Source organism: Mytilus californianus, unplaced genomic scaffold (assembly GCF_021869535.1).
Source record: "Mytilus californianus isolate M0D057914Y unplaced genomic scaffold, xbMytCali1.0.p SCAF_5, whole genome shotgun sequence".
NCBI lineage: Eukaryota > Metazoa > Mollusca > Bivalvia > Mytilida > Mytilidae > Mytilus > Mytilus californianus.
Window position 1 is genome coordinate 50,932,169 of NW_026262701.1, and position 72,089 is coordinate 51,004,257.

Consider the following 72,089-nt stretch of genomic DNA (forward strand, 5'->3'; position numbering starts at 1 on the left):
ATATCAGCAAGCACAATGAAAAATCTACACTGCAGAGAATATCGAATGCTTCCGGTATTTCAGTTCAAAATACGAAATTTACCAGCAGGCCACAAAAACAATGTCAATCACTCCAATGGAGTAAGTCAAAACTTGGACAAACCATATTATATGGGAAAACAACACACCAACGACACTTAGAAACTAAGATTGCAAACATTGAAAGACAGAAGTTACAGTCTATTAGAAACATGGAATGGAAACAATTAGATGTGTTCCGTTCTCTCGCAAACTCTAAACTTAAAGATGTAAAAGAGAAAGAAAATATCGGAGCAGCGTTTCAGACTTCAATTGAGAGAAGAAAACGTCAGTTTATAGCAAAACAATCAAGGAGTGGAGTTGTTAATTTTCCTAGTTTGTCGTCTTCGCATTCTCTTGTATCGAAAAGTGGTAACTTTTCAAATGTGCAAAATAAAAATCAGGAAAAGCATTTAGAAGAGTAAAAGACTGGTAATTTATCTCCAATTGTAGGACAAATATTAATGTCGAATTCATGTCGTATACATATGCAATCATATTAAAATGTGCTATATTTGCCTTCCATTCTTGTATTCAATGATGTCAGAAGTTCTAACCACAACATACACTTTACTTTTAGTGCATTGCTAAGAACATTTTACATGACCCATAATGACATCTAGTATCTTACACTAACGATATGGCTGTTCCGAAGGCTTCTGTTACTGTCAAAATTTGAATATTTCTGTGCTATATTACAAAACATTATAACCGTGTTACGTGGTTGTTTGTAGCCTACCATCCAGTGGCAAAAATTCCTTGAATACTCAGGTCGACTGAATAATAATTTTTTTTCTTGTAGGAAGTGTTAGAGGAGAGACAAAAAAGTAAAATAATTTGAATGCCACTGAGAAACAAGGACATCTCATATGATATAAAAATTTGATTAACAATTGCTCACAGACGAATCGGCCGATTCGTTAAAGTGCAGTTTGACATCCAAATACAAACTAACACCCATCAACACTGACCTTCTTACTGGCGGATTCTCACTGACCAGACCCCTTACATAGCTCTTTTAGACATTATTCCTTTTCAATACAGTTTCCAAAGGATTGTTACTTCAATATGTCGATCAAAATGGAAGCGAGAAATATAATGCATATTTTTTTATTATGGCCACATCCCCCATGCATAAAGTGCTTTGTTATATAATCATTTACATTTTGAGGATATCCAAGAACTGTTAACGACTTTTATTGTAACAGATACATGTTTGCGTGTATTCCTATTCAGCTGGGTTTGAGCCGATTTATGTTCGCTATTTTATTACTTTATAATTCTACCCTATAAGAGCATATTCCAATGTAACAAATTCGACTATTTATATTCGCGTTATTTTTCTATTCGTGAAGGACGCCAACATAAGTTAGTTTACAGTATACTCAGTGTGTTTTTTCTTTGATATTTGATGACGAGAATACACGTTTTGATAAAAATAAGAAGAAGTTGTATGATTGACAATGAGGCAACCATCCACCAGAGACCCAATGGACGTGGGTGTACGCAACTATAGGTCACCATACTGCCTTTAGCAATGAGAAAAAACCCATACCGCGTACAGTAAGTTATAAAAAGCCACGAAATAACAAAATGAAAAACAATTCAATCATGAAAACAAATATGATAGACAGCAACCAACGACAAACACTGAATTACAGGCTACTTACTTCGGACAGACATATACAGAATGTGACGGTGTTAAATGTGTTTGTGGGTGTCCAGTCCTCTCACAACATGGGACAGTGTTGTAAAAGCACAATATACGAACAAACTGTAAAAATCAGTTTACAAAGGCTTTATTCCACAGTTCGACCCAAATCGCAAAGAAAACACAAAAAAAACTACTAACCAAAAGACAAAAAGCACCAACCTAAGAGTACACATACTTACTGAAAACTAGTCCAAAGCCAATTGCAACATGTTTCACAGACCAAAAAGACGACACAAACATGAACTTGTGTAATGCCAAAATAAAAGTATCGACATGATTAGGACCTTTAAAATTATCATTCTGATATGTATGGCCTACTACGATGAAATTGAAAGTAAAATATATTACTTTATTCAAAATAACATATATATGAAATAAACTAACAGCTTTTAGTTAAACAACGAAAAACACAAAAATGTAATTCAAAAACAAAAAAATGCAATAAAGAATATATATGCTGCAATATGCAACATTATATTGTTTCTTTTAAAAAAATATTTACAAAATACACATATGAACTGAGGCGGCCACTTTTGAGAGCAGAGACGGACAATTGCATCCTTTCCATAACGCCTGAAGTTTACCGCCCACTTTTTATGCACATATACATCTGTATTTTCAAATAACCGCGTAGTAATAGGAAATGAAAATGACGACAGCGATTTATGAATGAAGCTTAAGGTTATAAATGATAACTGCACTTAATAAATTTTATAATTTAAAGCTTGGTTTGCCTTTACTTAGATTCTCTTCGGAAGCTTTTTCAACTGTACTTATCCGTTTACATCCCGGACCTATATTTAAGGATAACATTGCTCCGAAGTAAGTAAAAGTAAACTTTGTATATCCTCCTGTTGCTGCTAAAAAGAGGTAAAACAACATAAAACTTTTTATCTATAACTCATAAACATGCCATGTGAATGCGAAATTATTGTATTATCTTGTTGGAGTAAATGATAGATAGGTCCCAGCTGCGAACAACGTTTTCCTCCGTCATGAATCTTCATTGGAAACATATGATAAAATTCTTAAATTAAAAAAAAAATGAAGTTAAAGAGCGACGATTCTGAACATAACATGATCGCGTCAAGCTTGATACCAATAATTTGAGGCATACATTCGTTGCATCTGTAAAAAATGAATAAAAAAATCCTAGCTGGATTAATTTTTTTTTCAGAAAGATCTACAATAATTGTCAACAGTGTTAACATTGTCCTTTTTGTGTGGAAAAACGGCAAAAAACCAAGATGACCACCATCACTGTAAACAAGATAAAATTGTTCTATAATCATGATAATACATGATTATTTTTGTGAGGTAAAATACTTAACCTGTATTGAATAACATCTCATGATTATAACTTCACAATAAAGGTAAACGGTATTATCATTGTCCATTTTTGAAGTTGGTAAACACACACACACACACACACACACACACACACACACATACACACACACACTTAATAAAACAAAGTAAAAAAATAAATAAAAACAAAATAAACAAAAAGCATGAAAAAGTTGAAAATACATGCAGTTGGTTAAACAATTTCTAGATTGGAACATTATATGACACCGTTTCAATTTGAATTAATTTTCTTCTTCCGTATAGGCTTTGATAGATTTTACTGCTAAATATACATATACTATATTTTGGTTTTTAGAAGGTTAAAATATTGCTAGTATTACTCTGATACAAGTTAAAATTGTTGATTTGCAGATGAAAAAGTTTGATAAAGTTACATTTCTCAGTCTTCATCTTTTTTAATACTCTTTTTAAGTTCATCTATTGCCCCGTCAAAATCAAAAAACAAACTCTCTCGAACTCCCTTTTCTTTGTAAACCTTTTCCATCTCGGCTCGCATTGGCGTAGAAGAAACTTTGCTTACGTCCGGTAAAGGACACAAAATGTTGCTATCCGTAACTGTTTCAGCTAAGCCTGGTGCTTCTCTAGATATAGCTGATGAAACAGCTTTTATTTTTAACCAACTACTCTCTGCTTCTGTTTGTTCGTCTGTATCATCGTCTATTGGTGTATTTACTTTTTGAAGTAAAGATTCAAAGTTGCTCATCAACGATTTTGCATAGTCAAATATTTCTGTCTGAGCAGTTTCTTGTTTGTCTGCCATATCACCATATGTGTTCATCAGTTTCTGAAGCTCTGACTGACCCTCCCTCATTGCATTAGCTGACCCACCCGAATTTCCATCCAGAGCAGCTTTTGCGGCTTTACCTAACACTTCTTCCGAAAGCATTCGAGCATCATTCTTGTAGTGTTCGGTGATGGCTTTCCCGCCCTGTACTCTACCTTCTGTGAGAATGTCACTCTTTGTTATTGTTTTAGTAATTGTTTTCCTCTCTCCAGAAAATCCAGAATATTCCACCTTAACTCTCAAAACTTCCTCTTCAAAAGCTTCCTCCAGATCAAGACCGATACCAATATGCCTTGTAGAAGCTGCTGGTATGTCGTAATAAAAGTAAGCCTTTGCAGTTTTTGGACCGCGGGAGGATTGCCCGTGAGTTCGTACTTTATTATCCTGTGAACAATCCTCATTAATAAGAACGGCGCCATTCACCGACTCTATGTAAACAGACACATTCCAAGCAACGGCCGCTTTTCTCATAAGAACCGGAAGGAAAAGGTCAGTTTCTGTATTTGAATTGTCAACATCCATGTCTATTGTATAAAAAGCATCACTGCTGCAGAACTTTGATAAGCAGAACATAATCTCTGACGCTGATTTTCCCAACACGACAGTAGAAATAGAAGCCCATTGGTTAAGAGATTCGTCGAGACCAAACGAAAGTTGCCGAATCTTTTCTCGGACTTCATGTACAAGTTTACTTGGTTCCTGGGTTCCAGCATTCACTTCACCATCCGAGAAGACTATAATAGCATTTCTGTAGTGAAGCAAATCACGTTTCCTGCAAGAATAAATCATATTTTAGTATTTGAATCGGTGTCAAAAATGTGCAATAGTTAATCAGTTTAGTTTATATCGGTCTTGAGAATTGGTGTACATGGCCGAATTTCGGCATAGGATGTTTTTGAATGTAAATAATGAAGAATAAGGATAATTTCAGATACATTTATAACATATTTAAAGACTGACTACCACAAATTCATAATAACTCATTCAATATTAAAAAAGTAAATTTCGAAAAATACTACCGACATACTAACCCTGAACTGGCATCTCTAAATACTTCCAATGCTTTAGACAAACCAGCACTGAGGTTTGTCTTGGTTGACAAGAAACTTTTGTCTAAAGTGTCTAGTTTTGATTTCAGACGATCCTTTAAAAAGCAAAAAATTAATGAAAATTAACAATACAGTAGTACGAACATTATGTTCAGTAAACCTATAGTCCATAAACTGTCAATTGGCCAAAAAAGACAAAACTATTACCGTAAATGTTTTCAAACAAAACAGTAGGATTGAATAGATACCATGAATCCGGAAAAATTCTGTAATCATATCTACAATTTAGTATTTCATTCGAACGGCACAAAATACTAAATAACTTCCATACATATGATATCTATTGGAGAAAAAAAAAATGATGGATTAATTGATTGGTTGAAAATATGCATCAAAACTAGAAATATATTTATAATATCGTGAAATATCTTTAAATTTTAAGTTATTTTCCCGAAAACAAATCTCTTTTCAAAGAAATCTCTTTCTAAAGCCTTCGCCGTTTGTATCAATGACGTCACCATATAATCAACGGAATGCTGCCACTGTTCGTATGCGATATATAGGCCGATTGATTGTGAACAGCTAAATATCAACAATATGAAAACCATGTATGACATTTAATAACATTTTTACAATACGTTGTATGCTGTATAGCATATGTATAAAAATGGACACGCACCCTGCTTTCGTGTGTAATTTCTGTCATGGGCAATAATACATCTGCATTTTCCCCAAACGTTACAAGGCCTGCAAAATCACCATCATCTAATGACGTCACCATATTTTTTGCAAATCCTTTAATTCTGTATAGCTTGCTGTATCTCCGTCTTCTTCCTGTTTTGATTCCCATGCTGCCGCTTACATCAACCAATATCAGAATACGAGTTTTAATTGGATTAACTTCGTTCGTATGTTTCGTTGTTATCTCTGCAACTATTTTTCCCTGAAACACAAAATATACAAGTCAGCAATAATGTGAAAAAATCGGAAAATGAAAAAGAAATCTGTAAGTAGTTTTCTCCAATCTTTTATATACATTCAATCAACACTACACGGTACCAATTTTACTGCTGCAGTGGATGTGACAAATAACGTCTCTTCAGTGATGCCAGAGGCCAAAATATTTGTAAATCCAAAGTAATGCAAACGTTGAAGAACTAATAACACAGAAAATGACCAAAAGTATAGCCATGTTCGGATAAGGAATCTCAGCTTGAACGATTGAGATATCATTTCCATAATTTCAAATGATTTCTTGAGGTTTAGAGCTGCAAAAAAAAAAGAAAGAAGCAATATCCTTAGTTTTATGCAAACGCCGAAGTACTGAGCTACTGTGCTGGTGCTATCCTTGTGGACTTACAGTCCATCATCGGAGGTATCGACAGAATGATAGTATTAAATATTAACGAGTCCAATTTAATTACTCAAAAGGTATGTATCAATTTATTTTCAAGACTAGAAATCTAAAAATGTACATGAATTAATGAGATATTTTCATTATGCTGCTTATGTACTAGACCGGCATGCGTCGTTGGCCGAATAGCAGCAAATTTTGATTAAATTTTCAAATTCTTGTATTCAATCGGACCGCGACCAACCGCAGTCGAGACATCCAGTATCTTATTCTTCCGACGATTTTGATAGGACAGTAACAAAGCGTGGTCGACGAGTGAAGACGACCAGTATTTTCCGTACTCTTCAATCAACAGTCACATAAACATAGTTTAACCCCTCCACATTCCATATGTGCCTGTCCCAAGTCAGGAGCCTGTAATTCAGTGGTTGTTGCTGTTGATCATATGTGTTTTTGTTAATTTTTTTGTACAGTTCTTGTGGTGTTCTGTTGCACCACTGTCCCAGGATTAGGTGGAGGGTTGGGCGCCCGCTAACATGTTTGACCCCGCCCGCATTCTGTATGTGCCTGTCCCAAGTCAGGAACCTGTAATTCAGTGGTTGCCGTTTGTTGCTGTGTTACATATTTGTTTTTCGTTCATTATTTTGTACATAAATTAGGCCGTTAGTTTTCTCGTTTGAATTGTTGTACATTTGTCATTTCGGGGCCTTTTATAGCTGACTATGCGGTATGGGCTTTGCTCATGGTTGAAGGCCGTACGATGACCTATAGTTGTTAATTTCTGTGTCATTTGGTCTCTTGTCGAAAGTTGTCTCATTGGCAATCATACCACATCTTATTTTTATATATAGATCTTTGAGGGCTTAAAACCAAGGTTACATAAACTGAACAACTAAGTACAGAATAAAATGGACTCTTTCTATGCGCTCACTCGTCAAGAAACTTCATATTGCGACTTGCAGCTGATATTTTACAATATTACATATGGTGTAGCATTACTTTTTTTTCATTGGTTATTACGACCACGTGATTCAAAGGGTATTCCATGTATCCGAAGCCTTGTTTTTATTTTCAAGTATATTGACGCTATGTTTCTATTTATATATATATTGACGAGCAATATCAAAAATGTTGCAAAATACAATGTAAAATACACAGAAAGATCATTGAAGTACATGTACATTTCCATAATACACTATGTAAAATATAAACTAAGGACTTTCACTCATCAGTCAAACCGTTATATATAACGTATTGAACTCGTCAAGAGTTCATAATTGATAAATATCAATATGATGAAAATCTGAAACTCGATTCTTCGGATTGTATTTACAAGTTTTTCATGGTAGAAACAAAAGTGTTATTTGCAAACCGGAAGAGGACCTGATAAGTTTAGACTATACCGCCAAACTTATTAATGTCGGGTCAAACATTATAACGTCTATGAAACGTCCGCGTCAAAGTTATTTCAGCCGGGCCAAGTATAGTTGACGTCAAAAAGTCGTGATATGCTATAAACATTAAGAGCTGGGCAGGGTGATATAGAAACAGGGAAGATGATAAATCTGGCTTTGAAAAAAGCATGATTGAGGTTAATCTTTAATTGAGGAATGATTTTTATAAACGTTTTTCTAGCATTAAAATCCTTGAATTGAGTAATTGCATGGTTGTGAATTACTTTAAGTAATATAGCAAATATCTCATGCATAGTCAGGACGAAAAATAAATAAAAACGTCCAGGAATCCAAAAAGTAGGTTCTGTAAAGTGAGTCGTCCGGGATGAAGGGCAATAAATTTGGACAACCGCTGTAAAAAGAGGCTAATACTATGTTGGATAGGGACACAAACTTTGTTTTGCAACGAGTCACCCATGAACTCGACTACGAAATTGATAATATTTTTACCATGTTTGCAGCTGGTTGATCAGGATTATCTACCTTTGATCATTTACTTTTTAATATATCTATATATTATATTGTTTTCCTCTATTCTTCATCGGCTTTGGCTATATTATTTTATTCCCGTTTTTGTTTCATTGCTAATCAGACTTATGTACTTAGCTTCAAAAACTTGTGGTACAGAGCGAACCCGATGATTTCATTTTAGCAAACGCGTGTAGTACAAACTAAAATCAGTGAGGGTTGACAAGGGGTGCTCATTTCCCAAATCCCCCTTTTTCGTAAATTTTCCCCACTTTTCACTTATTCCCTTCTCTATCCCAGATCCCACTTTTTTTACCCCTATTTCCCACTTCCCAAAAGCGTTTTACCCCTCACGTTTTTTAATGTCCGAGTATTTAGAAATGATTTATTTAACTACAATATGTCAAAGGCCTCAATTGATATTTGTTATAAATGAGGCCGTCAGAAGTTTCACATTTTTCATGTCGGAGCCTTTCATAACTGACTATACATTATGGGATTTCCTCATTGTTGAAGGGTGTACGGTGACATATAAATGCATACATCAACTTCATTTGAACTCTGTCGGATATTTGTCTCATTAGCAGTCATACTCCTTGTCCTTTTTGTATAGTGTTAGTGAAAGTTGTTTAATTATACACACGTCTAATCCGTTACCTTGGTAATTTTATGTTATACAAAAAGACATATTTATGTACTGATAATTTTTTATCCATACTTTCCCATCTTTCTCCAAACAGTAACACTGTAGATCAACCTCTCCGGACCCATTTATTTCTCTAATAGGAGGCGGTAGTTCACGAGCTTCTGATGAAAAAAAAATTACATTTTTTATTATAGATCCGAAAGTTTGTTCATAAATTTGCCAAAATATATGATACGTGGACTGCAATAATAACGATTAACATAAAGACACAACAAATATGCTATATAGCTCAACAATATTGAAAAACTACAATACCCTTATTTATCACATACTGGTATAAAATATTACCAAAATTTTACTGTTCAATAACATTTAAAAATATTAAAAGGCTATGAAAGGATTACTGGGTTTATTGACCAGATCCCTAAGAATTTCCTCAGCAGGCTGATTTAAAGGAACCGTTATTGACTGCTTCCGGAATGTTATCACATGCCTTTCCGTTAATTTCCGTGACGTTTATCACATGCAACTTCGTGCATTTCCGGAAATTTGTTCGAAAACGACAACACGGAAAACCGCAAGTAATTTAAAAGACTTTTCACAAAATGGTTGAGGAGCAAATTTCAAACTAAGAACATGATAATTGTTGTGACAAGATAAATAAAATGCTTGTAATATCAATAAAAACAATTAAAGTTGAGAAATTTGTATTTGGTTGTCTGTAAATTATTATCTAAGAATTCATAGAAAGACAAAATTTTAATTAATAGTTCTTGTCTGTATTTCTGCTGCTGAAGTATATGATAAAAAGATCATTACATGTCATTTTTCATATCAGACCCTTTATCGGCCCTCGTTCATGATATCAGCCCTCGAGCCTGCGGCTCTTGGGCTGATATCATGACCTAGGGCCGATAAAGGGTCTGATATGAAAAATGCCATGTAATAATCTATACATATAGAAGTCGACGGACATCTGAGGGCTACAGAGTATATATGATGTATTTGGACCTTGTTTCCTTTCAATCCTGGCAACTACTGATGAGACAGATAACAAAGACAGCATACACTTGAAAACATGTTTAAAACAATCAAAATTTGTGTGTCATGCACGAAGCCTTTCAATTCTGAGTTTTTTTTCTGTATTTGAATGCTGATTACTATGCACATTTAAAGGTCGTTGTGATAAAAAAAAATGGTCATGGAGAGAAAAAAAATAGAAAGCACGTTATTTGTCATTATGGTCGTTTGATTAAAGATATCATTTGTTCAGCAACAGATAATCAGACCGTACAAACTGAATATAAAAATTAAAACTTTACTAACCGGATGATCGACTTTTAGCTTTGGTAGTTAGATTTCGGATAATCGCTTTTTGTCCTGTTTTCAGGCCAAGTCCATTAATATCATCTTCTGATAAAGCTTGCAAAGTAACCATATCAGAAATTTCTTCTTCCTCTAGAAGTTTTATTGTCGCTTCTTTCACCCCTTTGATTTTCAGCAACTCTTCGAACGAAAGATCTATAAAAAATATGAAATGAAAAGTGATGCTATGTTTATATGAGTTCTTGTCAGTAATTCCTAAGAACAGTAGGTAGAATGAAATGTTATCACGCAAGATATATAAGATTGTAGTATTTTAAACTATAGTTTAATATGGTTACGTCCGTGGTTTTAAAATTTAGTTGGTAACAAGCTCTACTGGGGGTGATTTTCGTGACGTATTATTTTTTAGGAGTAGAACCACTAATTCATACCCAGTCTAATTGCTGTGTAGCATTTACTAAGCAGAGTGGGCATGAATTAGTTTTTGCGGTCTTTTCACCTTTAGTTCAACTTAGATATCAGCTATATTCTATGAAAACTGTATCTTGTTGAACTGTTCTTTTAAATGTATAATTTTATACGGATATAATGGATTACTGGTCCCCAGAAATAAAAAAACGCAGGGACAGAAATTGTACTAACATACAATTGTCCTGACAGCTGAACTATTCTGTTTGATATCAAATCAATCCATCTTTAGGAAGTTTGCTTAAATATCTAACAGAAGTAAAAAAAAAATACGCAAAAGAAATGTGCGCGAAAAAGGGACTGTTTCATGTATGTAAGGCCTCCTAATTAGATCTAAACATAAGTATTGGTTAAATACCTTGATAGATCGTGTTCATCTTTCTTCTTCTGTAATTATCAATATATACAACAATGGCTGAGATGAGGAAAGATTGAGATATAAAAAAAGGTTTTTCAGTTTTCATATCTATGGATCCTCGTGGGTGATTATTTATTTTTTTTACATCCTCGTGTGTGATTATTGTTACTTAATGGCTCTGTTAAAATTCACAATTTGCGATTTAGAGCTTGATACAGTGTTTACCTAATGGTATGTTGAACCCCCGATATGTCTTTCATATACTTTTTTTTTATATCGCTTAGTGATTGTCTCATGGGCACAAACCCCTGTATTAAGAAATATCGTTAATATAGAATGAAATATCGTGAATATAGAATGAGTGATGTTTCCCAAAGACCAACAGTAAACCAATTGGAAGTTATTTATACAGATTTTATAAACATTCAAATAAGATTTACAAATCACCAGAAGTATTCACACTGCAAACGGAAATCGTTTTTTTTTAAACTTCGAATCCGATGAAATTAAAGTACTAAGAACACTTAATATTATCACTTGGCACAAGCTTTAAATTTCCTTAAATACATATTATTAATGACGGCATGAGTATGGTACAAGATCAGTTTAAAGTACAGGATACATCGCAGGAAAATAGCACTTTTAATTTGAAAAATGTAATGAACGTTTTATTTTCACAAAATAAAATCAAGTATTATGGTAGAAATGTCTATTTTTTTTAAAGTTAGGTTTTGATATATGTTCTGTCCAGTCAGTTGCACCACAGCTTGATAGAACCCGTGTGAATCAATAAAGTTAGCAGATATATCATGAGAATTAAAGGACGATAAGCATTTACATGGAAGTTGACTGGGCCCAGATGTAACTCGTTGTTATTACTGTATAGATGAAGATGAGTGAAAGTCATATGAAACGAACTTCTTGTAATAAAAATCTAATCTCAATTATTGAACCAACGCATGCATATATACTAAACTAAGTCCAGTATGCACGGTTTTTTTTTAATTTATTACAAATCTATGACGTATTATCGAAAAAAAACCATTTCATTCAGTGATTGTTGTTTGCAAGTAAATTAACTTACGAGTTTGGTGAGAAGTTTACCCAACCTGGTGACATTTATAAACAATCAACACAGAGCATGTAGAGCATGTGAAAAATAAGTGAATTGAAAGAGCCATGATATTTTTTTTAATATATTTTCCATGCGTTTCCATTAGTTAATCAAACTTTTCCTTAACAGGTGTTAAATGATTTGGTGTATTTAATTTGTTCTTTAAGAATCAATTACTAAGTTACTATTTATCTACCAGTGCACGTTTGTTTACATTCTTTCATCACGGTTTTCCCCTCGCACTTGCGTTGTGCGGTGGCCGAAGTTCTAACGAGAGGTCTCGTAGTTAAGGTCACTGCGTACGTTAAACCATCAGCTAATTAGAGTACGGGAAGACAATAATTCAGTAGAAGTACATTTATGAAGATTTTGATAATACAAACGAATTTCTTTTACAAGAAAGTTGACGTACACTTGTTTTATAGTAAGACTTAGCCATGCAAGTATATAAAACATATCCAACTTTTTTTTAATTTGAAGTTTCATATGACTTTAAAGTACAACCAGTGTCTCTGTACTGAACTTATTGATGATGGTGCGAAAGAAACACGACGAATAATAACCTTTTAGAACTAAAAAAAAACGTAAAATAAAAAATTGAATAATACGTTCTGCAAAAATAATAAATTGAATTGAGGATAGTTAATAAAGGGGATGGATGGAAAACAATCAATGCAAAGCATATGCCTTCAGGGAGTAAACCCGTAAAATTATGATTTAACTACCACTTTCCATGAACAATGATTGATTACCACTCTTTTTAAATCTTAGGAGACCAAATTATTATAATATTGAGGACATTAAAACGAATCTTTGAGTTAAGTCAACGAAAGATAGGATAAACTAATCGACTAAGCCTATGTCGGGAAACTATTCAACTTTCACTTTCAAAACCTTTTCGACTTTATCTTAATTGCGTATGGGGGAAAGGGGGGGCAAGCGTCAAATTTAGATCAATATAATATTTTTCCAGAAGATTTGTTAAAATATCCAGATGCATATTGACATCCCTTAAACTGTAACAATGAAAATTGTTTATTACAGATGTCTTTATTTTATTAGAAATAATGAAGATCCATTAATTAGATTTTCAAGAATTCTTTTTCAATTTAAAAGACTAATAATTTTTGTACTGAAGCTTTTTATTGAATATTTTTTTCTTTACCTTCAACAGCTCCGCCATTTGAACTATTCGAACTGCTTGAACTGTGTTTTGACGATGAACGTTGGGAATTAGATGAACCTCTTGAATGGGGCGAACCTATAGATCCACGACCGTCCGAAAAGCTTCTTCGTGGTGGTCTCATCGGAACACAGTCGTCTTTGTCTTGATTCACTGTGAGAAAACAAGGAATAATTCACCATTTATTTCATCACGAAGCATTACTTTTTGGTTTATTATATGCAATACTTGATTCCAAAAAACAAAATTTGAAATCAAAACACCTGAAGAAAAGTGACAATGATGTAACAGCTTCTATCCATTTTTTCAAATGCAAAACTGTCCTTTAAAAAAGATCCTAAAAACTTCAAAATTAAAATAAACTTGAAAACTGTGCATGCCGAAAAAGGATGTGCTTTCCCTGCGCAGAACCAATCTCCAATCAGAAAAGCTCATGAACAAATCTGAAAAGTTAAAATATAGAACGATTGGGAACATAAATATAGAAAAGGCCTAAATAAAAAGCCATACATGTAAAAGGTCAACTTTGCCGTAGGGAGCTGCAATCTTAGTTTTTTTGCATATTTGTTTTATAATTTTGTGAATTTGAAATTTACACCACACCAATACTGAAGCAATGATTAATGGATGCATGGATAGTAAAATATGATTACTAATAAGCGTTTTTGCAATTATATGCCGTGTTTAAAAATACCGTTGAGCTTCTTTTTCATTAGCATACTTTGAGTGACTGTACTATTGATAACTTGTTCTCACTATATACAAGTTGATAATTCTTTCAAGTCACGTGATTTCGAGCTTGGTAAAACATCTGTCAATCATTAACGTACAGCAAAATATCGTTAAATCTTAAAATGAAAAAGAGTATTGAAAAGTACAAACACACACACTGTTAGACATTTTAATTGTATTATTAAACGTTAACTTATGATCTCACTTCACACCTTTCACAAATTTATATCTCACCTGGAATTTGCCTAAGTGATATGTATTCATCGGCTGCGTCTTTGTATTGGTTAGTTGCACCCGCCATTATTTTGTTATCGCAAGCTTGAAATATAAAATAAGTATCAATGTCAAGACAAATATAGTCACGTTTTCAAGATTTAATTTATCTTGGTACATATTTCAAATCATTCTCAGAAACAATGTTGAGGGAAGAAATGGCAAGCTTTCCAAGAAATTTGTAAGTGGCTTGGTCGTGTAAAAACGATACTACTTCTGGGATGGGAATTTTTTTGAAAGATCATAGGGGATATCATAAGATTTTTTGGGGGTTAAACTAAGCATACAATAAACAAGATTATAACGATATAATGGTATTGAACGTGGGGGAAGCTACTGATCTATACGGAATACAGCATTTAAAATATCAAGGGTATACGAAGGACCACAGGGAAAGAGTGAACTCCGCGTACAGGAATGGAGAACCAATTAAAGTGTGGGAATGTAATAGAATTGACAAAGACCTTGACAAATACTGGATCCGAAAGCATTACCATGATATGTTCTGAACGGTGAACGTGATATAGGGACTTTTTCGTGGTGAAGGAAGGAATTTATTACGGTGAATACACAGTAAGGTAAACACTAAAGGTTTAGTCAAAGGTTGTCCTAGCTGTTCGTTTTCTATATATTCTAGACATTCTCGTGCTTCTTCTTTTTCGATCCAAAATACACGCTTTGCAAATGGAGTAAATACAAAAAGTCTGGCACATTAATGACCGTTTAAAAATTCATCGGAATGCATACTTGCGTACCATTTTCACTTGTCTACATAGTCCGATAATGACGAATATTTAACGTTGCTTCGGTGTGTCTGATGAACAAGACTGTCTAATTTGTTTTTATACACGCGTGTAATTCTGCATCTCGTCCTTTAACCCTTTGATTGTTTGGTTTGCGCTTTTGTTGACAGATACTATCCATTTCATGGTAAATGAAGGCAACAGTAGTATACCGGTGTTCAAAACACTTGAAGTCAGCGAACACGTTGTATGGTACTCTCATTGAAGACTTCAATCTTAATTGCTTTCTTGTTCTAGCAGTATTTCAGATGTTTCAAAAGACCTATTTAGGAATGAACAAATTCAAACATCTGGGACAATAATAACTGCCATGGTAATTACCAATTGTTTATCAGACACAAGACGAGACATATTCTTGCAACAGTTCTTGGAAAGGGTTTGTTTTCATTGCTTTTGACGATAGTAATATTTTTCTTGGAATCTAATGCCTTGAGAAGAGAAGTGAAGATGGTCCTTTCGGTGTTTTATATATTTGCTGAATTGTAAAGTACAACTCAGAACGTGTTTGAATAGGGATCATACCACACCCTACCCTTCTCAAAACCCCTTCCCCAAAGCATCTTTGCACATAGCTCTTCCATATTGGTCACTCATGGTTAACACTGAAGAATGAAAATAAGCCATATCTTCTTCCTCACCTGCTGTACAAGGATGAGTTGTTTCAATAAAACTTTTGATTCTATGTCGATCTTTACGTGTCTTTGTTTGCTTTAATGTACCTTTCTATGTATATTACCATTATATAATAGTTTTTCGATTCCTATTCTAAGTTTATAGTTTAATCGTTCCACATAGTACTCTGCACTCTTTGGTTTTTCCAATTTCTAAGTGTAGGTCGCTTCCTTCCCTCTTTTAACTACCATAATATCTTTTCCTTCTCAAGCATCTCCTTTTCTTCGCTGATAAGATGCTGATTCTGTTCCGCCTAACTTAACACTTCTTATGTTGTGCTCTCTTCCTTGTATCTGTTTTACATCTTAATGCCATATTCTTACTTACTGTTAGAAATTCTTGTGTATTACAAATTTACTTTTTCTCATTAATTATCAACTTTAGTCGTAGTTTGTTTCTTGTTATGAATGAAATTTTCTTTACATGCGAAAGTGATAATTTTTTGCGTATGCGTTTTGAAAAAAGATTGTCAAAGAATCTTCAAGGATACACAGAATTCAGCTTAATATTATAAATTGCAATTATATATCTACGCTCATTACCCTATTAGAAATCATAACATTGAGAGAAAAGGAAACTGCGAAATTTTATTCACAAATGTACAGGAATGGAAGTCAACTTATAGGATTTTTAACCGGTTAAATAAATAATCCAGAATTTTGTGCCGTTTTGGTGATTAAAAGTTTGGCTATTGTACAATCTGATTGAAATCTAAGAACTCTACGTTCAGTTTTTTGTTTAAAATACCTTTCGGGGTCCTCCAATATAATTTAGGTAGACACAGGATCTGTAATGTAATCAGATTGGGTATCCGCTGGTTAGTCCTAATGATACACATCTTCGAAAAATGTAATAATTACGGAAACAGAAAGTAAAAAAGAGTATTGTCAGGAAAGCTGTATTGTTTATCAGATTGGCTATTGTAGAGGAAGTTTGGCTTATACATATGAGAAAATTATAACCTTTTGTTTAAACGTCAATCAGACGATATGCAAATTACTGGCTTAGCACCCATCTCTTTCACCAATAATGATAAGCATGTAGCCCCATCTCCTTATTGTTATGTTAATGATTTTGAATAGCCTCCCTTTACCCATAAGCTAATCTAACTAGAGTTAACATGGTTGAGGAGGTAAATAACTATGTTTAATCAATTCATTCATGAACATAAGAAGGTCAAGACAAATATAATTGCAAGTACAATGTATGACACACAGCAATGAACACGGTTCAAAACTATTCGCGAAAAAATCTAACAGGAGTTGTCGGCGAAGTCCATGTTGATATCAATATAGTTGCTCAAGTGCTATATCAGTTACAATGCTACGTGCATTGTTAGTCAAGTAATATCCTGCAAATAGGTAAAAAGCCTTATAAATACTACGATTTTTCCATTTTTTGGGCACTTGTCATACAAAATTATCCATATAACCTCATTTTTTTTCCAAATTATATGCGCACTATTTATTTCTTTATGGGCGTGAACGTTGAACGTCTCAAAAGTGAACTATTCCGTAAAATTTCGAGGCTTTTCAAAAGAAAAGTACATATGTCCTACCACTATTCAAGCCGTACTGGTAATTGCACTGTTCCTCAATTGCATACTATGAGGAGAAGAAAGAGATTATGTTTTCATTTCCATTAAATGAGCTTACAAGGGCATAGTTAAACATTATACATTATTTTATACAAAAACAATTAGGTTAAAAATACACACAGTTTGAACATTATATGATCTTATCTTATATCTTATAAATGTACATAAGCGGGGAAAATACACAGAATTCTCAAAAACGGACCACAATCTGCGGTTGAACTATTTAATTGTTGTTCAAACGAAACGACATGAAGTCTGTAAGGAGTTTATTTATTGATCATACATCTATTATATATGTATTTATTGGGGTCCAATTGGAAATTTTTTATAAATTTTCACGACGAGAACAAATTAACAAGAAATCAAAAAGGCAGGTCTACTAAGTGGGATTTCAAGATGAAAAGGCAGACATTTTTTTCTTGAAAAGGCCACCCATGGACTCTTCAAAGTGTTGTTGCAAAGCTTTTTAAAGGTTAATAGAGCACGACATTCTCCGTACACGAATCATCACGATTTAATGTTCCCATTCTGAACGGAAATGTGTACGTTTCTATACATCCCGTACAGTCAAACAGACGCCACTCTTATAGTATTGGTTGTACTGCCGAATGGGAGATGTCAATTGATAACCGTTTTTCTATATCCAGTCCACCCTTGTGGTTATCTTACATCTTAAACACCGTCTATCCGATCTAAATCTCTTTTCTAAACTTAAGGTCAATACTTTTGAAAGTATTACTCCAATTTATAATGTCATAAAATCCTTCATTTAGTTTTACACATGCAGGTTATGTATGAAACAAAGCAGTGCTACACTGTCACATTTTTTTTTAGTAAATTTACTCCTTAAATATACATATTTATCAGTGCAAAAATGCGGATGCTGTTCAAAAATTTTGAAAATTCAGTTGAAAATCCCAGATTTTCTATCAACTTTGAAAGAACTGCCTAAAATAGTACACATAATAAATGGATGTCATTTTCATATTCATATTTATTGAAATTCTAGACATTTTTTTTAAAAAGATTCATTGAATTACAACAAAATGAGACAAATTAAAATTTTGTGTCATATCTACGAGCTTGTGTCAGTATATACTTGTGTTCCCTAAATCCAAAGAAAATTACAAAAGCACAGCAACAACCCCGATTTAGTAGGCGGTTAAAGGTCACGCTCCTCAAAAGAATATTTATCTTGTATGGAAATACCGGTGTTCTAAGGAATGAATTAAATGTAAATAAACACAATTTGTAGCACTTCGAAAGTGATTACTTTTATCTGATTCTGTTTACGTTTCATATAAAATGTCGTGGGGACACACAAAATGTGTGTGAAAGCTTATAAAGGCAGTTGAAGAAGGCTAGTATGTATACGAGCATATGTATGACTGGCGCCCTTACTGAGATGGTGACCGTGTATTTTCTGTCATTTGCACTTCAATTTTTTCATTAATTTACGTTCTGTGCCTATTTTCACTGTTTAACATGCGTGTATACATTCTCGTACTAGTAACTTTGGTAAAAAAAACCTTTAGCTTGGCCTATATTGGAGTATTACATCTTGTATCATATATGATAATAACAGTAAAGAAATGTGGTATGATTGCTAATGAGACAACAATAATCTGAACTTGAGATGTCAAACTATTGCAATTTATCTCCAAATTTAAAATGTTTTAAAACAAGGAAAAAAGAGAAGAAAAATTCAAATGAAAACAATAATAAAGCTATTAGTTTTTCATCGAATAGATGCACAATGATACATTTGTGTTTACTATTTATAATATATGAACAATTGCCATTCTCTAGCTAGCGGCTAATAATAGCATAAATATATAAATATGTAATTTAAAAAAACTCCTTGAATAGTTAAATGGACGTTTTATATTTATATACTTCTGTAATGTACAATAGCTGAGGGTCTGGATGGGAAATCATTTCTATATTCTTTCGGGTTTTTTTTTATTTATAATTCCAATTTTCTTTATTCTTTATTTTTGTTATCCATTATTTTGTAGTCTTGATATTTTGGCCTCCATTATTCTTCATTCTTTATTTGTTGTCCATTTTTAGTCCGTTCTTTACTTTTTGACCTTTATTTCTATTTGGTAAACCCTTTATAGTTCGTCTAATATTTAAAACCCAAGATCGTCATTCTATACTAGTCATCAAACGTAACGATACACATGTTTGAACTCGAATTAATCATACATCCCAATAAATATGAAAACTGTTGAATTTTTCATTGAAAAACACTAATTTGCAAACTGGTTGCAAATGATTCAGAAAATTGTAAAATAAGAAAATAACATAAACGAAAATAACATAAACAAAGGGGTCCCATTTATATTACGGAAAATGATGGCGAAAATCGACACATTTCTAATATGAGGGTTGAGTATGAGGGTCTGGATAGTGTTTACATAAATGAACGATGTACAGAATGAAGATATCATCTAATTACAGAAAATTTAATAGTAAAATCATTTTCACGAGAATTTTACAGAATAAGAGCTATTATTAAAGACAAATTATGCCCTAAAGTTTATAGAATACAGAAATTAAGGACCCCCATCCAGACCCTCTAGTATTCAAATTTCTGCGAAAAAATTCAAGATTTTAATAGAATAAGTTTATGTTTCAATTTTAAGTTCTAATATCGATTTTATATGATATCTGCTGCTGCTTATGTGTTAGATTCGTTTGAGTACTGAAGATTAACATACACCCAACTGTGTTGTCGTCTGTTATCAGGAATGGGTCACCTTTGGTAGTACGTGCCCAAATACCCTCTTTGTTGATTTTATCAACGTTTTTGGTAAAACTGGTAGGTTCTTCTTGCGTTTGTTGTACATGGAAATCTTGCAAGATGGGAAAGTTTGTTTTAATATTAACTATCATCAGTTTATGTGGTCGGATGACAATTTGTTAGGTATACAAATTCAATATTTTTTTAATTTTACTTCTTTTTATCTGACTTATTATTATTTATTTTAATGTAATTCTTTGAAGAAGAAAAAACATATTACAAACAAACAGTGTATTATTTTTTTTTTGAATAATATACTTAAACAGTGTAAGAAATATGTTTTCTTTTTAAAAAATACAGGTAAATCTTAGGTGAATTCTTAATTAACCTTGATTGTTATAAAAACAAATTATTTATCAAAACATCTATTGTTATTTGCATGTGGGAATAGAAGGAATAGTGATTTTTAAAAAGTGGGAATAGGAGGAAGACACCGTTTTGCCTTCAGTCAATGGATTTGATGCGAAAACAACACTAACAATAAATATATTAAATCAATAAGACGGGTGTTTTTATTTTTGCTTGGTACCGTGAATCCAATTTAATGTATAAGAAAATGCACGGACTTGTGTCGTTTATTTAGTTGACTAGTATATTTCCTTATGTGCGTGTAATATCAATGGAATATATAAATGTATTGATCTTATTAAAAAACTATACTCGTATTTCAAGCTTCGTCAATTCAACTTGAGATTCATATCGTATCCGCTCATAAAACATCTCAAACTGCATTGATTATAGATAAAAGAATATGTGGAGTATACTTCAATGAGACATCAATTACACAAAAAACTAAGACACATAAGGTCAACACATGGTCTTTACTACACCAAATACCGAGTTGTCAATTATAGCATAGCTGGACTTGCCCGTCAAGAGAAAAGGTTCTGCAAATAAGTGAATTAGGCAAAATAAAATGAGCCTATTTAACATGCTTCTAGTGAGTAGAAAAAGGGGGGTTACATAAATAGCCGTCCTAAGAGTAAAACGAGAGAAAACCTTAATTGTACATGTAAAAAAGCTTACACACGTTTTCTTCTTAAATTGAAAAACATATAAAATTCAATAATACACATGAATATTTTTCGTAATATACGGAAATATACTTACTTATAGATAGTTTCACACTTTAGACCATGTACACAAGTGTCATCCAACTATTTCAAACAGTTAACTTCCTGTTGATCAAAATTTAAGATAAAATTACCAGTATGAATGTTCTCCCCAACAAGGAAGTATTTATTAATTATAAAGAACTGGGAACTTACGAAAGAGTTCTATATTTAGATACTTGATTTATTCGTGGTTAACAGTTTAAATGAACCTGTCTTTAAAAGTAAAAAGGTATTATCATAAAGCTTACTCGCAATTTATTCACAATTAATTTCGTTTAAAGAGATTTCTTAAAAAGGAGAAAAAACGGGCTGATTCAATGGACCGACTGTGCGAGACTCTCATTGTAAGTCAATGTTGTTAATGCACCCCCCCCCCCCTCGCAAATGTATGAAAACAATAGAAACAAGTTGCTCGGATGGTCCTGGTATTGAACTATTCCAACATTAAAAAACCTTTGCCATTCACTCCTACATACAAAGACTGATTGATTGATGTTTGCTTATATGAAAATAAGGGTATATTGCATGGATAAGGACAGAAATTTTGCCTTGCAACAGGACCATAAACGGACCCCTCAAAGAGTTGTTCGAGATTCTTAACGTTCAGAGAACGTGGGCCGGCACTTTCACTGCACGAGGCATCCGATTTAACGTCCCCATTCTGACCGGACGTGGCTGCGTACTTATATATCCCGCCCATCCAAACGGATGTTCCATTTTTGCAAAGGATTTACTGTCGGTCGTAAGAAGACCAAATTGACGATAATTCTATTCCTGGGTCAACTCTGGGGACTACTAATAAAGGGCATTATTGTTTGGGGCTACCTGAAGCCCCCTCCTGGATTCTCGCTGTGGTGAAGATCCATTGGTGGCCTTGGGCTGTTTTCTGCTCTTTGGTCGGGTTGTTGTCATTTTGACACATTCTCCGTTTCCATTCTCAATTCTACAGAAACAATCAAAGTTGAAAAAAAATGTTTATCTATCTATTTTTATTGTGTTTCATTTTTTTTTCTATAATCAGTGTTATCATTATTATTTTTATTTATCAATTTATCAAATGATAGTGTGAAAATTGAGTACATGTATTTGGATGTCCACAAAAAATGACATAGCCTATTTCAAACTTTTTATTTAAATAAGGCATTTTGTTATCATTATGATGTTTTGTGTGCTACAACTAAGGGGTGTTTAACGACCTTGACTATGATTTGTTTGAAGTTCAGAGGTACTAAGATACCACTTGAACCCATGCAAACAAGTCCAGGATTTTAAAAGTGTTTAGTTGCAAAGTAACACGTTTTGAAAAAAATATTCATTGATTTCAAAAGAGAATTTAATTTCGGTCAAATAAACAACAGAACCTATATATTTCTCCGACATCACCAGAGAAACATATCAGTAATTTAATTTGGCGAATACATGCAGGATGATATCCAAAATAGCTTTTATGTTTATTTTGTCCAGAATTGCTTTATCCATATCTGTGACTAAAACGGATTGCCATGACGAGATTCAGAATATGCAGACGAAATTGCTAATTCAAGGGAAAGAAATAACTTTTCTAAGAAATCGAGTAGATGAATTGGAAACTCAAAAGACACTGGTAGAGAAGATAGAACATGACGTACAGAAACTCCTAGAGAAAGAAAAACTAAACCAAGAACGAGATGCCTTCGATATTGACAACAAATATTTCAAAAGGTATGTTATTTATTTATTTATTTATTTATTTATTTATTTATTTATTTATTTATTTATTTATTTATTTATTTATTTTTTATTTAATATTTGATGATATAGTTAAATATGTTTTTGCCAATATTTAATAAAATCAAGTCTTATCACAATTTGAAATATCATTTTAGTTCTGATGAAGGTCAATTTGAACAAGCAAAAGAAAGGCGAAAAAGACTTGCAGCCTCAGGTAAATAATTAACTATATAACCAATATTCGTAGTGTAGGAAAATATAAAATTCATTTGACGAGCTTTAGGAACAGAGAGGCTCGCCGAGCTTTTCTCCTGTTTCGTAGCGAGTATGAATAATTTTTATATTTTCCAACACGGTATGAACATTGTTTTTATCCTGCAATTTAACATTGAGCTTAAACATAAAAGCTTAAAAGTTTTTTATAATCCTAATCGTTGTTGAAGTAAATCGACATGACTTAAACGCGGACCGCATTGAGGACCCCAAATTGAACAGTAAACAGTTATTTGGACAAATCCGTTCGCTCGCAGCAAGAGCAGTATACCAGGAGACTATAGACGTCTAGTATACGTTTATCGGTTCATGTTATCTACAACTCTGTATTTGTATAGTAGAAAGGTCGATTGCAGAATAACTATAATTACATTACATGTATGTATGTTTCATTAGAATCCGTACATTTGATCGGCCGACAAAAATCGGGTGGCACTCGAATATCAAATTTTATTTCAATATAAAATAGAACATCTATGACTGCACATGCTAAACGTGACAATGTTAAAACAATGCATAGAAAAATAAAACGAATGCTTGATATAACTCTTGATTTCATGGTTATAGCATAAAAATGTAATTCAAGATAAGAATTGAATGCTTCTTTTAAATGCCAGAAATGTATGATGCGTTTTATCTGCAAATTGCAAAGTATACTTGCATGGTAGTTTGCCTATTTAACTATGAGCTACCGTGCCAAATTAAATGATATCTCCTAATAAACTTCGATTTATTTTTATTTTTGCAGGTGTCCAGGTAGGATTTACAACCAGCGTACCTAAAGAAGTTACAAATTCAGTATTGTTTTTTTCACATCTGGATACAAATGTTGGTTCTGCATACAATGTGAATGATGGTATGTTTACTGCAAACCATCCAGGCTTGTACGCTTTCTTTATCGATGTTGAGTGCGCCCCACATAGCAGTGCCATTCTCACTGACATTGTAAAAAACGGTAATGCAGTATCCACAGCATATTGCCAAGGATCAAGCGGCTATGATAATACTGGAACTATGGCGGTTATTTCTTTGGAAATTGGCGATAAGGTCTTTCTGCGTATGAATAAGGATATTAACAGACTACAACTAGGTGCAAAAACAACATTTTCTGGATTTTTAACCGGTTTTGCACCCGATTCCTCTGGATCAATCGGAATTCTGCCGCATATCCCCTAAACCTGCAGAATCCTCCCCTAAAAGAGCAAAATCTAGCCAGATACAATATGTATTCAAGTTATATGGAAACAGATTATTTTTGTTTCTTCTTGTTGTTATCGTTTTATTTGATACTTCAAAACAGTGTGTTTAGAAAAACAGAGCATCTTTGAAAAAATATATCTCCGATAGCAGATACCATATTTGAAAATAGACAAATATGTCCTATATTTTGCATTCTACGGGAAAAAGTAGCAAAAAATACTGCTCCATAAAAAAACCTTTATACCCCTTCATGCCGATGCATAAATAAAAAGAGATATAGGGTATACGCTTAAGAGCAACCCAACGACACACAAAAACCCAAAAGGCACTAGTTCTTCTTTTAATCTTTAGTTGTTCTGAAAAATTCCCTTAGTTGGACAATTGTAGTCAAAGTTGGACAATTTTAGTCATACAATAGATATAAAAAGATGTGGTATGAGTGCCAATGAGACAACTCTCCATCCAAGTCACAATTTGCAAAAGTAAACCATTATAGGTCAAAGTACGGTCTTCAACACGGATCCTTGGCTCACACCGAACAGCAAGCTATAAAGGGCCTCAAAAATGACTAGTGTTAAACCATTCAAACAGGAAAACCAACGGTCTAATCTATATAAAAAACGAGAAACGATCAACAAACGACAACCACTGAACATCAGGTTTCTGACTTAGGACAGGTGCAAACAAATGCAGCGGGTTTATACGTTTTAATAGGCGCCAACCTTTACCCTACCTGAAACAATAGTGTAACATCACAACATAGAAAGACACACTATAAAATATCAATGGAAATGGCTTAACTCAATCAAAAGACATATTAACAAAAACCAGTGAACATACACTGAACGAATAAATTTGATCTATGACACAATGTAAATACAAAATTAATAAAACAAGGGAGTTAGATGTTTAACAATATCATAAAGACAACCATAACCTTGGACAAAATGCCGCCAAATAAAATAACGTACACAGGTAAACAAAAATAATTTTGTTGTAAGGTATACATGGAGTACGGAAATATTTGTACAAAATAATTAATTTTGTTGTTGTTTCTAGTACGAGAACAAAAGTGAAAATGTATCGTCATACTAAACACTTATCAAAGGTGGTATATATTAAAAATAGTGAGACTAGATATAACACTGAATAAGTAAACATTAAATAACAAAAATGCATTACAAATTTTATCAACAGGTCAAATTAACACGAAAGTACAATTTGAGAGTACTCGCAGTTACTGAAAGCTAGTTAGAAGCCAAAAACAATTAATAATAAAAAATCATGCATCAGAAAAAATCAGACTAAAATCAACCAAAACACATCCCAGGGATTTAGTGTTTTAACATCATGGACAGTCAAAGAAGACATGACTTGTGCAATGCCAAAATAAAAGTATCGACAGGCAGTAGGATAGTTAGGAGTTAACCTGTTAATAAATATGTTTAATGTAATATATAGATAGAGTAATCTCTATATAGAAAATCAACGTGGATGTGTATTTATACATCCCAGAGAACCGTTTGAAAAGAATACAAATTTAGTAATGTTTTAATCTGCTGATGACAAAATCGATATTTTTGGCGATGTAAACTATATTCAAAGATCTAATTACAACATTAATAAGATAACCTTTTCTAATAAGTTTGTTTAAAGGTTCGATGAGTTTACACGGATCACATAGTGATTTCCGCGCTTTTAGTACAATATTACCGTAAAATTTAGGATGTGAAATACCGTTTTTAATAAGTTTTCTACAGGTACAGCCAAATTTACTTATCAAATCAGTACTCATTGGAGATCAGTAATGTCTCTATAAAATGGCCTTTTAATATACAATGTATTATACTTGTGTGAACATATAGAGATTCGTTAACGTTTAAAATATTGCATTGCGATGGAGAGTAATGGCATTAGGAATTTCCGATGGGTATCAATTGGTTACTGCTCGATCCTTGCATATGAAATACAATTTATTTCAATGGTTATTTCAAAATGATGAACAAGATGTTTGGCAATGCGTCCAAGCCCTTAAACAATAGTTTCCAAAAGAAACACTTTGTTCGAATACAATTAAGGCATGATGAATTAAAAAAAATAACTCATCTTATCTAACCTAGTGAGCTAGAAAGAGGATATTTCTTAACAGCAAGGTTTCATATATATTAAACATATATCTATAGACACGAAAGGACGTAAACATCTTAGATTTTGATCTTCTTCTTTAGATTAATCAAACTTGGCAGAAATGTTCCTTACGATGTACTTTCCAAAAGACTTTACTGTTAATGTCAATTTGTCTGATTGAAAGCAGGCATGGGGCGAATTACATTGCAATGTAATGCATTATATTACAATTACTTTGACCAAACCATGCATTATATTACAAATACATTTACATGCATTTATCAAAGTAATGCATTATATTACAATTACTTTTGCAAAGTAATGTCTTGAATTACACTTTACATTTGAAAATTTTATAAAGTGAATAGAAAAATTAAACATTTTGAAAAAACAACTAGAAGTCACAAAAGATTCTAGCATATGCAGTAACTGTTCCATGAATTAAATATAAGTATACACGTAAAAAAGTCTATTTTATTCGGCTTTTACAATTTTAATTATTTTAACTTAATGTTGACTTTACTTTTATAAATATACTTTTTGTTGTTTTAATTTTAAATGAAATATTTAATTACTGTGAATTAATACCCTAATTATAAAATAAACATAGACCTTAATTAATGAACAATTGCCTAAATGGTGAAAATATTGATTGTAAAACAAACTAATTAGTGTTTTATAACAAAGTTTAATTATCTTTTATTTAAGCAAGACAAGATATTCTTTGATCTTATGACAACAATACAGTTATGCTTTTCAAATATCAATCTTTTTATGCAGGAAAATGTATGAAATAAGATGAAATAAAGAATATATTCTAATGATTAACATATTCTTAGCTAATCAAGAAATCTTAAATTTGGTTAAGTTAAAACACCAACAATATGTTAAAGATGTAGTGTGTGAAAAAAGTAATGACAAGTAATGCCATGTAATGCATGAAATTACACAACTTTTTGCTAAAGTAATGCATTATATTACAATTACATGTAATGCACAAATTGCTGCATTACACATGCATTACATGCAATTACTTGGAAAAATGTAATGCATTACCATGCATTACAATTACAAATTTGCATTACCCCATCCTGATTGAAAGTTTAAATTGAAAACCAAGAGAAATTGGATTTTAATTTTATTTTTATAGAAAGTCGAAATGAAATTACAAGTATATCAAATAACACAGAAATAATCTTTATATTTACAAACTTGCAGTGAGGTGGGAGTTTTTGTTCTGTGTTGAAGGCCTCACTGGGACTTTGGGATGAAGAACAGAAATAAAAGCGATGTTTCTGTGGTTTTGATCTGTACTGATTTTTTGGATACGCCATATCCCTTCTTTTCTATTTTATAAAAATAAGAAGATATTGTATGATTGCCAATGAGACAACTCTCCACCAGAGACCGAATGACGTAAATGTTGGCAACTATCAGTGTATATATATAAGAATAAGAAGATGTGGTATAATTGCCAATGAGACAACTCTACACTAGAGACCAAATTACAACTATCATCGAACGGCCTTCAACAATGAGCAAAACCTATACCGCAAAGTCAGCTATAAAAAGCTCGAAATGACAAATGTAAAACAATTTAAACGAGAAAACTAACGGCCTGATTTAAGTACAAAATTATGAACGAAAAAAAAAATATGACATTCAGCAACAAACGACAACCACTGAATTACTGGCTCCTGACTTGGGACAGGCTCATACAGAATGTGGCGGTGTTAAACTAGTTTGTTGGCGCCAAACCCTCTCCGTAACATAGGACAGTGGTGTAACAGTACAACATAAGAACAAACTATAAAAAATCAGTTGAAAAGGGCTTAACTCATCAGATCGATGGAAAGCAGAAAAAATATCTAACAAAAACACTGACCTGACGTGGCAGGGTATTTATACAGCCCCACTACAAAATAAGACATTAAGTACAGATCCGAGGGAACTCGCAGTTAGTTCAGAGCCAATAACAACTAATAAAAAAAAATCATGCATCTAAGACTAAGATATCAATCTTACACATCCAATATCCAATGGATTTAGTGTAAAGATGTCGTTAACAGTCAGAGAAAAACTGTACAATGCCAAAGCATAGGTATCGACAGATAACAGAGCCATGAATGTGCGTATGTATATAAAAATAATATTTAGTTTGATTCTAATTTACTGATAACAGAATCAATATTTATACCAATAAAAACAATATTCAAAGATCTAATTGCAATATTGAATTAGTAACGTTTTAGAATAATTTTATTTAAAGGGTTGATAACAGCTACAGCCAAACTTTTAAACCAAATCTTTGTATCTATTGAAGAATTTAGTAAATATTTTGAATAACTTGTACTAAAGAAATTCCTGACTTAATAATTTATTAAGTAATGCGTACATAGATTGCGTTCATTGAAATCCAAAACGTCACAGCAGACACGGGTATAGCGAACGAGTTGAGATATATAAACACCGTAACATGGTGCCCCAATCTAATTAAAATATAGATCTCGGATTTCGTTATACTACGTTATACTACATACGTATGTAGTATAACGTAGTATAACGAAATCCGAGATCTATATTTTAATTAGATTGCATGGTGCCCGCAAAGGAACATCACCGTGCAAAAAAGGACAATTAACAATAGTTCACCGTACGGCCTCCACCAATGAGCATGACCCACAACGCATGTAAAGCTATAACAGGACCCCCACATGACAAATTGAAAGCAATTCAAACGAGAAAACTTGCGGACTGATTTATGTACAAAACAATAAACAAACCAAATATGATATACAGAAACAAACGACAATCACATAATCGCAGGCTTCTGACTTGGAACAGGTACATACAGAATGTGGCGGAGTTAAACTTGGATGCGGGCGCCAAACCCTCCCCTAACCTGGGACAGTGGTCTAACAGTACAACATATGAACAAATTATATATAAAAATCATTTGAACAATGACTTGACTCATCTGATCGACACAATGGGCACAAAAAACAACTAAGTAAAAGACTTAAGCCACAAAGTATCGATCTAAAAGTACTTGCTGTTGCTGAAAGCTTGTTCAAAGCCAAAAACAACTGATAACAAATCATATACCTCCAATACTCAAATATCAAGTCATAAAATTAAAAAAAAAAAAAACCTACTTCTAGGATATCCACGCGCTTCAAAAATCGTATTTCTAATATAAATTCAACAGCAGCCTATGAAAATTATCCTGCTACATTTAGCACTGTATACAATTGTGTCAAAGTAGGCAATGCCTCTGCAGCCAGATTGTTAAACAAAAATGCACGTGGATAACCACAAATTTTCCTGTGCAATGCCAGAAAATGAATTACCTGTTTCAGATTAACTTCACACAATACTGCTGTTAGGTCAACAGTGAACGAGAGAGCTTTTTCGCTCTCCTTTTCCTGTGACATTACCTGAAAAACCCAAAACCTTATTTATGTGGTAACTTAAACCCAGCCTAAGTGTGGTATTCAATATGTGGGACAGACGGAACGAGAATATTACTGAAGAAATCAAGAGCACCTTTACCGCTTTCGGAAACCTAAAAAATTCAAAAGTTTGATATACCAACATTTAGATAAGCATAGTCACAATCTAGAATTTATAAAATTCCAACCACTTGAAACTGTTCAGAAACAACCAGGACAATCACACAAGCAATTTGAAAAATCCGGTGAAGTTCGCGAAATATTTTGGATAAAAAGACTTCAAATAGCTTATCCTCTCGGTCTCAATGACAAAATATTGGGACAGGGGAACATATCTAAAACTTCTATCGATGTCATTAATATTGTCGATAAACGGCTAAGAAATAATAGGTCTCATGGTAAACGTAAAAACTGTAATCTACGTATTAAACATCGTATAAATTATACACTTGCTGATCTGTTATCTATAATAAAAAATAATGGTAGACATCAATTATTATGCAAACTTGGTCATATACCAATAAGTAAACTATATGATATTTTTCTGGAGTGTGATAAAATTTCATTTTTTTAGCCCGTTGTATGAAACTCCCGTATTATTACAGTAATAGCCTTTTGCCATCATAGGATGTTTCCTAGTATTGATAAACCTGAAAATCATAAACGGCGTTTCCTTAAATTAAAATATATAAATTGAGGTATTGATTTTAGTAACTTATCTAGTATATTCAATGTTTCTACCATCCACAGCCAAATACCTCCATATTTTGATAATACAGAACCACCTATTATTTCTTATTCGTACAAACAAAAAACACAGCAGAAGTTTGATTTTTAATTATACGTCAGTAACATCAGACGTCAATATAGAAAATAATGCTCCTTCCACTTGAGACTGTGAAACATCTTTTGTCGTCAACAAATTAAAACAAGACTAAATTTATATTCTTTTCGAATATTTTTTTTTGATGTATAAATACACATCAACGTTTATTTTCGATATAGAGATTGCTTTATATATATATTACATTATGTACATATTTATTATAAGGTTAAATCCAAACTATCCTACTGCCTGTCGATACTTTTATTTTGGCATTGCACAAGTCGTGTCTTCTTTGACTGTCCATGGCGTTAAAACACTAAATCCCTGGGATGTGTTTTAGTTGATTTTACTCTCTTATGCATGATTTTTTATTATAGTTTTTGGCTTTTAACTAGCTTTCAGTAACTGCGAGTACTCTCAAATCGTACGTTTGTGTTAATTTGACCTGTTGACACAATTTGTAATGCATTTTTGTTATTCAATGTTTACTTATTGTGTGTTATATCTCGTCTCACTATTTTTAATATGTACCACCTTTGATAAGTATTTAGTATGTCGATAAATTTTCACTTCTGTTCTCGTATTATGAACAACAAATTTATTTATTTTGTAAAAAATATTTCCGTACTTCTAACAACAAAATTATTATATTTAAACTTACCTGTGTACGTTATATTTTATTTAACTCCATTTTGTCCAAGGTTATGGTTGTTTTTTGACATTGTTTTACATCCCCCTTTTTTATTCAATATTGTATTTATGTTGTGTCATAGACCAAGTGCATTCGTTCAGTGTATTTTTACTTGTTTTTGTTAATATGTCTTTTTGATTGAGTTAAGCCATTTCAATTGATATTTTATAGTGTTTCTTTCTATGTTGTAATGTTACACTACTATTTCAGGTTTGGGTGAAGGTTTGCGCCTGTTAAAACGTTTAAACCCGCTGCATTTGTTTGCACCTGTCCTAAGTCAGGAACCTGTTGTTCAGTGGTTGTCGTTTATTGGTGTGATTCTTGAGTGTTTCTCGGTTTTTATATAGATTAGATCGTTAGTTTTCCTGTTTGAATTGTTTTACACTAGTCATTTTGGGGCCCTTTATGGCTTGCTGTTCTGTGTGAGCCAAGGCTCCGTGTTGAAGACCGTACTTTGACCTATAATGGTTTACTTTTTACACATTGTGACTTGAATGGAGAGTTGCCTCATTGGCACTCATACCACATCTTCTTATTTCTATAAACAGTAAGACAATAACATGATCTTATACGATATGTATTAGTGTTGTGCCTTTGATCCTGAAAGATCCATATTGATCCAAGGGGCCAAAAGTGGTAAGTTTTATAAAAATTTCAAAGATTTTCTCTTGAAGAACCAATAAAAATAAATGAGAGGTTCCTTTGAATGTCCTAATAAGTGTTTGAAATGTGGTGACGATCAGCCAATTACAGTACCGGGGTAAAAGTATAAAAACCAAATTAGAATAAGTTTTTGAGGCATTTTTTTTCTCAAGCAACTAAATAGTGAAATGAAATGAACAATATGAAAAGGTTTTCTCCGACGTGTTGACTTTATGAAAATAAGAAGATGTGGTATGATTGCCAATGAGACAACTCTCCACAAGAGACCAAATGGCACAGAAATTGTTCTTTTGGACAAATCGATGGCAGAAATCCGTTTGCACCAAAAATGTGTCCTTTTGCGCCACAACACATTTGCGCGAATAATTATATGTATGTTTGCGCCACTACTTTAAAAAAATACTTAGTATCATTTATGCCAAAAACTAAATATACGATTGTGCCAATTTATTCTTAACTTTACACGATACAATCGAATGCTGTTTTTGACGACAGCACTTGAATGTACCACCAGCAAATACATATTATGCGTCACAACATAGAAGCTTCAAATAAACTTCCAAATCAACAATTAAAATAATAATGTCAATATCATTAAATAAAACGAAGTCTTCATCTTTATTCGTCAATACTACGACTTCTTGGTTGTATTTTTCTGAAATTCTTTTTACATGTTTTAGTGTTTCGTCTGACCTAGACACAGGTTTCTTCTTTTTTGGTACATCCATTGTTGAATAAATTTCGGATCTGTCCATTCAAACTGCTCTTCATCAATATTGAACAACTTCGAACAAATGTTCGATAAATTTACTGTCTTAATTGCTTTGGTATATGTTTCTTGTTCAACATTTTTTTCTGTCTAACACCGATTTTATATAATTTTCGTGTAGCACTTCATGCTCCAAAATTTAATTTCTAACTTCATTTTTTTCTCAACATTCTTCAGAGTTTTCAATATTTCTTTCAAATACGTACAATGCGATAACTTTTCACCATAGACCAAAGAAAGAGATTTCAACAGCTTCAGCTCGCCGTGGGTACGGCCTTCGAAATAATCAAAACCTGTACTGTATAGTAAAGAAAAGCTATAAAACGTTCGAGTATGGCAAAATGTTAAACAATTAAAAAATAACAATTGCATATGATTTATATCAGAGACATATGTATATATGTCTCTGTTTATATTAATTCAATCAATGAAAAACAGACATCACTTGAACAGCAACCGAACCTCTGAATTACAGGCTCCTGACTTAGGACAGTTCATCCATTGCTTCTTCAAAACTTGATGTGTATGTACATTTATCCCACTTGTGTACTACAATAATTTTATGGCATATAGTTTATTTATATATGTGGGTCGTTTTTGCCATTTGTTGTTGTTTTGGGTGTTGTTGTTTTTTTAATTTTAAGACAGATAATCTTCATTTCAAGTTCATGTACATGTTACAAAACATTCTGTCTAAAAGTGTAAAACGTGAACATATTTATCAATTATAAGTGTTATACTAAATTACAAACTGTTTTTTGTGTGTTTTTTTTTAACGTTTGCTTTTTCACGGGCAAAGTAAACCTAAGATGTTTTGGGCTTTTCTTCTCTGTATCTGTATCTGTATGGGTACTTCCTAGTTAACCAATACTATACAGTTATTTAATATGTAACTATGCAATAGATCAAAATATATTTTCCGAGGTATGAAGATCAGCTCATTGTTCTATTGCCCGAAGCCAACGGCTGAGGGCAATAGAACAATGAGCTGATCTTCATACCGAGGGAAATATATTTTGAGCTATTGCACTGTTACATATTCAATAACTGTTTTATTACCTAATACATACTAGAACGTTTAAAAGACCCAATTTGATTGGACAACATGAATACCTTTCAACTAATCAGATTTGAGAATAAGAGGTCATAACAGGTTAGTGCAATAGACTGCACACAGGTGCAATAGAACGATAATTTCCAGTGCAATAGACCATGGAACAAAAAATGGCAGAACAATAGCAAATAATATAGAAATATTAATAAAAAATTAAAATACTCTTTATTAGGTAATAATGGCTTTTATACAACGAGGTGAAGGCGCCGTCGATTTATTGACGCTTCGCGATAGCAGATTTAAAGCTCTCTACACTTGTTGCGCGCACAATTGTTTCTTCTAGGTGGTTCCAGTTGATTATTGTGGACACAAAGAATGAATTTGAATGTTGCGGTGTTTTACTGGTGGGAATGTCAAAACACCTATTATTGTTTCTCATTGTTTTTCAATTACGTTTGCTGCTTGGTAAATGTCAAACTTTTTTGCTGTGATGGTTCGTCTTAGTCTTGATGATTTTAAGAATTCCAGCCCCTCAACCACCTTGTACAAAAATATAAGTTTTTGGCTTGTGCGTCTGTGTTGTAATTCTTGGAGTTCCAATTTGGTGAGCATGTTTGTTACGCAGTCATCTTCTCTTGTTTTGTAGTCGCCTATTATGAAGCGTGCTGCTTGCCGCTGTATTCTTTCCAGCTTGTTCGAATCTGCTATACTGTAAGGACCCCATACTGTTGCTGCATATTCCATAGTTGAACGTACTAGAGAAATGTAAGCAGTTTTCTTTCATTCCTGTGGGCAGTACCGTAAGTTCCCTCTGAGGAAGCCTAGGGTTGAGTTTGCCTTTTTTGCAACATTTGTAATATGCGTGCTCCACTTCAGATCTTCTGATATCTGCACTCGGGTCTCCTAGGTATGGGTTGTTCTGGACTTGTTGGAGTATGTGGCCGTTGTGTGTGTAGAATCTCTGGCTTTTATTTTTGATGCTTAGGATGTAGCATTTTGTTTAGTTAAATCGCCTACCGCGTTTGTTTGCCCAATCTTCTAGGTTTGCTAGGTCTTCTACTTCTACTTCTACTTTTTGGATGCGCATTTAAAGTTTAGACAAAAAAAAAATATTGAATTGATTTGAATTGTGCTATACATCATATATATATACAGTGAATTTAAAAAAAAAAAAAAAAAAAAAAAACATCTTGGCGTTGATCTAGTTCATCTCATGCAGGTAAGTCTTGAAGCATTCAAGACTACCTGCATTGGTGGCAGTATGTAGTAGGGAATTCAGGCCAGTCTCGTATCGTCCTTGGCCGGTAAAAAGATTCCTTCTGCACTTCGGTCCTACAAGATGGTACTTGGTATCCATTAGTGTTGATGTTTCTGAATAGCCTATCTGGTGGAATGAGAGTATTACTGGTGTCAACTTTCACCATCCCGTTGGCAAGTTTATAATTCATTGTAAGCCTTGATGTTCTCCTCCGGTCTTTTGCAGTACTTAGCCGGTTCTTTTAAGTTCTTTTAAGGGACCGGTCAAAATTTCTTCATGCATGGGACCGGTGCAAAAAGAAAATTGTCTGAAATAATTCTCTTGATCCCATGGTTACTGGCAGAATAAAAATATGCTTGTCCCATGCACTTTACCTAGTAAAAAAGTGTGTGTCCCATGTTAAAGCACAAAAAACATGATCAAAGTTGTGGCTACATTTCATGCTACAATGTATTTGGATAGCTAAAAAATAATGCTACTATGTGTGAACTGTATCTATATTGCTGTTATAAAGTAAACAAAACAATACATAAGCATATTTCATTGCCAACACAGGAGCCCAAACAGATGACAATATGTTATTGACTATAATAAATGATACATGCAATATTAAACAATTAACATGTATGGTAGAATACATTTTTCAAAAAATATGCAGCTTAATTTAGAATCTGACTATTCTAAATTAACAGTGGGTAGGTAAATTTTCCACAAATTTTTTTTACAAAACTATGATTTTTTTTTTCTGCTTAGAATAAAAAAATCCCCCATTATTTGAATAGTCATATCAGAAGAAGTGAACATCTCGAGACAGTTAAATTTTCAATTTAAAACGAGAGGAATGTGACAATAGCATCAAAATTAAAGAAGTGAACATCTCCAACTTCCACTCACAACAATATTGTATTTTAAACATTTTTTTTAAAGTGGGAAAAAAGTAAAATTTACTTTCTCAACATATATGCACTTGATTGAATATATATTTATATCTGGGCCATTCAGAGCTTGTTGGGTGTGAGTTCCAGATTTGTTGTGACCTTTGAATGAATATTCTAATCATTTCTATTGGTAGTATGCTACTGTATTTGTTAAATTTCCACAAACATTCGTTTTCTACAGCCAGTATGTATTATAAAAAAAAAAGGGTTTTCATTCTACAATGTCTGTTGAATTTACATAATCATGATAATAACATTTATAATTAAGGTAGTTAACAGAATTTGTGGCATCAGATGCCATGAGTTGTGGATACTGTGGTGATCCACCAGCAAAACACCAAAACTTACAACAACACGTATCTAGCAGTAGCTCTACCCAAAATGTCACTCTCAGCTCTAAATTATATCTGTAAGTACAAAAATGTACATGTGACTTTAGTAATTTTACATGTATATACAATTACCTGGAACTTTTCCATATCAGCCCTAGTATCATTCAAAATTTCAACCAAGAGCTTTTAATACCAGACAATATATATATACTTGTGCTCCACCCCCTTTCATAATATTTTAAACTGTTAAAAGCATGTATTATTTAATATGGCCTCACAATTAAATTGGCGGCGACAGAACCCTATAATAATCAGTTCATCTGTCGATCAGAGATTCCTCAGTCATATGATAAATTTTTAAGTTTGCTGTGACTGATAGAAATGAAATATAAACACAACATTAAGCTACTGATTGGGTTCTATGCACTACATATTCAAATTTTTTTATCTTCTTCGTTATCATCCTTTTACACATGGTAGAGCATTAAACTCACTACAAAATTCCCTGTACTGCTAAGTCTCAAACCTGGGATTTCACGGTGACTAGCTACAGAGTGAGCAAAAGAAGTACTCTGTTAGCCTGTCGATTTGAACTGGCTATATATCAACTACTTAATACAAATCAGGTAGGCTGTCCCGCAACACACATAATAGCCAATATCTTTACTCAACGCCGATTTAATAAATTCAGTATGATAACCAGGTTGATTTGAAAGTTCATTTTTTAATCTATAGTATGTAAATGTGCATTTTAATAATAATTTGATGTGTTTTAATACATTGGCTTAAATAACAAATGTATATTTTGATATTTACTATTTTTAGTTGAGGCTAAACAGTCTGGTGGAGCAACAAAATTAAGTACAACTATCGAGCCATGGATGAACAAAAAATTTGGCTATATCTCTGATCCGAAAAGAAAAACTGGACAATTTTACAATACCGTTTTGAAGTCGTTGTACGAATCTTTTTGGCCATATTGTGGTAATATCACCATTTTTCACAACACATTTATTGTTGAAAGGAACCGACAATTAAAATACAGTTCAAACTTTGGAAATTTTTTAGTCGAAATTGGCATATTTCAAACATGTCAAAAGTGAAAAAGAAGCATGTGCAGGAAAATACTTAAAGGAGGATTACTTTCCCTTACCACATGATGTAGATATTTTAGAAAGATTAATCGACAATGCCTCAACACTAGAACAAAAAGTTGTAACTGAAATAGAAAAAATAAGTAAAGATGATGATTCATTGTTTTGTCAGAATGGAAGACTAAAATCAGGAAGGCAAAGTCAACACAATTTCAACGAAGACACAATACACAGTACAAGATGAACATTTTCATTGCAGATGAGATAAAGCCGTTTAATAAGACTCTTGTTAAACTAAAAGAAAAGTGTAAAGTAACTAGTTGGAACAAGAGAGGGAAAAAAGAACTGACAAACAAAAAAAAAAGAAAACGAGAGAACAAGTGGAAAGTTGAAGCAAGAACAAAGCGCAGGAAGTTAAATAGATGCAAAGACATCTATGAACTATTTGGTGGTCATCTCATGTCAGAATGTTTCACTCCTGAAATGGGGGCGTATCAGATTACCGAAATAGAAGATACATGTACATTTATAGAAAACATTTTTTCAGATACCCTTAGTGAATTTGACAAGTGTCGTTTGGCTGACATGGTGAAAGAGGGTTGTTTCCGAGAGCTGGCCCTTGAATTTATTGAACAGTATTTGTACCAATAGTCCAATATTATAATGTGACACAGTTAAGTGAGAATTGTTATTGTTTATATGAGTTTACTTTATACATGTATCTAGTCAGTCTACTTTCAAATTATTTTTACCTCATCTTCATATTTTATTGATGGTTATTTAAAGCCTTTTGTTATTATTATTAATTTAATGGTTAAGCTTTTTGTTATTTTTATTTTTTTCTCTGTTCTTTTACATAATACATTTTACACATAAGTGCTTGTAGGATTTCAGATTGTGCCAATAGATTTGTCATATTTTGTTGATTTTATATTACGTCATACATTGTTCTCGCTATTCTGTATTCCCATACAACGGAGTTATCTCTCATTTGTAGAGTTATCTACTCTTTAGAGAAGGAATTTTAATATATATTACATGTACAAAAATTTTGGCTTTTCTGCAAATATTTTTACATATTAAACACACAAATATCATCATGATCCTGGTCTCAGATAAAAAAAAAAACATTTTTCTGTGACATGACATAAGATTTGTTGTTCTGATGGGATCATTAGGTCGCCCAATTAATTAATTAGTAAAAAATAAAAGTGATGTTTAATAGAAAAATACCTGTTCTTTAAATCTTGAAAATGAATTTGCTATGTTGTAACTGTTAAATTCACATTGCTAGATGTTCATGATGTTGTTTTTTTTTGTTATAGATTTATCAAACAATTTTTTTTTCATATACAGACATTGTTTCAAAAAGTTCATGTCCCATGCTTGCCAATAATGAATAAACATTGAGTCCCATTCCTGTAAACACTGCAAAAAGTGCTTGTCCCATTACAGTTTGTACCGGTCCCATGCATCAAGAAATTTTGACCGGTCCCTAAGGTCCCTTTTAGTAAAACAATGAGAATCCACATGCGAAATAGGTTATATATTGGTCCCAGATGAAACCAATCTAATTAAAATTAAATCATTTAATTGTTCTCTTTCTGATATGAAGATATGAAGCGCATCAAGGAACTAACGAAACCCTACAAGAAAGTTCAAATATTAATTAGAGTTCTCGGCCTTAGTTCGTCGATTGCACTGAAGGTGGCGTCTGTTGCATTTAATAACCAATCAAAATTATGACAACAAAGAAAAAGCGGTAAAATCAAGCATTGGAGGAAAATAAGCAAAGATTTTTTTGGAACACCCATTTATTTAACAACTTTCAAAATTTACAGAAAAGATGAACAAACAAAACTCATAACAATTTTAAACTGGAAATCGTTTGACCAAATCATTTTATACATTTTTTAACCTCAGCCAAACAATGTCCCAGCAAACTCTTGCTCACTTTGTTTTAGAGAGAAATATTCGACATTCACCGAGGCGATCCCCATTGCGCACTTTGCATACAAGTCTTAGTGGTAAGTTAAATAAAAAAAAACTGATAGCAAATAACAGAACAAGTTTCAATTACAAAAAAATTTGGGATATAGATTTCCAACATGAAAAAAATGGCCTATCCCATACAAGTACTTTCACCATTCACAGGCACTTGTTTCTATGCATGGGAAGGTGGACAAAGTAAAGATTCTGCTTCTGTCAGATAATGGCCACAAATTATCAACCAACTGGTTATACTACCATGGGTTTGGTGCACATACAGAATCACCCCCCTCCCTCCAATATTTTTGAAATTAATTCAGCTTTGACAGCCTCGACTGACAGTGCTGATACAACCTCAGGAGGAAGAGTTCCATTCCCTGATGGTTCTTGGGAGAACGAGTGTTGGCCATAATCACCAGAGGCCAATGGTATCTGGAAGCATTTGTCGTGCATATTTCTCGACAGTCCTTTCGGTGACTGGTAATGTGGTATAAGACGACCTTCCTTTGATATGGCCACTTTATTGTTCTTTATTTTGTAGAGCATGATGAGTCACGTTTCTTTTCTTCTTTGCTCTAGGGATGTCCATTTTAGGTGTTGGAGCATTGTGCTAACACTCAAGTGGTTATGGTGTTTGTTAGAATCAATTTTGCCTGTGTGTACATTGCCTTTCATTTAGAATTATCATTCTTATAAAGTGACAATTTGTGGTATAGATCTATAAGTATACCCCTTCCTAAATTAATTTCCTTTTAAGGTTCATGTGGACCCTTCGTCTAAAATGGCTGCATTTTCACCTCAAAATTTACTCTGAGTACAGACAAACCTGTGCATCTGGAAAAGTTTTAAGGCATAGCATGCCCTAGATAAATAAAATTCAAATATATTTTATGTTTTAGAAAATTAAAAACTTAACCGGATTTTGCAGTGCACTTTTTTTCATTCCTCCAGAAGGTGCCAAAATAAACTAAGTTGGGAAAGAGGTTTGAGAACTTCCCCACAGGTAATAATTGAAGTGAACTGTTTTGATTGACATGGACAATAGATGGACAATAGATACCTGACAATAATTGGTGATTTAAACTGTGTACCTGAGTGGACCGTATCAAGTGAAACTCAACTGTTTGTTAATTTTATCATCTTCTGCAAGGACGAAAAAAAGTGCACTGCTAAATCCAGTTAAGTTTTAAATTTTCTAAAACATACAATGCATTAGAAGTTTATTTATCTAGGGCATGCTATGCCTTAAAACTTTTCCAGATGCGCAGGTTTGTCTGTACTCAGAGTAAATTTTGAGGTGAAAATGCAGCCATTTTAGCCAAAGGGTCCACATGAACCTTAAGTCGATTTCAGGGCTCACGCTAACAGGCGATTGGGGCGAAGAATTCACTTTCACGTCTGTCAATTCTCTTTGCTCGACCCTCAAAAGCAATCTCTAGTTGCCCTGGTGTTCACAATACTCGCTTTCAGTCTCTTTCGCCATCGGCAATTTTCAATTTTTACCAAGTCGATGAAACCGCAATTTTTCATTTAAAAGTAAAAAAATTCAAAGACATAAACAATTTATTTCTTTAGAAAAGAGGAGAAAGTATTGACTTTACAGATTGATTGTATGTAATTTCATACAGACAACTTTTTATCACTTCTGGTACTTGTTACTAGAGAGCATACAATTGTACATCAAAACATTATGATTTTCGGAAAAAAATAAATTTGTTACTTTATAAAAATGTGTTGAAAATTGCCTTCAGTAAATTTTCAAACCATTTATTGCATTAAAAATGTAATATTCCTTTCCAAATAGCTTTTCAAACATCGTTTATATTTGTAAATTTTCTTCGTTCGCTGCCATTGAAATATTTGTGCGAACTACTGATCAGAGGCAGGATTGATCGGAACCGGACCAGATATGAATGAAATCAGTATTCTTACAATGATAAAAATCTACGGATCCACGAATGCCACTGTTGACAGAAGAATGATGATCCCAAAAGGGAAAATTACGCATTAACAGACTTCTGGTTAGATCTCCTTGCTTAATGTATATATTTCCATTTATATGTATTGTTTCATTTTATTGATTAAAGTTGCTTAACTTTGTTAAATTTATATATCTTTTTAATGAGAAACAATGAATTTCTTAAACATGATCAGGGGTTCAAATTAACATTTGGTACTGGAAGGTCCAGGACCTTTGACACTCCAAACTGAAAGGTCCACAACCTAAATTCCAGGTCCTATTTTTACTTGAAATATTTCCTAACATAGTAAGATACAAGTAACAAAATTAATGTGCTGTTGGTGTTAGGTCAACTTGTTTCATTGTCAAAGTCACTGTTGTATAAAATATTTAATAACAATTGTAATTGTCTTGTATATTATAAATTCGGATAAATTTTTTTGTTATTGAGGAGGGTGTCACCATGGGTGGGTGTCTTGTCTCAACTATTGGTAATTTATTACTACTTAGTACTTAAACCATTTTATAAAACAGTTCAAATTCAAAGCTCTTTAAGCAGAGACGTATATACATGTGTATATATGTCTCTGGTTTAAGTGTATCATATCTAGTTGCACTATTATAATGCATTAGTTCCTCTGTGAAAATAAGATAAGAAACTTCCAGATTTGTACTGGTCCTTTAAAATTGAGAAGACATTACCTCTTGGAATTGTAGTAATACGTTTACACTATACAAAAATCTACATGCAATATCAATATTATTAATGATAAAGAAAATTACTGTCACATTTTTTTGGATTTTGAGATGAAAATTTATGAACTAAAAGTAATTTTGAGTTTCTGTAAAAAAATATTTCCTACTTTTTCTTTCTTTTCAATATATCTTTTGGTTTTCAATTCTAGTGTTTATATTTTATCATCATAGATGTATTTTGTCAACTGCCTGGAATTATTATTTTTTCATTGTATTTGATCGGCAAACCCGGAATTACCCTTATCCGCTCAGGAATCGGATCCGTTTTTTTTTTTATTTTCTTAATTTCCGGTTTTTTGGCATCCAATGTTTTTCAATGTTGTTTTGTCAGTCAGATACGATTTTACTCGGATTTACACATTACTAGTTGGCAATTTTCGGTATAAAGCTAGCGGTTGAACAAAATGAACAGCGCTGTCATGAATAATAATAATGAAAATAAATTTTGAGATTGTTTGGAAATTTTTGTTTAAAAAGGTCGGCAAAGATTATTTTTATTTTCTTTCAAACCGAAGGTCCATCGGGCGTAGCTTTTAACCAAAACGAGAGTCCGACTGCAAAAATGGAAGGTCGCGGACCTCGGACCACCGCTAATTTGAACCCCTGATGATAAACAAAATAGTTTTTTAAATGAATTTTAATTGATATATTATACTTTCTTTAGTGTTTCCTGCAGCTTTTGAAAACAGCAGGGTAATTTTTTTCTCAGAGGGCACTCTAGGCGCGATTGGCTACACTTTAAGGGTACCCTTTGTGCAGAGGACTACACTTGTAGGGCACTCTTTACATAGATATAAAGGCACTGTAATGCAGTGTTCTCAATAAGAGCCAGCAAAATCCGCCGCCTATTGCTTGTTTTGTGCCGGCTATTAATTTATTGCCTAAAAATATGACATATGCGAAAATCGCATAGTCGGGATATGTCGTATATCTTTTTTTCTACTAACTGGTTCCGAGTCTTCCGCCAGGCGTAAATAATATAAATGTAAACGTAAACTAGTTTCAAATCATTTGAGCGTTTGAAACAAAGCGATAAAATCGTGATTGATGTTGACGCGGATATTTTATACAGCTCAACATGAAGAGAACGACCAGTGACTACTTTTAGCATGAGCTGGCTTTACAGTGGAGCAAAGATAAGAAAGCTTGCTTAGTGTATTCGCTGGAGTATAAAGTAAATTAAACACAGTGAAATCAGTCCGCAACTGACGAATTCTAGTCTATTCAGAACATGGTTTAAATCGGCACCTAGACAAATATTCGTTGAAGATATATTGTTTTGAGTATTTTAAGCAAAAAGATTAAAATAAACAATGGGCATGGCCAGAATTAATTATTGTTTATTTTCAAGTTCTTTTTGTTTCTTTGTGTATTTTCTTTGGGCAACTATATGTGTATTCAAGGTATTGAATATTTATTATGCATGTTTTAACCAGTTGATATTGATGACAGGGACTCATAGCTTGCCCTTTTATTGCTTCTTATTTTTTCATGATTAAACAACAGCTTGGGCAATGCCAATGGCTTCATTGTTTTTTAAGTTGTTGAGGAAAAAACACCAATAACTACCTGTATAGAGTTAAAACAACAAACATGTTAATTATTTAATTGATATAAGTTATTAATTATTTGAAAAGAAACAAATCAAATCAAAACATCAGTTACTTGAAGTAAATATTAATATACTTATATAAGTAAATTTGTAGGATATTTATACAAGTGTATTTTATTTACTTGTATAGGTGAATTATTTTTTGGCTTAGTTATGTCCCTTAGACATTCAGATTTTTTTACTTATACAAGTAAAAAAGTCATCCTATCTTCTTTTCTTGAATTTCTTAGGACTTCTTTGCTCTTATAGAATTTTTAATTGTCTGTCCTTTGCAGATGTCTTTACTAATCATTTAAGTGTAACTTCATGGACAATGAAAATCTCATTTGTCTGTTATGTTCAGAACACTGCTCATTTACAAGCCCCCAAGGGGCAATTTTTGAAGGCCTTGCACAAAGATCTTATTACATGTATATATGCAATTAGTTTCTTTTTTGAATTAATGAGATGAAACATTGAACTCTAATAAAAAATTATGAGCTAACCTGAGAAAAATTGTTAAAGGCATGTTTTTACATCTCAAAACTTGAGAATTTTTCGGGATTGTAAAAAAAATTACTTATACAAGTAATTTTTTGAGAAAATTAAGGGGAGATTTTTCAAACATTATAATTTACTTAAATAAGTATATTATTATTTACTTCTTCAAGTAAATAAAGATTACTTGTACAAGTAGTACACCTGACTGTAATAACAAGATTATTTTTCAACAATGTACTGAATGAAATAAAATCCAACCCTAATTTATTTCTAAATAATTAAAAAGCAGAAAACAAATGAAAAATATTATTTGGTGCTGAACTGACCAACTAAATGCTGAAATTACTTAAAAATATGTGCCTATTTGATCAGATGCTGATTTGACTTTGACTACATAGTTCCTATATCCTATTTCCCAGATTTAAAATTTATTAGTTTTCTAGCCATATTTTGTCAGTTGCTTACTGCAGGTTGACAGTTTCCTCAGGCAACTCTGGTTTCCTCTAAATATAAATCTTACCAGATTTTGAATGACTGAATAAAGCAAAAATTAATGTTCTCAGTGAATTCTATTTGAAACTATAATACAAGACGCTAATTATAAGAAATAATATGAAGTGAAGACACAATTATAAGTGCTATTCCAGGAATGGATGTATGGGGAGGGGGAAGGCAAATTAATTGAAAAAAAAAATTGCATGGGCTACTTCACATATTTTCCCAATCAAAACTTAAAGTTAAGGAAAAATGAATTAAAATGTTATTCAAATAAAAAGTGCCTTTCCCTCCCCACACAATCAATTCTGGAATAGCCCTTAGTGATAAAGATTTCAATAAGAAGAACATTGAACATGCAAGGGGTGAAGCAAGCCATGTCATGTAAAATCTGCAAAAAAAAAATCACATTAATTTTTAATTTTTGAGCAAAAATTTAAATGAGCTACTAAAAATGGACAAATTAACATGAAGAATAAGAGGTCAAAATCTACTCAGAACAGCCCAGATGCCACCTCCTGCAATCCAGATTTTCAAAATTCTCTTAACAAGAAGGGGGATACCTCCTCGCGCCTGCGACAATCGTGTTGGGACTTGCGGCCCTCATGATTGCCTCCTACTTTATTATTCTTCCTCTTATTCAAAAACTTATTGAGAACACTGGTAATGGATAGGGATTTAATCGAATATACCATTGTTTCATAGTTATTGGTAAGAAATAAAGATAGTTATGTATATTAGGTTGTTAATTTAATTCCTTTTTGTAATAAATTATCACTTCTAGACTCATACGCTCAGGGCCTAATCTAGGATTTTGAAGAGGGAGAAGTGACTTCTCCTTCCATGAGAGAGAAGGAAGAAGTGGTCAATTTCTCTTGGAGAAGTGAGGTTCCATTACCGTTTCGGTCGCGTCATGTTTTCATGCTTATCACTAAGAAAATTGTTTTATATTCAATAAAAGATATACTTGCAGTTTTTTCATATGTTATTGTACACAATGTATATATATAGAAAGTTCTTAATAAAAAGGTTTAGACAATATATAGTTGTTATTTATTTATTGATACCATTGTGTTCTAAATAAAATTTGTTGATTGGGACATGAGGGAGTAGCCTAGTAATATTATCATGATTCTGATGCATTAAATCCATGTGCATCTGCCTCAATTTATTTTAAAAAGTCCAGAAAACATATGACTCCCAGTTTACCTGATGAATTTCAGATGACTGGGAATTTAATTTATATCACCACTTTTCATTATTTTGTAAAACATTATTGAATGTCCAGGACATTATGTTAGTTGTAAATTGAGATTATCGTTGAAGATTGTAAGTCTATAAATGAAAATATCTTTCAATCGCATATTAATTATCCGATAAAGAGCTAATTTCTATCATTTTTAAAAAATATCATCCATATCAACGAAATGGTCGTGAGAAAAAATCCTCTGCTGATCACTATCTGATAGAGTGTCGTATGTTAACAATCACATTATCCATCAGCTGTCTTTCTACCTTTTATATTTCAATTTTTATTCAATCAATATTATAAATCTACCGTTAATTCCCACCCTTTACCTACCGAATAGTAAAATTGATCGACTCATGTAAGTTATAAAAATAAAACAAATCAGCAGAGTGATTACGCAATATCCTCAGATGAAAATCATCGTAAAATGATAACTTAAACAGACGGTCAGTTTTCCGTTAGAATAGTTTTGAAAGTTATATCTGAGGATGTTCAAAGTCGCCGTTGTATTTATTTAAAATTGATTGTTGACAGTATTAGTTCTGGGTCGTTTCGAAAATCTTGATTTTCCTTGTCAGTCGCCATTTTTTTACCTGTGAGACTTGTCAAACACAAGTTGTCTCCCTTTTACCGATTTTGATAGCGATTTGACTTCGCTATGAAGTCAGTCGGCCGGCGAGATTTAGCGATTTTCAAAATTCTTTGGTGACTTAAATCGTCATTTCGCCGGCAAGATTATGACCTGCATGATGATACCCTAATATAGAATCTTGATCATATTCATAGTCATTTAGTTAGTAGTTTCTGACTGACAAGAGGACTAATATAATTGTGCAACTAGAAATGATCAACTGAAACAACTGTTACTTTAATTGTATACTCAGGTATGAATTGAACAATATAAAAAAATAGATAAATAGGATACATATGACCCTTTATATTATAGTAAAAATCAAAAACATTGTAGCATTGCAAGCAAGCACTTCTCCCTATGATTCTGAAGTAGTGTGAGCCCTGGGTTTCCCTTGAAAATTTATATTGGCAGCACTTTTATTTTCATGTTTTAATTCTTGCTGAGGTTCCTTGGTAGCAGAGTGGTCTAAGTAGTTAAACAACTGGATCACTAGCCTGTCTGTCAACACTAAGGTTGTAAGTTTGAGTCTTGCACATGGCTTGTTTGTTTTCCTACTGATGGTCAGAGGTCCTCAAAGGGCACTACGTCTTCTTCCACCAATAAAAACTAGCCGTCACCAAATAACCAACAGTGCTGAAAAAAGGCGTTAAAACATCAATCAATCAATGCTGCGAAAATAAACCTGCTGCTAACTTTTCTCTGTTTACAGTTGTCTATTTTGTAGAATGGCAGAGATGTACACACAACCTATATATCCTATTAGGGTTCATGTGGACCCTTTGGCTAAAATGGCTGTGTTTTCACCTCAATATTTACCCTGTCAACCTTATCATAATGTTGGCAAAGCAGTTATTTTTTAACTCCAGTATTTTATTTTTCAGGTAGTGATGCTGTTGCCTCTCCAATGTCACCAGATGAGGAGGTTATTAGACAAAGAGGGCAAATTAGAACCAGTCCAAGGAAAAGGGCATTCCAGACATCAACCCCTGCAATCACAGATATTGGTTTGATCATTATTTCTTATTTAAATATAGTAAAATTTAGGAACTATGGTGTAAATGTCAGTGAGACCAATAAGTTCCTTAAGTAAAATATTTTCAATGAGTATAATGTATTGAGTCGTGTTTCATTCTGTTTGAATTTTTCAAATGTTTGAATTTAGATTTTATGAAATACAAACTAAACACATATTTGAATGCAATTTTTCTTGCTGAAGGTGGGTGGTTCTCTCCCAAAACTCCAGCCTCTTGCACCAATAAAAACGAGCCTCCATGATTTAACCATTTTACTAGAATAGGTGATAAATGCCCAACAATCAATCAAATACATTTTTGAATAATAACACATTTAGTTGATCTATGTTATAGGTTTGTTGGACACATCATTAGATACCAGTACTACCTCATCTAGTGGTTCACGTACACCGACACGTAAAAGTGCAGCAGATGGAGTTAGGAAGAGGCTGATGTTGTCGACATCTTACATCAGTAGTGATCCAGAGGATAGTCCTTGTCCTAAGGTTAACTTATTACGTTTTAGTAATGGATTCAGTTTCCGTTGTCAAAATTTTTATCTCAAGATATTTAAGATCTGTAATAACAATACAAATGGCCATGGGCTAACTTTGAAAACTACCAACAAATAAAAAACTTTTTGAGAGATAAGTAACAGATAGGTTATTCTAAAAATATGTTCTTAGTCTATTATCATCTGACAAAAACTGTATTGGTGCTGATATATAAATTTTGTGGGCGTAGGTGAAACACAAATGTATGTCTTCATGGAATAGCTTTCTTTAAGGCATAGGCCTAAAAATATATATGTGTTTCAGGACTACCTCCTGGCAGATAAAAATAGGTAGGTGGGTAAAAAAAAACCCAACAATTTAATATTTTACATAATTCAAATAGGGAAATGTTCTTGAATTTAAATGCTTATCCAAAAAATTCTTTTCTTTAATGTTGCTTAAATAACTAAAAATGTCCATAGAATATGTAAGGGTAGGTAGGAAACAACACCATGTGTTTTCTCTACCTTATATGCAGAATTTGTAAGGTCTATTCCATTTAAAAGAATGTACCAGGGTCGGACGGCAATTATAAAAAATCCTGTTGGTTGTTGATGTGTTGAAGCGTTTATGGCCAGTGGTCCTTGGTGTTTAGAGAAACTAAGTATTGTTGGTTGTTAGGCAGTTAAGCTGCCTTATGCGAGCACCATAAAATTGTGTTCTACCCAATAAATGCTGAAATATGTGCCATTGTTATTATCTAGCAGGCTATTATGTTATTTATAACTACAAATGTAATTTGACATTTTTTTAATACTTTTATTTCTGGAATACAAAAAATATGACCAGAAAAACCTTAAATGATCGTCGAACTACCCAAAACTTTTGAAGTTGCACATAGGAAGTAGTGCTCAATAGAAATCCGTACGTAGTTTATTATTCCGTGTGCTTTTGGCTACGATGTCAAAGAACAATTGTATGAAATATTTCATCGCTGAAAATCGGTAATTACAAGTCGTTTATATTTCCCAAATGGCAAAATGCGCAGGAATATTGTTCACGTACAATAAATCTTTATGATAGAGGAAATAAAGTTATATAAGTGGGCTGTAATTTTTAACTTATCTTGCCAAATAAGGTTGTTGTTATTTTATGAATGAAACGAGGTCGTGAAACAGATGCGGAAATCGACGTTGATGGGATGTTTTAAGTAATGTGGACAACTCGTCCCCGAGACAAGTCGAACCGAATCCACTCAAACCTTCTAAGAAGACAACTTTGACCGTTTGTCAGATTTACTTAGGGTTTCATAAAATATTAGACTAACATGTCTAGCGGAGCCATTAATCTTTTGTTTGTGCATTGGGGTCTATTTAGTGGTATTTGGAGGGGCCTGAAGAAGGGAGGGGTTTACTATAGAACCCTATGGGATTTTATTTTTTTAAATTTTCAAATGACTATTTCACGAAAACAGTAAGTGATAGACACATGCAGTCTTCAGTAATGAGAACAGGACAATAAAAAAAATCAACCAAAATATAGGGTGAGTCACTGGGGGTCATCCCAACCCCTTTCAATTTGAAAATGTACTTTTATCTTGTAAACCGTCGCGATCCCCACCCCTAAACAATATATATACTTGTATGGGACAATAAAAGAAATCAAATGAAAATAATTTTGGGGAGTCCCCGGTGTCGTCCCACCCCCTCCTGTTTGAGAACTTGGAAATGGTGGAGATCCCCACCCCTGAACCATATATATTCATGTATGGGACAATAAAACAAATCAAATGAAATATAGGGGGATTCCCTGGGGTCACTCCAACCCCTCCTGTTTGAGAACTTGTAAACGGTCGAGATCCCTACCCCTAAACCATATATATTCATGTATGGGACTATTATAACAAATCAAATGAAATATATGGGGAGTTCCTCGGGTCACCCCACCCCCTCCTGTTTGAGAACTTGGAAATGGTCGAGATCCCCACCCCTAAACCATATAATTATATTTAAGTCTCCCAAACAAAAATTAACTTTGCCGACCTTTTTAACCATCAGTATGGTCATTTTAAAGCCATATTACTATTGAAATTGTATACCCCTCCAGGGATTTTTCTAGTATTCCACAGGGTCCAAATACCGGACCCATTCCTTCACAGGGGCTTGTTTAGTGTGTCAAACGAGGTTTTACGGTCAATGGCGGTCGCTATCCTATGTTTTATATAGGATATACACATCTGACACACTAAACAAGCCCCTGTGTTCCTATTGGCAATGGCAGATATCCTACGTTTTTCCCAGAAAACAATCTCAAAATTTATTTTTATCTTTATTATTCATGACAGCGATGCTCATTTTGTTCAACCGCTAGCTTTATACTGAAAATCGTCAACAAGTAATGTGTAAGTACGAGTAAAATCGTATCTGACTGACAAAAACAACATTGAAAAACAATGGATGCCATAAACCAGAAATGAAGACGATTACAATACCAGATCAGATTCTGGGGTCGGATAAGGGTAATTCAGGGTTTTGCCGATCAAATACAATAAAAAAAATAATAATTCCAGGCAGGTGATAAAATACATCTATGATGATGAAATATAAACACTAGAATTGAAAACCAAAAGATATATGGAAAAGAAATTTATTTTTATCTTTATTATTCATGACAGCGATGCTCATTTTGTTCAACCGCTAGCTTTATACTGAAAATCGCCAACAAGTAATGTGTAAATACGAGTAAAATCGTATCTGACTGACAAAAACAACATTGAAAAACAATGGATGCCATAAACCGGAAATGAAGACGATTACAATACCTGATCAGATTCTGGGGTCGGATAAGGGTAATTCCGGGTTTGCCAATCAAATACAATAAAAAAAATAATAATTCCAGGCAGGTGACAAAATACATCTATGATGATGAAATATAAACACTAGAATTGAAAACCAAAAGATATATGGAAAAGAAAGAAAAAGCATGAACTATTTTTTACAGAAACTCAAAATAACTTTTAGTTCACAAACTTTCATGTCAAAATCCAATGAAATGTGACAGTAATTTTCTTTATCATAAATAAATGTTAATATTAAATGTAGATGTTTTTATAGAGTATACATATATCTACAATCCCAAGAGGTAACTTCTATTCAATTTTGAAGGGCCAGTAAAAAATAAGTTAAATATATTCCAGTTGGTTCTTGTATTATCATGAAACGACTTCCGGTTGGTTGGTGTTAAGAGACATGATACATTCCTCTTGGTCCTGGGGGTACTTAAAAATTGCCTTCTGACCCTAGTACCTCCTTTTTAATGGAATAGCTCTAAACATGGTAAACAATATAAAAAAGTATATATAAAAAAAATCCTTAATCCTCAAATATTCATTGGCATTTGTAAATTATAGATTTTTAGAAAAGTTCTTTACCTAATGATTCATTTTTTCAGGGTTTAACACAATCAGCAGCGAAGAAGCGTAAATCTAACAAAGGAACAAGTGAAATGCCTGTTTCGATAAATAAGAGATTATCTGCCCTTAGTTCTGAACAATTAACAGAATTGCTGGGAAACCTTATTAACAAACATCCAGATCTGAAAGAGGTATTTGATATTTTCCTTATGAATGTAAAATGTGAATTTACCTATGATGTTACATTTATTAATTATGATTAAAAAAAAAAAAGATCAATCAATCATTGAAAATTTTTATTAATTGTATGATTATAATTTTTATGTTTTTAAACATTTTATAAGTCAACTATCCTGTTCAGGCAGATATGACTGTGTATTTATGCATATAACAAAGCCAATAGGACCTACCATAGTATAGAGAGCAGTTCTTTAAGTAGATGCAGTTTGTTTTAAAAACAATCCAAAGTGTTACTTTTCAAATTTTTTTTCAGGAAGTTGAAAAAAGTTTACCTAAACCAGATATTGGCCATTTGATGGACAATTTGGAGTATTTTAGGAAAAATATTTTTAAGTCATTGCCAAATTCAAGGTGGGGATCAAGCAGGGATGCATTTTGCTTTCGTAGAGTAAAAACCCATGTTGAAAACTTTAAGGTAGGTTTATACAGAACTGTGATATAGATTTACATATCCTCCAAATCTTGTGTGAGCATTGTACTGTTAACTACAAACCAAAGAAATGACATAAAATTACCAAATTACCTTTAAAACACCACAGGGTTCGACATTAACTTTTATACCAACTTGTCCAGTTGGGCAAGTGCCCTATTACTTTTACTTGTCCGAAAGTGAAATCTACATGCCCAAACTTTTACATGCTATTTTTGTGGTTGTAATGTAGTACATGCAGATAAAATATAGTTATCATGTATATGGGGTGTAAATTGATTATGGAGTATGAAAATATACTATGAGGCATATATGAGCCGAGGAGGGAGGGAAAAGATCGATGAATATACGGGAATTGGATCATTTACATAGAGATACTTATTTCATAATAATTTATCTAAGAAATGCCATTTCAAGTAACCCTTCTTGATAAACTGACAACAACTGACAAATTTGTTAAAGTTTAATTTCATTTTCTCTTTCAAGCTTTTACGTTTTTCCATCTTAGGGAAATACACATCCGATGTCAAATTATAAAGTTAGAACAACGAAAATAGACCTCCGCTTTCCATTGGTCGGTGGGAATTACACGTGCGTCGGAAACGCCCGAGTGGTGTCCCGATGGATAACGATAATGACGAAGCAATGCCGCGGCCGCCTGATTGGCCAATATTTTTAAACGTGATCTATTTTTGGTAAAATGGGGAATTCAGTGCGAACAATTGACAAAATATACGCATTGAAGGGGGGTTAAGACCACTTTACTCGACCGTGCAGTGTTATCACTGAGTAATCTATGGACAAAACAACAGACACTATTGATTTTGTGAAATTTTAATCATATAACACTTTTTTTTTCACTTGCCCGATCGGACAACCAAGATGATGTTTTTACTTGTCCGAATACAGCATTAGCTTGCCCCGGGCAATCGGACAACCGTAAGTGTCGGACCCTGCACCAAAATAAAACAAAAAGATAGACCAGCATTTGCAAAATTCCAACTAGCACATGATAAATTAGAAATTACATGATTTATGCCGGAAAAAAAAAATATGTCTATTTACAGTTAACCGACCAACCCTAAGTAATTTTATTTCCGTCATAAAGTAAAAATTAACCGAAATTGTGTCAAAAGCGAAGTTAGTTCCCAATAAATTTAATCAATTGCCAATGTTCAATGTTAACACTTTGCAGCAATTTTTTCCCCCAACCAATAACCAAGGGAAGTAGTCCAATCATTAGAAATACAGGTAAATCTGGTTCCATGGACAAGGAACGATTCAAAATCATGTCGCAAAAAATAAAATGAAAAAAAGAAATACTGACCTTACTACCCTAATTTTTTTTTATGATGTAACCTTAAACAGACATTGGTTGTTTTTTTTTGCCTTATTTTAAATCAATTCTTAAATGATATGGGATGACCTGCAGTTTCATTTTAATGTGACTTCAAATATGAAAATTCATGAATGATCCAGTCACCTACATTTTAAGCATGTGTGACTGATGAAATTGAACAATAACATCCATAGCCCAAACATACAATGGGGTATATATAAACTATGTTTTCGCTACAGTCATATCCTCACTATAGATCTCAAAATTCAACAGTATTCTGCCTTTCATGCCTTCACAACTTTGAATATTTCACATTTTAGGTATCCATTGTCATGATTATTTTTTCACTTTATTCCTGTTATATTATGAATAATTGAAAGTAAATAAACAAACATCGTGTGCCCTAAGATGAATTAGGTCTTTAGATATATCTTAATCTATTGGCAGATATCAGTCAAAAGCACATATTTTGAATAAGTCTTCCATTGGGGAAATTAAATCTTTTCCTGTAATTTTTAGCTCACCTTTCCGAAGGAAATGTGAGCTTTTACCATCAGTCGTCGTCTGTCCGGTGTAAACTATTTCAAACAATTTCTCCTCTGAAACTACTAAACAGATTCCAACCAAACTTAAGCTGAATGATCCTTAGGGTATCTAAAATAAAGATTTTGTTTTATTTTCTGTTTTGTCAAAAAACTTGGCCGCCATGGCTAAAAATAGAACATAGGGGTAAAATGCAGTTTTTGACTTATATCTCAAAAACTAAAGCATTTAGAGCAAATCTGACATGGGGTAAAAATGTTCATAAGGTCAAGTTCTATCATGAAATTTCAGATGAATCTAACAACTCATTGTTGGGTTGCTTCCACTAAATTGGTAATTTTAAGGAATTTTGCAGTTTTTGGTTATTATCTTGAATATTATTGTCTCGCCTTGAAGGAGTCAAAAAGCGAGACATAGGTATGCTGTTTCCGGCTGCAGCGGCGTCAGCAATGTATTAGTTTGTGATTAGGTCTAGTTCATGGTGAACCACTAGTGGTAGGTCAATGATATTTGGTATGCAGTTGTATTAGCATTGGCACATCTCATTACCATGGAGATAATTTGGTCCTGCCCCCTCAGTCAAGGTCTATTGACTTTGAAACTTTACTTAGTTTACATGTATTAGTTCGTGATTAGGTCAGTTTCTGGGGAACCACTAGTGGTGGGTCAATGATATTTGGTATGCAGTTGTATAAGCATTGGCATATCTCATTTCCATGGAGATTATTTGGCCCTGCCCCCTAATTATGGTTCATTGACTTTGAAACTTTTACATAGTTTACAAGTTAATGTTTGTGTTTAGGTTTGTTTAAAGGGAAAAATGAAAAAAATGAAAAGTCAATGGTATTTGGTTTGCAGTTGTATTAGCATTGGCACATCTCATTTCCATGGAGATTGTTCAGCCCTGTACCTTCAGTCATGGTTCATTGACTTTGAATATTTGCATAACTTGCATGTTAAAAGTATTGCTATTGTAATTTCAACATTTGCATTATCAAAATAACAAATAAGCGAGACATATCTCTGTGTTAACAGTTTGTTATAGATCGAGATAAACTGTAAACAGCAAAAATGTTCAGCAAAGTGAGATCAACAAATAAGTCGACATGACCAACATTGTCAATTGACCTCTTAAGGAGTTATTGCCCTTTTAAAGTCAATTTTTAACAATTTTTCATAAATTTTTGTAATGTTTTACAAAAATCTTCTCCTCTGAAACTACTGAACCAATTCCAACCAAACTTAAGCTGAATGATTCTTAGGTTATCTAGAATAAAGTTTGTGTTTTATTTTCATTTTCCTCAGAAATCATGGCCACCATGGCTAAAAATAGAACACAGGGTAAAATGCAGTTTTTGACTTATATCTCAAAAACTAAAGCATTTAGAGGAAATCAGACAGGAACTTAAAGTATTCATTAGGTCAAGGTCTACCTGCCCTGAAATTATCAGCCAAATTGGGTATCTGATTTATAGGTTATTGCTCCTGAATTGATGAATTTAAGGAAATTTTGCAGTTTTCGGTTATTATCTTGAATATAATTATAGATAAAGATAAACTGTAAGCAGCAAAAATGTTCAGCAAAGTAAGATCTACAAACAAGTTTTTATATGACCAAATTTGAAAATTGAACCCTTAAGGAGTTATTGCCCTTTAAAGACAATTTTTCACAATTTGTTCATCTTGTTTGCTTACTTTAAAAAATCTTTTTCTTTTTAACTGCGGAATCAATTTCAGCCAAAATTGGGCTGAATGAGTTTCAGAGTATTTAGTATAAATTTTGTATTTTATTTCCTTGTATGTCAAGAAACATAGCCACTATGGCTAAAATGGAACATAGGGGTAAAATGCATTTTTTTGCTTTTGAAGAAAATATGACAGTTACAAAGAACATTTAAATGACATTTTTAAGCCACTCATTAATATATTTTGAAAAGCAAAAATAATCATTGATGACAGATTTAAGCAAAAAATTACAGGTGAGCGATTCAGGCTCTTGAGAGCCTCTTGTTAATTATAACAAAAGAAAGTATTGTAAGAGCATTGATTGTTTTGCAAATAAAGTCAATTGGCACAAAAACGAGATCAGTCTGAATTAGAACCTTAGAGGGCAGAACTCAAATTGGTCCGAATTGCAGAATGACTAAGTTAAAACACTTTCATTGAAATTAAATTTATGTTACTTTTTATACGCTCCTTTATGGGACATAATATGGTATACCGTTGTCCGTCCGTCCATCATCAATATGTCGGACAATAACTCAAAAATGTTTATAGAAGTTTTCATGAAACTTTGGTGAATTGTTTATATCTATTGACGTGAGCTCCCTTTCGGGTTTTAAAAAATTTAGATTTTACGTTTCCGAGTTATGGGGTTTTATTAATTAAAATAGATGATTTTCCAGTTTTCAGACAATAACTCAAAAATGCTTTGAGCAGTTTTCATGAAACTTTGGTGACTGGTTTATATCTATTAAAATAACCTCCCTGTAGTTTTTTTTATAAATTTCTGATATGACATTGAGGAGTTATGGAAAATAATTCTTGGAAAAAGAGATATGCGTATCATGCGCTCATGGTGCTGCTCTTTATTATATAACGTATTGAAGCCATTTCTGTGACATGATATGCTCTGTTATTAAAGGTCACCATGTTTTATTTAGTCTTTACTTGGTATGATAGGTGTATGTATAAAATAAGAGGCATAAAGTGCATGTTTTCCAGCATCAAATGTTATACATGTATATTATATTTGTCCCTTTTGCAGAGTACATGTATTAGTCAAGGTAAACAACTTCAGGATGCAGGGTCATGGGAAGCTAGTCTAGAGTACATACTACAAGCCTGGGAGTGTGTAGGTAATACACCTGACTGGGACAATGTAGCTCACAACAAAAGTAAAGAAATGTGTTTCCGTAACCTAGCCACACAGTGTAAAAAATCCATCAAGGAAAGCAGTTTAGACAAGGATGCTTATATATCCATCAAAGACAGGTAATTCATTTTGTATACACTATTGCAAAATGGTATTTTTATGACCCCGCTGTAGTGGAGGGGGCATTAAGTGTTACCCCTGTCCGTCTGTCCGAACTTCCCCAAAATTGGTTTCCATTCTCCAACTTTAGTTTGCCTCAACCAACTATTATAAAACTTATACACAATGCATATTACCACAAAACACAGATCAAGATCGAAATTGGGTGGCGTCACTTTAACCATTCATGAGTTATGCCCCTTTATAAATGGAAAAATATTAAATCTGTCATTTCAATTCTCTGACTTTAGTTTGCCTAAATCAAATGTTATGAAACTTATGCTTATAATCACAAAACAGTCTTAATTACGTGAATCCTGCACCTGTATATGGAAGTTGACTAGTGCGTTTATACAAGCGGGGGCATCTGTGGCCCATAGACACATTCTCCATTTATTAAAGTTCTTTATTTAATCCTGGACATTTGAAATATGATTTGTTTTGTTATTATTGATATATTTGATAGAATCATTATTTGGATCAATTTTAGTTTTATATAGATTATGTTTAATGTATTGTCCTGAACATGCATGAAATATTTGCTATTGGACATTAAGCAACCAACAATCAATCAATCAATCATGTCATATAGGAAGTTAAAGTAGCATTTTTTCAATTTCTTTGTCCATATCTCTTTAATGACTTCGATATGTATGATTGCTCCTTTTGAAGCTAAGACATTTTCACAAATGTGGTTTGATTTTTGAACTTGGGTAAACCTATTTTTCTATTTGTGAAATGAAAACTAATAATAACTTTGTTCTTCACTGTGAGAGGAATTAAGGATATTGACCTATTTAGATCCTATTATTTGATTGATTAACCTGTCTCTGTTGTTGGATGGATATTGTTGGTGAGTGTTTTCATGCACTTGCATTCACATTTCTCTAAAGGCCCATATGAGTGTACCTTTAATATTGGTTGGATGGTTGGTCATGTGGACAATATTTGCCACCATTTAACTGCTATTTATATTCTGTAATATTTGTGATTTTTAATTTTATATAAATCATTGGTCCTTCCTGTGATGTTTTGATATTCATAACCAGTTTAATGCACAAATGCATGCACTGCATGAATAAACATTTTTTTTAATATAATGATGATGCAATCCTGTGCAGTTTGATTTTGAAGAAAAAGGCAAAATACAACCCTGCTTTCTAAGTAAAGAATAAAATTATAAAATAAAAATCCAAATTATTTGATACTTTCACAGGAGAAAACAAAATAATTGTTACTTAACAATATAATATTTTTATTTAACAGGAGTAAACAGTGAAATTAGAAATAGAAAGTAGAAAAAATAAAAAAATGAAATTGCTAGACCCTTTTATCAGTCAATGGTATAACTCTATAGGGTTATTAGAGAAAAATAACATACATTTGTTATTGTGGACTAAAAAATCCTAAAACTGTGATAACATATGTATGTTACATGTTTTAAAGGGGCAATATACTTTTACACAATATATGCGGTGCCGTGACACTAAAACGGCCTAGGGAGATCACTGCGAGTTCTATTGATATTATTATTGTCTTTATGTATACTAAACTGTAGAAAGTTTGCCAATCATGCAGAGTACACTTATGTTATACCATTGACAGTGTATAGTATAGATGTAAAGTGTTCAATAAAGTTAGAAAGGATATCGTTTCTTTCAATTTAGTAAAAGGTTTCAAGAAAATTATAAGTAAATCAGTTTAAAATTCAGAAATTAGAATTTTTTTGTAGGTTAGAAGAGGCTGTTTCAACAAACAACCAGATTTCACCATGCATTGAGATAGTTGACAAGAAGATACAGAAAATTAAATAAAGAAAACGTTACCAGTAGTAACATGAGAAAGAAAGTGAAATAAAGAAAGATAGAAAGATTCAAATAAAGAAGATTTGTTCAGTAAAATGAAGTTACAAAAAAATCAAACAAGATTTTTTTTTAAATGAAAATAATTAGTTAAGTTTGTCAAAATTTACAATAGAAATATTTTTATAATGATGAATGATATATCATATATATATATGACGTCATTCCCAGTTTACTGCAACTGTTCATATTTTATTTGCTATATTAACTAGTGTATCATCTGTTACATGATGAAATTGTTTATATTTTAAATCAGATTGATTATGAATAATTTTATATTAGACTATTAAATGCTAAATATTGTTTTTATCAAAACACATATTTATAAGATTTTTTTAATTGAATTTTATTTATTACCGAAAAAAAACACTGCAATAAATTAAATTTCAGATGTAATCAGAACAAAATGAATAAGAATAAAATGACGAAAAGTTAAAAAAAAAATGTGGTGTCAGTAAAAATAATATGTGTATAACATTGAAAGATTATGGATGTGTATAATTGAGAATTATTTTGTTACCATGTTTGTTAAACAATTTTCACATACGGTGCTACCAAATGTATATATTTTGTTATACTTTTTGCTGTTGATATATATATATTAGTAGTATGAAATGTATATAGTCACATGGGGCATAATGTTCCACATGTTGACTTTTTTTTAATGAAAAATACATGTGTATTACAATAGTGTTAATTATAGTTATAAGTCAAAACCATGGTATGTAATGATGTCTATCAAGTGTATTTGTGTGTATTGATCAAATGTTAAGATTCTGACCAAGAAAAAAAGGTAAAAGAAAAAAAAAGAGAAAAATATAGAAACATTATTTATGTATAACATAACAAAAGGTTAGAATGAAATGATGAAAAAAAGTCTTTAGTATTAGAATGGGCCTTTAATTATCCCTGTAAAAAGTTTTTATAGGAAAAGAATTATTTTGAATGGAATTTATGTTGGATAAAATTGCTTGATTGATCCTAAATTGCACAAGTAAAGACTTTCAATTTCTCGTGAAGGTTTTATATGGTCCCCCTTTTTGATGTATATTCATAATTGAAATTTTTATAGTTAAAAGTTCTGAACTTAGTTTATATTTTGAATTATTTTATTTTTGCCCTTTAGTATAAACATCTTTGACTGTGTTTGCTCAAATGTTGCTGAATTTTCATATTTTGTACTGTACTGATCAAATGATCAAATAGAAAAAAAATTTGCTTCCAAATCAATTCACCATTTCATAATCTAATGCATTCTGGTTAATATTTTCAAAAGCGTACACCAAAATTTTGTGATTGGTTTAAAACGTTCTAAACAATGGAAATTCAACCAATGACGTAACGTTATTTTCATTTTGGTGTACGAACAATAAGATTACCAAGAATCCTTTAGATTCTGAAAAGGCGAATTGAGCTAGCTATCAAAATATTAGTATCAAGCAATTATTTTAAAAAGTGATGTTTAAGATGGAATGCTTGGTTAACGGTTTCTTTAAAATACTTAATTTGTATGTTGTATAAGAAAATGAAGGCACTAATTTAAGTAAATGTAGACTAATTTTATTTACTTAATTGAATTAAATAGAAAAATTTTGAATACATTTATCGTACTCAGACTCAGAAATCAACCAATCAAAATACTGGACTTGGTTCTTAGTCGATTTTAATGACCAAAAGACCTAGTCGTAATGTTATATATTCACACTTAGCATAGATGTACAAAGCAATTATAGAAAATATGTAATTATTATTAGTATTATTGATCCATGTATACAGCCACCTTGAACTCTCTTGAGGGAATTCAGACTTCTACAAAACAACTGCAAACTTGAACTATTTAAGACATTCCTGTTAGAAGCTGCATTATTTACTCTTTTTTTAGCTCACCTGACCTGAAAGGTCAAGTGAGCTTTTCTCATCACTTGGCGTCCGTCGTCCGTAAACTTTTACAAAAATCTTCTCCTCTGAAACTACTGGGCCAAATTTGACCAAACTTGGCCACAATCATCATTAGGGTATCTAGTTTAAAAAATGTGTCCGGTGACCCGGCCAACCAACCAAGATGGCCGCCATGGCTAAAAATAGAACATAGGGGTAAAATGTAGATTTTGGCTTATATCTCTGAAACCAAAGCATTTAGAGCAAATCTGACAGGAGTAAAATTGTTTATCAGGTCAAGATCTATCTGCCCTGAAATTTTCAGATGAATCGGACAACCTGTTGTTGGGTTGCTGCCCCTGAATTGGTAATTTTAAGGAAATTTTGCCGTTTTTGGTTATTATCTTGAACATTATTATAGATAGAGATAAACTGTAAACAGCAATAATGTTCAGCAAAGTAAGATCTACAAATAAGTCAACTTGACCAAAATTGTCATTTGACCCCTTAAGGAGTTATTGCCCTTTATAGTCAATTTTTAACCATTTTTCGTAAATTTTTGTAATCTTTTACAAAAATCTTCTCCTCTGAAACTACTAAGACAAATTTAACCAAACTTGTCCACAATCATCATTAGGGTATCTAGTTTAAAAAATGTGTCCGATGACCCCGCCCGCGAACCAAGATGGCCGACATGGCTAAAAAATAGTACATAGGGTAAAATGCAGTTTTTGGCTCATATCTCTGAAACCAAAGCATTAAGAGCAAATCTGATGAGGATAAAATTGTTCATTAGGTCAAGATCTATCTGCCCTGAAATTTTCAGACCAATCAGGCAACCCGTTGTTGGGTTGCTGCCCCTGAATTGGTAATTTTAAGGAAATTTTGCAGATTTTGGTTATTATCTTGAACATTATTATAGATAGAGATAAACTGTAAACAGCAATAATGTTCAGCAAAGTAAGATCTACAAATAAGTCAACTTGACCAAAATGGTCAGTTGACCCCTTAAGGAGTTATTGCCCTTTATAGTCAATTTTTAACCATTTTTCGTAATTTTTTACAAAAATCTTCTCCTCTGAAACTACTAAGACAAATTTAACCAAACTTGTCCACAATCATCATTAAGGTATCTAGTTTAAAAAATGTGTCCGATGACCCCACCCGCGAACCAAGATGGCGGACATGGCTAAAAAATAGTACATAGGGTAAAATGCAGTTTTTGGCTCATATCTCTGAAACCAAAGCATTTAGAGCAAATCTGATGAGGGTAAAATTGTTCATTAGGTCAAGATCTATCTGCCCTGAAATTTTCAGACCAATCAGGCAACCCGTTGTTGGGTTGCTGCCCCTGAATTGGTAATTTTAAGAAAATTTTGCAGCTTTTGGTTATTATCTTGAATATTGTTATAGATAGAGATAAACTGTTAACAGCAATAATGTACAGCAAAGTTAGATCTACAAATAAGGCAACATGACCAAAATTGTCAATTGACCCCTTAAGGAGTTATTGCCCTTTATAGTCAATTTTTTACAATTTTCATAAATTTTGTAAATTTTTGTAAATTTTTACAAAGTATTTTCCACTGTAACTACCGGGCCAAGTTCACTATAGATAGAGATAATAGTAAGGAGCAAGAATGTTCAGTAAAGTAAGATCTACAAACACATCACCATCACCAAAACACAATTTTGTCATGAATCCATCTGTGTCCTTTGTTTAATATGCACATAGACCAAGGTGAGCGACACAGGCTCTTTAGAGCCTCTAGTTTTTGTAAACTCTTAATTCTGCAAATGAACTGATCTTCAATTGAATTTGAAAAGTACTACAGGATGACCATGTAAATAATCAAACTTTCTGTTTTAAATTACGCAAGTAATATTTTCAACAGCAAGTATGTGTACTTGGCACTGCTTAGTAAATCTTGCATTATTTTGAAAGATTTGCAATATTGAATAAAGAATGCATTTATTTCTGAATTTGCAGTACTGCATACAAATGGGAGTAGGATTCATATGTTGGTGTTTAGATCTAATAAGAAACAATGCTTTATGAATTTTGTAACTGAAAATCATTATTTCAGAAAAAAAGAAGGAAATAATATTCAAAATATTTTTGTTTTTACTTCCAATTGAAAAATGAAGATACTTTCAATATATTCAATATTTTGGTCGAACATATTGAATTTACAACATATTAGTTTCCTTTGTTCTTGTCATGAACATGTATCTTTTGTCCTGTAACACATGGGACCCATTGAAGTTATAATTTCATTATTTGCAATAGGTTTTGTAGAGTGTTCCCTGGGGTTAAACTGTGATATTAATTAACAATTGTTCAGGTGGTCTGGTTTTTTTTCTTTTGTACATATGGATAATTAAAGATCGATTTGTAAAAAAAAGTAGTCCATGAAGAAAAAATGTAAAATATGAAAGTAGATTACTTCTAGTTATGTAGGATGTGTAGTATTTAGAATAGATCAACACAACAATTAAGGTTATATTAAAAAAAATTATATGAGTGCTCGAATTGATAACTTTTCATTGTTTATGAAATTGTAATGAATTAAAATAACATATCCTTGTCACAAATCTGCATTTGTGCCAGACTACCTTACAATACTGACTTGCACAAGCCTTCATCTGAACGGATAAGTCTTCATCTGATTGGATAAATCGGCAATGTGATCAGTTCAAGCTGTCCATCATTTTATTTATGTTAGGCCATACAAAAAAAATGCCTAGGTTCTTGGGCCACTTTTTAAAATATTGATGAGGGAGGGAGGCCTTTTTTTTCAGAAGAAGAAAGTTGTCTTTCTTTTTTTCGAGAAATTTCATCAAATCAACTGCTTCAGTTGGTAGCTAATAATCATAAAATACCATAAAGAGTAAAAAATGTTAGACTGAGGTCATTTTCTCAAAGCAGTTCATTTTTTTAAGTTATTTCAAACTTGTTTATTGTGTTTAAACCATAGAAAGCGGATATGTATTTTAAAAAGAATAACAGAATAGAAATTCGATATGTGATACATACAGAAGTCTGTTTTAAAAGTTTAAACAGTTAAATATGCAATTAAAATATATAATTAATATTAAGACTTCTTTAGTTTGAAAGGTCATTTGTCTTGAGGAGATAAAAATATCTGGTTATTTTTTAAATAAAGTTGAATTAAAAATCAGGTATTTAAGTTAAAAATCAAAAGCATTGTCCATTTATATAAATAACATAAGTAGGGAATTCTTATTCCACCATTCATGTTTTGAAACCTATTTAAAAAATAAACTTGTTTTCTCTATGGTTGTGAGTTCAAACCCTGGCTTTGGCAAGGTGTGTTCGACTCCCACCTTATTTTACTAGGTTTGACAGTTTTCTTGCTGAAGGTCTGGGTTCTCTATGGGTACTCTGGTTTCCTCCTCCAATAAAAACTGACCACCATCATATAGGCAAGTGTGCTTAAAATGGCGTTAAATACCAACAATCAATCATATTTGTCCCTTAATTTATTGTTTTACCAATCCTTGTGCAATGTTTCATTAAAACTTTGTCATATTTTTGAAAACTTTCTAAATTATCAATGCTTAAAGATATCTTGTATTAAAAGTATAATTTTGTTTAATAAACTGATTAGTTTATGAAAAAAAATGAAATTTCAGGAAATTACGAATACCCTAAAATATTTGGTTAAGAATGTCATTCAATAACATATTTTTACAAAACCTGAAAATATGGAAATCTTGGAACCAAAAATGCTTTCAATAGCATAATACAAATTATGATGAAAGTATATATCAAAATATGTATTGTTTATCAAAAGTGTAAGAAATTATTACTGTATCAAGAGGTTAAATTGTGAACTTTTGAAAATATTGTACATGTACTGTTTTAATATAAAAGTTCATATTTTAAAGTCAACAATGATTAAATTAGTTTGGAGTTTATATGAATTTAACAAATAAATCATTAAAATTCTTTGTTGTAATTTTGCTTTAGACTAATATAGTGGTTTTTTGTCTAGACTTAGGCGATGCAAGATATAGGGACTACAATAGCCTTAACTATTTGTATAAAGCTATATATTTCAGAAGGTGAAAGACCTGGATACTTTATAACTGGTATGCAATTAGGGTCCTCAGTGTCCAAGGGGTCTAAGTAGTCAAACTTGTGTATCACTAGCCTATCAACACACAGGTTGTTACTTGTGAGTTCGAATCCAGCACCTGGCAAGTGTGTTGTCTCCAATCTTAATTGACTAGCCACTAGGATTGTCAGTTTTCCTACCTAAGGTCAGTGATTCTCTCTGGGTACCCTGGCTTCCTCCACCATTAAAAACACCACCAATGGAAGAGTGCAATAGTGCTGAAAGAGGTGTAAAACACCAATCTATCAATCAAATATCTTCTGTAACGAAGTTTCAATCTGTCATACTTAATATGTTCATATTCCTGGACCTCATTTTCATAGTTCATTACTTCTTGAAACAAAATTTGTTTTTTCTGTCATGTGTAATACTCACTTATGAGGTTAATTTTCGTGGTCAAGTCCTTACCTTGGGTACTTCAAGCAATAGGTCAACTATATTTGGTGTATGGAATGATTATGAAGTGATCATGTTTGACTGGCAGGTTTCCTCTGACCTTGACCTCACTTTCAGGGTTCATTGGTCAATGTTAAGTTGCCATAGTTTGTCAGTTTATCAGATACTATAAGCAATAGGTTTATTATATTTGGTGTATAGAATGATTGTAAGGCGATCTGTTGTTATGTGCATTCTAAGGTAGTCTACACATTGCTGTTATATAGTCCACAGTATGTCAGAATAAATGCAGCATTTTTGATAATTCGATGTTAATGGAAGATCTTTAGTAGTCTGTTTAATTTAATTACTTTTCTAGACTGGTGATTAACAGCTTGACAAACTGTTTAAACCCCTGTATTTCTGAAAACCATATTTTGAACTAGAGATTCCTTGTTTTTTTTTATTGTAGTGTGGAATTACTGTATCATGAAGTATTCCTAAAACCTTCTTTTTTCGTATGCAATGATAAAATAATCATGGTGTTTACTTAATTATTTTATGAAAGGTCCTTTTATACAAAGCACTATCACTATGGATAGGAAAATTGGAAAAAATGCAGAAATGAGTGTTTCTGGCATTTTTTACAGAAAGGGCATATTGCTTGCTTATAAGTAGAGAAATTATGCTATCAATTCCTAATTGGTTAAAACCAAAGTCTGAGATTTGGAATATTCCAATTTTCTGCAATTACAAATAGGAGCTAACACTGAGTGTCTCAGAAATTAAAATGTTTTTGGGAGGGTGACGTCATTGACAGTTTCTGAGCTATCACATTAAAAATCCCAGGCCTTGTCTGAATTTCAAGTATACCAGACAAAATTTGGCCACACAACCAAATGCCAACATGCTTGTACAATGAAACAAGTCCCAATGATATTAATAAAATATCTTATCAAAGAATTCAAATATAGAAAATATTCTACACCTGACTGAACAACACATAAATGCATAGGGAACAAGACTTAGGCTTCCCGTCTAAGGCCAGGGGCCGCGCCAACAATGTGTTAGTTTGGGATTAGGTCAGTTTACCGGGAATCACTAGTGGAAGGTCAATGACATTTGGAATGAAGTTGTATAAGCTTTAACACATCTCAATTACATGGAGATGATTTGGAAAATATATAATTTTTTAGCATGAAATACGCCCCATTTTCAAAAATCCTGGACCCGCCGCCTATACTAGATGTCTGATCATCGGTTTGCCAAACACGTTTGACTGTCGGTCTGTCAATCCGGCCAATCTAGCAATTAATTTTTTGTCTTATTGACCTCGGGATCTACAAGTCAGAGCTTCACGAAAATTAGTATCAAGCTTCGTGTGAGCTTGGAACCGCCTCGGTGGTCTCGTGGTAGCGTGTTTGCCTCGAGTGCGGGAGGTTGTTGGTTCGAACCCCGGCCGGGTCAAACCAAAGACTTTAAAATTGGTATTTGCTGCTTATCCGCTAAGCACGTGGCATAAAGGAGTAAGACTGGTCGGCTCGGAGTCGGAATAACGTGTGCGGGTAAGGTGATATCTCTTCCTGCGGATTGTTACCCTGTGAACGTTAAAAATCCGGCTCAGCATGTCGGTCTATATAATCATATTACATTAACATGTTCTCGTCCTGAATATGCATATAAATTTGCCGCTTGACGTTAAGCAAACATCCATCATCGTGTGAGCATGGATACACCTTGTGATGCGTTTTCATATTCATTGCTCATCAACTTCCTGTTTACAGAATACTCAATTTAGGTCGCTTTTGAGGTTATAACGCAACATTACCTTTGACAATGAAATGTAAGTCAAGTTCATTTTTACTGATGCATGCATGCTGCGAAGACGCCAAAATAGTTTCTAAATGACAAGTAAAAAATGAAATCGTATGCTTCCAACGTTCCGTTCTGGATTATCTTCATCAGGAATGCTCAAAGTGGAATATTTGAAAGCAAAGAATGTATAAGAATTGAAACAGGTGAATAGCAATATGATCAAAAAGGACATACAAAAAAAACTTCACCTTTGAGACATGCTTTAAGATTCTGTTACTATCTACCTTGAATGCAGGTGAAATTTACTACTGCAGTTTCAAGAGTTATAATTCCTTGATTTTTTCTCAAATAGTCCGAACTGCTTCCGAATAATAACTTAATTTGTTGGAGTAGGAACATAAAAAAGCTGCATCATTACCAGTTACCAGTTACAATGAATTGTCTGTCGGGTTAACTTCGTTCTGGTCCTGTTATAATTCCAGAATCGGCCCTGAATTGCTTCAAAATAGTCAAAAAGGTATATGGTTAACCCTTTGGAGCAGGAATTAATAACTTTGCAATAAAATTGAGAATGGAAACGGGGAATGCGTCAAAGAGACAACAACCTGACAAAAGAGCAGAAAACAATCCAAGGCCACAATGGGCCTTCAACACAGCGAGAAAATCCCGCACCAGGGGAGGGCTACAGCTGGCCCCTAAACAATAATGTATACTAGTTCAGCAAAAACGGACGTCACACTAAACTCCGAAACACAAATGAACCAAAATTAAAAAAAAACATACGAGACCAACAAAGGCTAGAGATTCCTGACTTGGGACAGGCGCAAAAATGCGGCGAGGTTAAACATGTTTTGTGAGATCTCAACCCTCCCCCTATACCTCTATATATAGTCAATGTGTAAAAAACAAACACACATCAATATACGCCCAATGAAATTCGGTTTAAAAGAAGTCCGAGTCCGATGTTAGAATAGGTAACAGAAGAAAATAAGCAAAATGACAATAATCAACATAAATTAACAAAGGACTACCAGCAGTTACTGACATGCCAGCTCCAGACCTCAATTAAACTGATTGAAAGATTATGTCTTCATCATATGAAAATCAAGCACAATCCCTCCCGCTAGGGGTTTAGTATCATACCATCATAAAATATACGATATAAGAATATGTATTTAACTTGTTAGCATAACAAACACAAAGTAATAAAAAAAAACTACATATATGCATGGTTAAGGCATTTACATTGTACATGTTCCACTCCTAACTTTCTTAGTTCACCACTCCCTTTTTTTGCAAAATCCTGGATCCGCATCTGTAAAATGATTGATTGGATACTGCACACCTGGGCTTTTTCTCGGCGAGAATATCTTTAAAAGGAGTAGGTATAAATTTTCGAGTTCTACTAACAGTTTTTCTTGTTATTCTAATATTCACCGGAAAATGATGATTACAAACAACTATTGGTTTTTGAATGAAAATAATTTTCAACATACTAGTATTACAGAATGAATAGAACATTGGTGCACGGAAAATGGCAGGACTAAATTCAAAGTAACGTAAAAGTAAATCTGTGATCATAGGGTCATGACAAAACTTGGAATTTATAGCACAAATTTGAATATATGTATTTCTGATGAACAAGTAAAAAGTGTTACAAATGATGTTAGGGATGACCATTTGGTAATCTGGAGCGGGGCCTGAAAATGAATATTCTGGCCTGATATAACTCCAGAATCAGCCCTGAATTGCTTCAAAATAGTCAAAAAGGTATATGGTTAACCCTTTGGAGCAGGAATTAATAACTTTGCAATAAAATTGAGAATGGAAACGGGGAATGCGTCAAAGAGACAACAACCTGACAAAAGACCAGAACACAAACCAAGGCCACCAATGGGCCTTCAACACAGGGAGAAAATCCCGCACCCAGGGGAGGGCTACAGTTGGCCCCTAAACAATAATGTATACTAGTTCAGCAAAAACGGACGTCACACTAAACTCCGAAACACGAATGAACCAAAATTAAAAAAAAACATACGAGACCAACAAAGGCCAGAGATTCCTGACTTGGGACAGTCGCAAAAATGCGGCGGGGTTAATAGATATAGGAAGATGTGGTATGAGTGCCAATGAGACAACTCTCCATCCAAATTACAATTTATAAAAGTAAACCATTATAAACATGTTTTGTGAGATCTCAACCCCCCCCCCCCCCCTAATTCCTGTAGTCAATGTGGAAAAAAAAACAAGTACACGTCAATATACGCTCAATAAAATTCGGTTTAAAAGAAGTCCGAGTCCGACGTTAGAATAGGTAACAGAAGAAAATAAGCAAAATGACAATAATCAACATAAATTAACAAAGGACTACCAGCAGTTACTGACATGCCAGCTCCAGACCTCAATTAAACTGATTGAAAGATTATGTCTTCATCATATGAAAATCAAGCACAATCCCTCCCGCTAGGGGTTTAGTATCATACCATCATAAAATATACGATATAAGAATATGTATTTAACTTGTTAGCATAACAAACACAAAGTAATAAAAAAAAACTACATATATGCATGGTTAAGGCATTTACATTGTACATGTTCCACTCCTAACTTTCTTAGTTCACCACTCCCTTTTTTTGCAAAATCCTGGATCCGCATCTGTAAAATGATTGATTGGATACTGCACACCTGGGCTTTTTCTCTGCGAGAATATCTTAAAAGGGAGTAGGTATAAATTTTCGAGTTCTACTAACAGTTTTTCTTGTTATTCTAATATTCACCGGAAAATGATGATTACAAACAACTATTGGTTTTTGAATGAAAATAATTTTCAACATACTAGTATTACAGAATGAATAGAACATTGGTGCACGGAAAATGGCAGGACTAAATTCAAAGTAACGTAAAAGTAAATCTGTGATCATAGGGTCATGACAAAACTTGGAATTTATAGCACAAATTTGAATATATGTATTTCTGATGAACAAGTAAAAAGTGTTACAAATGATGTTAGGGATGACCATTTGGTAATCTGGAGCGGGGCCTGAAAATGAATATTCTGGCCTGATATAATTCCAGAATCAGCCCTGAATTGCTTCAAAATAGTCAAAAAGGTATATGGTTAACCCTTTGGAGCAGGAATTAATAACTTTGCAATAAAATTGAGAATGGAAACGGGGAATGCGTCAAAGAGACAACAACCTGACAAAAGACCAGAACACAAACCAAGGCCACCAATGGGCCTTCAACACAGGGAGAAAATCCCGCACCCAGGGGAGGGCTACAGTTGGCCCCTAAACAATAATGTATACTAGTTCAGCAAAAACGGACGTCACACTAAACTCCGAAACACGAATGAACCAAAATTAAAAAAAAACATACGAGACCAACAAAGGCCAGAGATTCCTGACTTGGGACAGTCGCAAAAATGCGGCGGGGTTAATAGATATAGGAAGATGTGGTATGAGTGCCAATGAGACAACTCTCCATCCAAGTTACAATTTATAAAAGTAAACCATTATAAACATGTTTTGTGAGATCTCAACCCCCCCCCCCCCCCCCCTAATTCCTGAAGTCAATGTGGAAAAAAAAACAAGTACACGTCAATATACGCTCAATAAAATTCGGTTTAAAAGAAGTCCGAGTCCGACGTTAGAATAGGTAACAGAAGAAAATAAGCAAAATGACAATAATCAACATAAATTAACAAAGGACTACCAGCAGTTACTGACATGCCAGCTCCAGACCTCAATTAAACTGATTGAAAGATTATGTCTTCATCATATGAAAATCAAGCACAATCCCTCCCGCTAGGGGTTTAGTATCATACCATCATAAAATATACGATATAAGAATATGTATTTAACTTGTTAGCATAACAAACACAAAGTAATAAAAAAAAACTACATATATGCATGGTTAAGGCATTTACATTGTACATGTTCCACTCCTAACTTTCTTAGTTCACCACTCCCTTTTTTTGCAAAATCCTGGATCCGCATCTGTAAAATGATTGATTGGATACTGCACACCTGGGCTTTTTCTCGGCGAGAATATCTTAAAAGGGAGTAGGTATAAATTTTCGAGTTCTACTAACAGTTTTTCTTGTTATTCTAATATTCACCGGAAAATGATGATTACAAACAACTATTGGTTTTTGAATGAAAATAATTTTCAACATACTAGTATTACAGAATGAATAGAACATTGGTGCACGGAAAATGGCAGGACTAAATTCAAAGTAACGTAAAAGTAAATCTGTGATCATAGGGTCATGACAAAACTTGGAATTTATAGCACAAATTTGAATATATGTATTTCTGATGAACAAGTAAAAAGTGTTACAAATGATGTTAGGGATGACCATTTGGTAATCTGGAGCGGGGCCTGAAAATGAATATTCTGGCCTGATATAATTCCAGAATCAGCCCTGAATTGCTTCAAAATAGTCAAAAAGGTATATGGTTAACCCTTTGGAGCAAGAATTAATAACTTTGCAATAAAATTGAGAATGGAAACGGGGAATGCGTCAAAGAGACAACAACCTGACAAAAGAGCAGAACACAAACCAAGGCCACCAATGGGCCTTCAACACAGGGAGAAAATCCCG

General features: G+C 33.0%; 3 protein-coding genes across 5 annotated transcripts; 2 read left to right on the top strand and 1 right to left on the bottom strand.

Annotated features, from left to right (window-relative positions):
• Positions 1 to 2,106: 2,106 nt before the first annotated feature.
• Positions 2,107 to 21,481, bottom strand: LOC127702455 (uncharacterized). Its single transcript, XM_052206659.1, has 8 exons — positions 21,340 to 21,481; positions 14,310 to 14,393; positions 13,326 to 13,496; positions 10,221 to 10,415; positions 8,967 to 9,055; positions 5,652 to 5,915; positions 4,955 to 5,067; positions 2,107 to 4,695 (listed from the first exon to the last, which is right to left on the bottom strand). Exons 2-8 carry the CDS (start codon positions 14,374 to 14,376, stop codon positions 3,519 to 3,521), a joined length of 2,076 nt encoding a protein of 691 aa, XP_052062619.1. The 5' UTR covers positions 14,377 to 14,393; positions 21,340 to 21,481; the 3' UTR covers positions 2,107 to 3,518.
• A 1,173-nt stretch (positions 21,482 to 22,654) lies between these two features.
• LOC127702459 (uncharacterized) lies at positions 22,655 to 24,589 on the top strand. Its single transcript, XM_052206665.1, has 3 exons — positions 22,655 to 23,045; positions 23,210 to 23,268; positions 24,076 to 24,589. The coding sequence occupies exons 1-3, from the start codon at positions 22,771 to 22,773 to the stop codon at positions 24,501 to 24,503; spliced, it is 762 nt and encodes a 253-aa protein (XP_052062625.1). The 5' UTR covers positions 22,655 to 22,770; the 3' UTR covers positions 24,504 to 24,589.
• A 14,895-nt stretch (positions 24,590 to 39,484) lies between these two features.
• On the top strand, positions 39,485 to 65,124 carry LOC127702457 (uncharacterized). 3 transcript variants are annotated; one of them, XM_052206662.1, is made up of 8 exons: positions 39,485 to 39,758; positions 47,788 to 47,910; positions 48,274 to 48,425; positions 51,864 to 52,016; positions 52,319 to 52,480; positions 57,145 to 57,371; positions 59,144 to 61,947; positions 62,439 to 65,124. In XM_052206662.1, exons 1-7 carry the CDS (start codon positions 39,662 to 39,664, stop codon positions 59,223 to 59,225), a joined length of 996 nt encoding a protein of 331 aa, XP_052062622.1. In that variant the 5' UTR covers positions 39,485 to 39,661; the 3' UTR covers positions 59,226 to 61,947; positions 62,439 to 65,124. The 3 variants fall into 3 exon arrangements, with proteins under 3 accessions (XP_052062622.1, XP_052062623.1, XP_052062624.1); XM_052206663.1 differs by having other exon boundaries at positions 59,144 to 61,789; positions 62,281 to 65,124; XM_052206664.1 differs by having other exon boundaries at positions 59,144 to 61,288; positions 62,281 to 65,124.
• The last annotated feature ends 6,965 nt before the right edge of the window (positions 65,125 to 72,089 follow it).

Excerpts from the sequence above, each read along its gene's own strand:
- LOC127702455 (XM_052206659.1), bottom strand. The coding sequence starts at position 14,376 with ATGGCGGGTGCAACTAACCAATACAAAGACGCAGCCGATGAATACATA. Across the intron at positions 10,416-13,325 it reads AAATGGCGGAGCTGTTGAAG|ATCTTTCGTTCGAAGAGTTG; the intron begins GTAAAGAAAAAA and ends TATTTTTTATAG. Across the intron at positions 4,696-4,954 it reads TTTAGAGATGCCAGTTCAGG|GAAACGTGATTTGCTTCACT; the intron begins GTTAGTATGTCG and ends TTATTCTTGCAG.
- LOC127702459 (XM_052206665.1), top strand. The coding sequence starts at position 22,771 with ATGATATCCAAAATAGCTTTTATGTTTATTTTGTCCAGAATTGCTTTA. Across the intron at positions 23,046-23,209 it reads GACAACAAATATTTCAAAAG|TTCTGATGAAGGTCAATTTG; the intron begins GTATGTTATTTA and ends ATATCATTTTAG. Across the intron at positions 23,269-24,075 it reads AAAAAGACTTGCAGCCTCAG|GTGTCCAGGTAGGATTTACA; the intron begins GTAAATAATTAA and ends TTATTTTTGCAG.
- LOC127702457 (XM_052206662.1), top strand. The coding sequence starts at position 39,662 with ATGTCCCAGCAAACTCTTGCTCACTTTGTTTTAGAGAGAAATATTCGA. Across the intron at positions 39,759-47,787 it reads TTTGCATACAAGTCTTAGTG|GTAGTGATGCTGTTGCCTCT; the intron begins GTAAGTTAAATA and ends TTTATTTTTCAG. Across the intron at positions 57,372-59,143 it reads TATATATCCATCAAAGACAG|GTTAGAAGAGGCTGTTTCAA; the intron begins GTAATTCATTTT and ends ATTTTTTTGTAG.